At 36.6% G+C, this 72089-nt stretch overlaps 2 protein-coding genes and 1 pseudogene across 2 annotated transcripts; all 3 read left to right on the top strand.

Annotated features, from left to right (window-relative positions):
- The first annotated feature begins 6011 nt into the window (after window positions 1-6011).
- On the top strand, window positions 6012-6934 carry LOC115513301 (putative olfactory receptor 2B8). Its single transcript, XM_030314569.1, has 2 exons — window positions 6012-6614; window positions 6677-6934. Exons 1-2 carry the CDS (start codon window positions 6012-6014, stop codon window positions 6932-6934), a joined length of 861 nt encoding a protein of 286 aa, XP_030170429.1.
- A 32571-nt stretch (window positions 6935-39505) lies between these two features.
- LOC115513149 lies at window positions 39506-40450 on the top strand (annotated as a pseudogene).
- Window positions 40451-61306: 20856 nt separating this feature from the next.
- Window positions 61307-62260, top strand: LOC115501273 (olfactory receptor 2G2-like). The gene has a single exon (XM_030296293.1). It carries the CDS (start codon window positions 61307-61309, stop codon window positions 62258-62260), a length of 954 nt encoding a protein of 317 aa, XP_030152153.1.
- Window positions 62261-72089: the final 9829 nt, after the last annotated feature.

Raw genomic sequence — 72089 nt, 5'->3', positions numbered from 1 at the left:
CAAAGAAGGACATTATATAATGATAAAGGGATCAATCCAAAAAAAGGGTATAAAAATTGTAAATATCTATGCTCCCAACATTGAGGTACCTAAATATATAAAGCAAGTATTAATGTAAATAGAGGAATTAATGGTAAACAATACTAGTAGGGATATTAACACACCCCTTACATCAATGGACAGATCTTCTAAGCAGAAAATCATGCTCAGGTCATGATATCATGGTTTGTGAGATCGAGTCTTGCATTGGGCTCTGCTCTGATGGCACAGAGCCTTCTCACAGTTCTTTCTTTCCCTCTTTCTCTGCCCCTCCCCAGCTCACGATCTTTCTCTCTCTCTCTCAAGATAAATAAATATCAGAATAATAATCTATAGGGTAAAGTATTCTTAGTTGTAGGTTTTTCCTTACAGAATTTTGAATATATTATGTATGGCCATTCCCTCCCTTCTGGTCTATAAACTTTCTGATGAAAATGAACTGATAGTCTTATGGTGTTTCCTTGATACCAGTTGCTTCTCTCATCCTGCTTTTAAAATTCTTTCTTAACCTTTAATTTTTGACTATTATTATGTGCTATGGTGAGAACCTTCTGGGTTCATCTTAGTTTGAATTCTGTGATTCCTGGACCTGGATTTCTGTTCCCTTGACCCATTTAGTTGTTTTCAGCTATTATTTCTTTAAATAAATTTTCTGCCTCTTTCTCTCTCTATTATTTTTGTGGAGCACTTACAATGTGACTACTTCTTTGCTTGATGTTGTCCAAAAGATACCTTAACCTATTCTCATTTTTAAAAATTCTTTGTTCTGCTTTTCGTTCTGCTTAGGTGTTTTCCATTATCCTATCTTCCAGATCACTGATCTGTTTTTATGTATTCACTAATCTACTGTTGACTCCTTCTAGTATATTTTTTTTTATTTCAGTTATTATATTCTTCAACTTTGATTTAAATTTTTTTTCTATCTTTTTGAAGTTCTCACTGAGTTGTCCCACTTTTCTCTCTAGTCCAGTGAGCATTTTTAGGATCATTACTTTAAACTATCAGGCATATTGCTTTTCTCTGTTTCATTCAATTATTTTTCTGGGTTTTGTCTTATTCTTTTGTTTGGAGCTTATACTCCCATATCCTTATTTTGCTTAACTTTTGGGTTTGTTTCTATGAATTATATGGAACAGCTATTTCTCCTACAGTGGAAAAAAATAGTCTTTTGTAGGATTTTATCTGTATATACAGTGCGAGTCTAATGACTAGCTGATTATCTGGATCTGTGTCTGGCATGGGCAGGGATCCTGGGGCACTCTGTGCTGGGGTGGCCATGGTGGAATAGCCAAACCTGAAGTGAGCACGGGCTGGGGTAGATCCTGGGACTCTCCTTGCAGATGACACCCTTGCAGGACAGTTGAAACTGGTGTGGGGATAAGCCAGGGCATCTTGAGGCTTTCTGTGCACAGTATGCACTGGTAGGATGTGGTCTGAGTGGGTGCAGGCTGGGGCAGCCCCTGTATTCTCTGCACAGAAGTCACCTGGCAAGACTGCTGAAGCCAATGTGGGGGTAAACTAGGGTGACCTGGGGCTCTCTGTGCAGATGGCCCCCTGGTTGTGGGGCTGTAGCTGAGATAGGGCTCAGGCCAGTGATTCCACCCTATCACTCTGCATAGGGTGCACACTGGCAGGACAGCTATAGCTGAAGTGAGCATGGGTTGGGGTGGTCCCGGCCCTCTCTGTGCAGAGGGTGCTATGGGAGTACAGCTATAGATGAAGTGGTTGCAAGCTGGGGTGTCCCGAGGTGCTCAGTGCAGGGTGTGTCCTGGTGGGATTATTGGGGCTGAGGATGGATGGGCTCCTCAGTGTCCTAGGGCACTCCATATAAAGGGTGCCCTCCTGGGGTGGCTGGGGCTGAAGCAGGGTGTGGGCAGATGGTCTAGGGTGCTTAGAGCAGGGAGTGGCCTGGTGGGGAGGCTGGAACTAAGGCAAGTATGAACTGAGGGCTCATAGATCACTCCACCTATGGGTTGCCTTGTTGGGCCAGTGAGATCTGAAGCACTCTGCTTCAGGAAATGCCCTAGCAAACTGTCTGGAGCCAAAATGATGTGGGCTTGGAGTGTTCCAGGGTGCTTTGCCCCAGGGCCACATCATCGCCTTGGCTGAAGCTGTAGTGAGTGCTGACCAGAGGCAACCCAGTGTGCGCAGTGCTAGGGACACCTTGGTAGGATGGGTAGTGTTGGTGTGGGCTACGGGTAGGAGCTTACTGGGCAGCGGGCCAGCTGTGGCATCCAAACATGCTTTATCCATGCTCTGAGGTTGGAGGGGGAAGGTAAACCATATTACTCACCAAACCTTCAACACAGAGGGTATCCCAGTAGTTCCTTCACTGTTTGGAGGAATTCTAGGGCTGGCTTTTTTATAGTCTAGTTGTTCTTGTACAACTGTTCTTTTACAGTTTTTTCTGTGTGCCCCATGGTGTCTGGGGTTCATCTTGCGTGAGGTGCCCAGGGCTTGTTGAGGCAGCCGGCTGGATCTGGTGCCTGGAACCCAGTATCCATCTGCACTATCAAGGTGGATGAGGAATGGAAACCGTGGTGCTTTCAGGCCCTCTGACCAACAGAAGAGTTCCAGCAGCAACTTCACCACTTAGTAAAGTTCTAGGGCTGATTTATTTTTATTCTAGTTGCACTTTAAAGTACAGCTTTTTTTTTAATGTGCCTCAGAGCATCTGGGACTAGTATGGGCCAGGGGCATGGACCTTGCTGAGGTGACAGATGAGTCATAACACCTAGAACCCTGTCTTTTCTCCAGTATCAAGGTGAATGAGGAAAACAAACCATGATGCTCATTAGCCCTTCAATATGGAGAGTTCCAGCAGCTCCTTTGCTATTTGGTGGAGTTCTAAGGCTAGATCTTTTATATACTAGCTGCTGTTTCAAACTGTGGCACTTTTTTATGTACCCCAGAGAAGATGAATTGGCTCATAGTCCCTCAGTACCATCCTTCCCTATAAAATTTGCAGCATCAGGGGCACCTGGGTGGCTCAGACAGTTAAACGTATGACCTCAGGTCATGACCTCGTGGTTTGTGAGTTCGAGCCCCGAATTGGGCTCTGTGCTGACAGCCCAGAGCCTGTAACCTGCTTCAGATCCTGTGTCTCCCTCTCTCTGCCCCTCCCTTGCTCACACTCTCTCACTCTCTCTCAAAAATAAAGAAACATTAAAAAAAAAGATTTAAAGTTTGCAGCATCAGGAGTGAGGGTTCCTTGTATTAATTGTGTCTTGATCTTTCTTGTTATTCTCTGTGTGGTCTCTCTTTCTTTTGTTGTACAGAAGCTGTTCAGTTAGTCCTCAATTTTTCTTCAAGAGGAATTGCTTTCCATATAGGTGTAGGTTTGGTGTGTGTGGAGGAATTCAATTCAGTGTCTTCCAACATAACCTTCTTGGACGGGACACAATTATCTGGTTTTTAGGTTTAAATAAACTGGCATTAGCCTTATATATAATAATGTTGATAAAAATAAATACTAAAATAATAATGATGATAATAATTGATAATAAAACTTTTATAAAATGATTATTTTGAGAGAGAGAAAGAGCACAAGCAGGGGAGGAGCAGAGAGAGAAAGAAACTCCCAAGTAGGCTCTGTGCTGTCAGAGCAGAGCCCAATCCTAGGCTCAAATTACAAATCGTGAGGTCATGACCAGAGCCGAACCCAAGAGTCAGATGCTTAACTGACTGAACTACCCAGGCGTCCTGATAATAACACCTTTTAAAACACAAGCACTTACCCCACAACAGTTGTCTGGTCACAATGCAACAAAATTTAAAAGCAAAATAATTCTAAACAAGTTCTAAACTTGGGAAAGAAAAAACACATGCCGATCCTTGGCTCTGAGAGAGTTTGTGACTACATAGATAAAATAATCTGCAGTCAGTGAGTACTTCCAGGAGTCTGAGCATGAAAAGTTTTAGAAAACAGGGACTTTCAAGGTGGTATGTCTTTGAACAAGTGGAAAATGTCTGTGAAGATCTTGTCAGAAAGTGACATGGAGCCCAGCCTCATGTATACATATGTATGTGCATGCACATGTGCATTCCTAGAATTGCTCATATGTTTTTCTTCTAAATTGATGCTTTTTTCACAGACAGGGAATCATGTGTGACACTCTCATCATCTTCCAACTTGGTTTTTGCCCCAAAGTTATATACTCATGTTGTTTGGGATTATTTATGCTTGTTAGTCTGAGTGTTGTGATTAAGCTTGCATAATAGTTCATACCGAACTTAAATACTTTTGTAAGCCTATTTCAATGATGTTACCTACACCAGACATTCCAGTAAGACATTTTACATTTCTCATTTTATTTAGAGGGATGGGGTTATTATAGCAGTTAAAACTGTGTCTGTAGAAGATGCATTTTGAACAGAGGTTTGGAAAATGTTAGATTCCAAATGTAGGTAATGCCTCATACCATTTAGTCCTCTTATTTGGATTCTGAAAACTGCACGTAATTCCTTGCTAAGTAGCAAGAGTTGACTGACAGAAATATCTGCCTTATAGCCATCCTTTTCCCTAAGTGATTCCTGACTAACTATACACTAGTGAACACAAGTGTTAATTGCTTCCTTAGGGTTCTTTGCCCCAGTGACCTTGGCCAAGTAAACATACTCCATATTCCTCTTTGTTACTTCCTTATACTCTCATTTTAGAGACAAAGGAGAGTATAATCCTTTCAGGAGTAGATTTATTTTGTCTTTCCTGATGTCTGCCTTTTCACCTCAGGTAAAAAAATGTCAGTATTAATCGCTCTTTTTTCTCTTCATGTGTATGTGTCCATAGATCTTAGATAAGAAGCTCTATGGAAAGTAAAGCAACTGTTCATTGATTTTTTTAATAACAAATACATAATTGAAAAAAGTTTTCTGTTATTAATTTGATTTAAGGGAAGTTAATAAGATTGTTTTTCAGTATTTTACCAGACAGATATATGTTTCTTTGGTGTGAATCGACTGAATGAATTATTTGCACATAGATCCAAAACTGCCAATCTATTCACTCTGTCATGGAGGAAGTGCTAACTTGAAAACAATATTTGGATTTGACATGAATAAAGAATTCTGTCCTTTTCCATTACATGAATGTTATTATATAGATAAAAAGTATCATAGAACACTCTATAATTTTTTTTTATGAAATTTATTGACAAATTGGTTTCCATACAACACCCTCTATAATTTGATTGAATTTTTCAGAAAGTATAAACCAAAGTTTAAAAAATATTAAGAAAGTAAAATAGGGATGGTGTATACAAACATAATCCATTAAAAAAAATTTTTTTTCAACGTTTATTTATTTTTGGGACAGAGAGAGACAGAGCATGAATAGGGGAGGGGCAGAGAGAGAGGGAGACACAGAATCGGAAACAGGCTCCAGGCTCTGAGCCATCAGCCCAGAGCCTGACGCGGGGCTCGAACTCACGGACCGCGAGATCGTGACCTGGCTGAAGTCGGACGCTTAACCGACTGCGCCACCCAGGTGCCCCTACAAACATAATCCATTTTAAAGTGGCCAAATGTATTTTTATTTTCCTGCCATTTCTATTTTAAGACCCTTTTTAAAGAATTTCTTTGACAATAGGAACTGGCATATGGAAACTTCTGATAAAGCTCCAAGTAAACTGCAACATATCTGAGGTCCTTAGCTAGGTTCAGAATGAAAATCTCTGTTTTCAATTTTCAAACTAGGGGAGATATGTGCATATTTGAAGGCAAAGTAAAGAAATGGAGAAGACAAGTGTCCAGATAGTGTAGATACATAAAATGAGCAAATGAAAAAAAAATTCTAAGGAAGGCATGAAGAAGATATTAATATAAGCATAAGAGAGAGTTAAGAGTTTAAATTTTCAGTGATCATTTATGGTTCAGAGAGGGATGTGCTCTCTTTGCGTCTTTTAGGTTGGAACCTAGGAAAGATGATGAGAGTATATATAGATTTCTATTCTGTCTAAATGCAATGAAAAGTAATGGTTATTCCTAATGTCAGCTCCTTTGATGGATTTTTCCTGTTGGGCTTCTCTGAGCAACCTCTGTTAAAGATGACCCTTTTTGTTATCATCCTGTTTTTCTACTTGTTGACTCTGCTTGGCAATATTGCCATTATTATATTGGCTCATCTGGATCCCCGGCTCCACACCCCAATGTATTTTTTCTTCACTCACTTGTCTTTAATGGATCTCTGCTACACCACCAGCACAGTTCCCCAGCTGCTGTTTAACCTGCAGGGTCCAGAAAAGACAATAACCTATGGAGGCTGTGTTGGTCAGCTGTATGTGTCCTTGGCAATGGGTTCCACAGAATGCATTCTCCTTGCAGTCATGGCTGTTGACTGCTATGTGACAGTATGCTGGCCTTTGCACTACACCGTTCTCATGCATCCATGCATCAGTTGGCGAATGGTGGCCATAACCTGGCTGACCGGCTTTGTTAGCTCACTGGTGCAGACTGTGCTCATCACACAGGTTCCTCTTTGTGGAAGGAATGTTATAGACCATATCTTCTGTGAAGTACCAGTTCTCCTCAAACTTGCTTGTGTGGATACCACATTTAATCAGATGGAACTCTTCCTGGTTAGCGCATTTTTACTGCTGGTGCCTCTCTCATTCTTATTTCGTACATCTGCATTGCTCAGGCTATGTGGAAGATCCAGTCGCATGAAGGCCGCCAAAAGGCCCTTGGGACTTGCTCTTCACATCTGGTGGTGGTGTTTCTCTTGTATGGCACTGCTATGGCCACTTATCTGCAGCCCACTGCAGCCACCTCCCAGGACCAGGACAAGTTCATGGCCTTGCTCTATGGAATTGTCACTCCAACTCTAAATCCTTTCATCTACACATTACATAATAAAGACATCAAAGGGGCACTGAGGAAGATGATAGGGAAAGATTAAAGAAAAAGGAATTTGAAGAGATGATGGAAACTGGAGAATTGCTTAATGGAAGCAAACCATGATATGCTTTTAATTCTGAAGAAATGGTAAAGTTTATTTTATTTCTGAGTAGACAAACTCCTGTGTCACTATGTATTTTATCATGTTATTATATTTTTTTTTAAATTTTTTTTTCAATGTTTATTTATTTTTGGGACAGAGAGAGACAGAGCATGAACGGGGGAGGGGCAGAGAGAGAGGGAGACACAGAATCGGAAACAGGCTCCAGGCTCTGAGCCATCAGCCCAGAGCCCGACGCGGGGCTCAAACTCACGGACCGCAAGATCGTGACCTGGCTGAAGTCGGACGCTTAACAGACTGCGCCACCCAGGCGCCCCATGTTATTATATTTTTATAGCTTACTTACAAGGATTAGGTAAATGAGAAGTTTAGCTACTGATCATCTGTCTTCACTCTACCAATGACTAGCTACATGACAATGGTTAACTCATGTAGTTTCTCTTACTGTCATTATTGTTTTCAGTGGGTATGAAAATACCCATCCTATAGAGTTGAGGGGCTATTGTGAAAATGGAGTTAGATAAAGTAATGTTTTATAGCCTGAAAATGTGAAAAAAGAATTTCTGAATATAATTTGGGGATTACTCTTAGTTTCAGACTGTTTATTTAGAATGTACAAAATCCAAGTTCATAGGTATCTTACAGGGCATCTGGCCTCATTTATCTAGTATACAAATCCCTATCAAGTACTTTTGAGTAGTGGTCATTCAAAATTGTTTCAATATTCCCACAAAATGTGTTTTATCCCAAGGTAATACTCCACATTTTGAAATATATACTCATTATATTGTTGTTTAAATTAGATTAAGCTAGAAATTTGCCTTTCTACTAATTCAACCTTATTGATTTGGGATATGGCCTATAGACCCAGAAAAAAAAATCCTTTGACAATATAATCTTCCCTTCACCTAAATATTTTCAACATGTGGAATAGACCACAAGTTTTCCTCAATTTACAGTGGGATTATACCATAATAAATCCACCATAAATTTAAAATATTTTAAGTAAAAAATATACTTTATACGTCTAATTTATCAGACATCATAGCTTAGCCTAACCTACCTTAAGCAAACTCAGAATACTTATAATAGCATACAGTTGGGAAAAATCATCTAGAACAAAGCCCATTTTATAATAAAGTATTAATTATCTCATGCAGTTTATTGAATAATACACTGAATGTGAAAAACAGAATGGTTGCATGGGTACAGAATGGTTGTAAGTGTATCAGTTATTTACCTTTGTGATCACATGGCTGACTGGGAGCTGCACCTTGGCTTGTTCTTGCTGCCCAGCATCATGAGAGTATTGCACCACATATTGCTATCCTGACAAAAGATCAAAACTTAAAAGTGTGATTTCTCCTGAATGCATATCATTTTTGCACCATTGTAATGTCAAACAATTGTAAATCAAATCATTGTAAGTCAAAGACTGCCTTTGTGTGGTGTACAGCTTCTTTGAATGAATGCATAATTATTTCAACTATTTCTTTGGTACCATGATGCCAGCTCTCTTCACAATAGTGGTACTTATTTTTTAAATAAAAAAAATTAATTAAAGATTTTTAAAAATCTGCTTCAACAAATCAACTTTGTTGATCAAGTTGATTTATATGGATATATTAAGGTGGGCTGAATTTGTATTTCACATTCCATAAATATATTTTGCTAAAAGCCAACCTGATTTAAAAATTGGGAGGTTACCTTCTAGTTAATTCCTGTAGGGATTCCTCTCACTCTTTGTAAAAAGGAAAATGGCTATATCACTGAAGGCAATAGGCTGCCACATCTACTAAGACATAAGTAGTGGGAATTATGAATTACATCCTTACTCCACAGGTGTAGTACTTTCAGGACTATTTATAGCTCAGAAGCTTACACATCTTACTGAAGTCCTTTTCTCACTTTTCCACCAAGTATTTTTTCTCACTATAGGAATCATTATATTATGTCCCTGTAAAATACAATGAAACAAGAAAAAATATGTTTCTGCTTGACTGCCTCGACCAGAAACAAAAGAGACATCTGTGAATCCTCTCCTCTCTCACTTTCTATATCAGTCATTATATCCATGGATATGTCTCCTTAATGCCCCTCAAATTAGTTTTCCATCATTTCTATTCTAACTTAAAAGAGAATGTCATTTGCTTACAATAGGCTGCATAAATACTTGTTGGATAATTGAATCAATCAAATAAATAATGATTAGGTTAGGTTCAGTAAATTGGTTAGGTAACAATCCCATATTAAGCATAAATATTTATATAACAGTGCTACATTAAGCAGATTCCTTATATACCAGCAATAACAAGTAAGGTGTAAAATTCAGTTAAATATTTCATAATTTTGAATTGTTCATTAACTGTGTTTTCTCCTAGCTTATATTGACCAGGGCCATTCAAAGAGTCTTTAGTAGAATCAGTAATGGCAGGCAGTCTTTTTTTTTTTTTTTTTTTTTGTAGTCTTAAAAGGAATGTCTTCCAGTTTTTTTCACTAAATATATTATTAAAATTGGTTTTGGTATATAATTTTTTTTTTTTTTAATTTTTTTTTCAACGTTTATTTATTTTTGGGACAGAGAGAGACAGAGCATGAACGGGGGAGGGGCAGAGAGAGAGGGAGACACAGAATTGGAAACAGGCTCCAGGCTCTGAGCCATCAGCCCAGAGCCTGACGCGGGGCTCGAACTCACGGACCGCGAGATCGTGACCTGGCTGAAGTCGGACGCTTAACCGACTGCGCCACCCAGGCGCCCCTGGTATATAATTCTTAATAGATACAAGGATATCCATTTCATTTCTGATTTTCTGAGATTTAAAAAAAATCACAAATTCCTGGTGAATTGTACCAAATGTTTTTTTTCTGCATTTAAAAATTATATGAAAAATTTTAATTAAGGCTATTATTCTAATGAATAGTATTATTATATTTACAGAAATTGACTTATCTTTGCAAAACTGGTATAAAGTCTTAATAATTTTAAAATGTTTACTTGGATTTCATAATTGTTTCATTTACGTATTTTCAGTCAATGTTAATAAGTGCTTATAATTCTTTTGAACTAGTGCTTTTCTAAAATTACAATTCTTTTTTTTCCCCATGGATAGAGCTAGAATGTGTTATGCTAAGCGAAATAAGTCAGTCAGAAAAAGACAATTACCATATGATTTCACTCATATGTGGAATTTAAGAAACAAAACAGATGAATATATGGGAAGGGGGGGATAGGAGAGAGGGAAACAAACAAGAGACTCTTAATGATAGAGAACAAACTGAGGGTTTATGGAGGGAAGAGGTGAGAGATGAGCTAGATGGGTGATGGGTACTAAGGAGGGCACTTGTAATGAACCCTGAGTGTTGTATATAAGTGATAAATCACTGAATTCTACTCCTGAAATCAATATTGCACTGTTAACAACTGAAGTTTAAATTAAAAAAAAAATAAGATTAAAGTCCATGTTTATCAAACAAAACAAAATAGAAATACAATTCTGATGATCAATGAAGAATACCATAGAACAGTACTTCTGAACTGAACAGAACTTCTGAAGATAATTAAAAAGTAGAAAATAGCAAGAGAGATAGAGAGAGATAGTGAATGCAATGGGGGTTTACAGGCAATGCAAAACTGACAGTACTGAGAGGGACTTATTCCCAGAGGAAGTTGCATTTAATATGAAATCTATAGGGGCACCTTGCTGGCTCAGTCGGTTAAGCATCTGACTTCAGCTCAGGTCATGATCACGCAGTCCATGAGTTCAAGCCCTGCATCAGGCTCTGTGCTGACAGCTCAGATCCTGGAGCCTGCTTCAGATTATATGTATCCCTCTTTCTATCTGCCCCTCCCCCACTCATGCTCTGTCTCTCCCACTCTCCAAAATGAATAAATGTTAAAAAACTAAAAATATATAAAGCCTATATAGGAGAGTGGAATGAGTTTTGGTGCAAGGAACAGGAAACCTGTGCAATAATTGTTTAAATATAGTTGGGCTATGTTTTTTAGGCAAAAAGTAGTCTGGCAGCTTGGTGGTTCAATGATACCATTAGAAACCATTTAAGTATGGAGTGAGGAGGGACTTTACATGTAAGAGAAATCATCCTAGATGGTTTAGATAAAGTGAGTCTAATGAAGACGCTTAACCGACTGAGCCAGCCAGGTGCCCCTATAAATTTCATATACCTACCATTTTGAATGGGAATCTAGAAATACAGAAGGGATAGTGAAGCATCCAGAAGTTAGCCTCATGGGGGAGCATGTTCCTCACTGCCTCAAAGACAAATGGAAGGAGAAAGTGTCATCCATGTACAGGAAGACTGACAGTTGTAGATGGAGATGCTTTTCACATGCTGTAAGGAAGTAGCTACTCTCAGAGATGTAATTAAACAGGGACAAAGTAGGGAGAAATTATCCTGATGGCTTTCATTCCAATTTTTTTCCATGTCTTTCTGGTGTCTTGAATTGCCTAGACTCAGGAACTCCAATTAGAATTCAGCAAGCAAATAATCTGAGCTACAGTACATAAGGATCTGCTTTCCCTGGCAGAGAGCAGAGATCAGAGAAGGGTAGGTAATTGATATGAGGCCAAATGGAAAAAAATTTCCACAGTGGCTGCACGATTTGACATTCCCAACCAACAATGCATGAAGATTCCTTTTTCTCCACATTCTCATAAATACTTGTTATTTCCTGTCTTTTTTATTCTAGCAATTCTGACAGTTGTAAAGTGATATCTAACGGTGGTTTAATTTGCATTTCCCAGAGAGGAAGTGATGGTGAACATCGTTTCATGTGTCTGTATGTCTTTGGAGAAATATTTCTTCATATTTCTGTTCATTTTTAAATTTGATTATTTGCTTTTTTGGGTGTTGAGTTGTATAAGCTCTTTATATGTTTTGGATACTCACCCTTTCCTATATGTCATATGCAGATGCAGATATCTTCTCCCAATCCATATCTTGCCTTTTAATTTTGTTATTTTCTTCACTCTGCAGAAGCTTATTATTTTGATGAAGTACTAATAGTTCATTTTTGCTTTTGTTTCCCTTGCCTCAGGAGACATATCTAGAGAGAAGTCGCTATCAACAGTATCAAAGAAGTTACTTCCTCTATTCTCTTCAAGGTTTTCATGGTTTCAGGTCTCACATTTAGGTCTTTCATACACTTTGAATTTAAAAATTTTTAATGTTTATTTATTTATTTTTGAGAGAGAAGGAGAGCACAAGTGGGGGAGGGGCAGAGAGAGAGAGGATAATACAGAATGTGAAACAGGCTTTAGAGCCTGATGCGGGGCTTGAACCCACGAGCTGTGAGATCATGACCTGAGCTGAAGTCAGATGCTCAACTGACTGAGCCATCTAGGTGCCCCTCATCCATTTTGAATTTATTTTTGTGTATGGTGAAAGAAAGTGGTCCAGTTGCCTTCTTTTGCATGTTGCTGTCTAGTTTTCCCAGCACCATTTGTTGAAGAGAGTATCTTTTTCCCATTGGATATTAAATTGCCCATATAATTGTGGGTCTATTTCTGGGTTTTCTATTCTGTTCTATTGATCTATGTGTCTATTTTTGTGCCAGTACCATACCGTTTGGATTATACAGCTATAGAATATACCTTCAAGTCTGGAATTGTCATGTCACCAGCTTTTCTATTGGTTATTGAGGGTCTTTTGTGGCTCCATGCAAATTTGAGAATTGTTTATTCTAGTTCTGTGAAAAATTCTGGTGGTATTTTGATAGGGATTGCATTAAATGTGTAGACTGTTTTGGGTATTATAGACATTTTATGAATATTTGTTCTTCCAATCTGTAAGCATAGAAATCTTTCCATTTCTTTTTGTCATCTTCAGTTTCTTTCTTCAGCATTTCATACTTTTCTGAGTACAGGTGTTTCACCTCTTTGGTTATGTTTATTCTTAGGTATCTTGTTATTTTGCATGTCATTCTAAAAGGGGTTGTTTTCTTAATTTCTCTTTCTGCTGCTTCATTATTGATGTATAGAAATGCAATAGATTTCTGTACATTGATTTTGAATCCTGCAACTGTACTGAATTTGTTTATCTGTTCTAGTAGTTTTATTTTTGGTGGAGTCTTTCAGGTTTTCTATATAGAGTATGTCATATGAAAATAGTGAAAGTTCTACTTCTTTACCAGTTTAGATGGCATTTATTTATTTATTTATTTATTTGATTACTGCAGTTAAGACTTCCACTACTATGTTAAATAAAAGTAGTGTGAGTGGACATCCTTTTCTTGTTTTTTTTTTTTTTGTTGTTGTTTTCTGTATCATTTACTTCTGCTCTAGTCTGTTATTTCCCTTTTTATGCTGGTTTGAGGTTTTGTTTGTTCTTTTTCTAGCTGCTATAGGTGCAAGGGTAGATTATTATTTTTTTAAAGTTTATTTATTTATTCTAAGAGAGAGAGGGGGAGAGGGAGAAGTAACAGAGAGAGAGAGAGAGAGAGAGAGAGAGAGAGTTAGGGAGAGAGAGAGAACACCAAATAGGCTCCACACTGTCAGCATGGAGTCTGATGCAGGGATCAAACTCACAAACTCATGAGATCATGACCTGAGCTGAAACCAAGAGTCAGATGCTTAACGAATTGAGCCACCCAGGCATTCCAAGGGTAGGTTATTTATTTGTGATTTTTCTTTCTTCTTGAGGTAGACCTGTAGTGCTATATGCTTCCTCTTAGAACAGCTTTTGCTGCATTCCAAAGGTTTGGGACCATTTTATTTTCGTTTCTTTCCATGTACTTTTAATTTTTTTTTCTTTATACCCTGATTGACTCATTAATTGTTCAGTAGCATGCTATTTAACCTTCATTTATTTGTTGTCCTTCCAGATTTTTTCTTGTGGTTATTTTCTAGCTTGATAGCATTGTGATCATAAAAGATGCATGGTATGACTTCATTCTTCTGGTATTAGTTGAGGCGGGGTTTTGGGGGTAATATGTGATCTATTCTGGAGAATGTTCTGTGTACACTTGAAAAAAATGTGTATTCTGCTGCTTTGGGATGGAATTTTCTGAATATATCTGTTAAGTCCTCTAGTCCAGTTTGTCATTCAAACCCATTGTTTCCTTGTTAACTTTATGTATAGATGATCTATCCATTGATGTAAGTGGGGTGTTAAAGTCCCTTACTGGTATTGCTTTATTACTGATTCATTCCTTTAAGTTTGTTATTAACTGTCTTATGTATTTGGGTGCTTCTATGTTAGTTCTATGTTGTAGTATTTACAATAATCTTCTTGTTGGATTACCTTTTCTTTTTTAATTTTATACTCCCCTTCTTTGTATCTTGTTACAGTCTTTGTTTTAAAGTCTAATTTTGTCCAATATAAGTATTGCTACTCTGACTTACTTTTTACATGTATTTTTATGATAAGTGTTTCCCCATTCCATCATTTCCAATCTGCATGTGTGTTTAGGTCTAAAATGAGTCTCTTGTGGGCAGCATGCAGATGGGTCTTGCTTTCTTTTTAAAATTCATTTTATCACCTTATGTCTTTTGTTTGGAGTGTTTAGTCCTTTTACATTCAAAGTAATTATTGACAGATATGTAATTATTGTCATTTTATTATTTGTTTTGTGTTTTTTTTCTGAAGATTTTCCCAGATCCTTTCTTGTTTTTCTCTCTTTCATATTTTGCTGATTGTCTTTGGTGATATATTTTGACTTGTTTCTCTTTATTCTTTGCATATTATTTGGTGTTTTTCAATATATGGTTATCATTAGGTTTGCATATAAACTCTTCTGCCTATATCAGTCTACGTTAAATTGATGGTAATTTAAGTGGAACCCATTCTTTACTCTTCCTCTTCCCACATTTTATGTATTACTATATTTTATATCCTTGTATTTTTATTTTTATTTATTTTATATCATTTTATTTTGTCAGTTTTTCACTTATTTTTTACAGAAGTATTTAAAATTTTTTTTAACATTTGTTTGTTATTGAGAGACAGAGAGAGACAGAGCATGAGCAGAGGGGGAGCTGAGAGATGGGGAGACACAGAATCCAAAGCAGGCTGTCAGCACAGAGCCCAACGTGGGGCTCGAACTCACAAAACCTGAGATCATGACCTGAGCCAAAGTCGGATGCTTAACTGACAGGACCACCCAGGTACCCCACAGAAGTATTTATTTTGACTGTTTTTTTGTTTCCTAACTTTATACTGTCACTTTTGTCCTCTCTTTTCCACTCAGAGTCGCCTTTAATATTTCTTGCAAGGCTGGTTTAGTGGTCATGAACTTCTTTAGTTTTTCTTTGTCTGGGAAACTCTTTATCTCTCCTATTCTGAATAATAGGCTTGCTAGATAGAGTTTTCTTGGCTGCAAAATTTTTCGCATTCAGCACTTTGAATACATCATGTCATTCCCTTCTGACTTACAAATCTTGTGTTGAGAAATCTCCAGCTAGCCTTAATGGTTTTCTCTTATAAGCTCCTATTTTCTTTTGTCTTGCTTCTTTTAAATTTTGATTTATCTCTATATTTTGGCAATTTAATATATCTTGGTATAGGTATGCTTTTGTTGATTTTGATGGGAGTTCTCTGTGCCCCTTGGATCTGGATATATGTTTCCTTCCTCAGATTATGGAAGTTTTCACATATTATTTACTCAAATAAATTTTCTTCCTCCTTTTCTCGCTCTTCTTCTGGGACTCCTATAATATGAATGTTATTACATTTGGTGGAGTCACTTAATTCCCTGAGTTTTGAATAGTTCTTTTCTCTCTCTTTTTTTTCAGCTTGATTACTATCCAGTACTCTATCTTCTAGGCCACTAAATTATTTCAACCTAGTGTTCATTCCATCAAGCGTGTCTTTCATTTTGTTTTGTGAGCCCTCTATCTCTGTGTTAAGTATCTCACTCATGTCTTCCACTCTTCTCAAGTCCATTGAGTATCCTGATGATCATTGCTTTAAATTCTCTGTCAAGCTTGTTACTTATATCTGTTTTGCTTAGATCTCTGACCAGGGCCTTGTCCTGTTCTTTAATTTAGGATAATTTTCTCTCTCTACTCATTTTGTCTATCTCTCTATATCTGTTTGTGTTAATAAAGTCAGCTATGTCTTCTGCTCTTGACAATAGTGATTTTAGGAAGAAGGGGTCCTGGAATGCCCTCCATTACCATGTGTTCTGTCACCAGAAACTGGAAATTCAGGAGGTATCCTACGTGTGTTCCTTATGCCCTACAGTTGTGTCTGAGTCACTTTTCCTTTCAGCGCAGTCATCTGCACTTACTTTTCCCCTGTTTCAGGTTCTGTTTTCTCTTTGTGATATTAGTGGAACCCAGGCATGCCAACTCTTAGGGTGTGCCTAAAGGTGTGCCTGCTGGGGAACTTTGGAGCAAGTCATCAGTGTTAGCAAAGCTTGCATTGGGCCACTAGTCCTCTACTGGATCTCCTGCTGTGCTGCAGTGGCTGGAGGCTGAACACTAGATTACCTGGTGCATGAGTCTGGGAGTGGCATGTGTTGATGTCTGTGCACCTGGAAGCTGGGTTATGTGCATGGATTTAACAAAATTTGTCCTCAGCCCAGTGCCCAAAGTATCTGGCTTGGAGTGGTTGAGTCCCTAGGATAACTTGTGGGTGTGACACAGTGCTAGAAGAATAGGTAGCAAATGCTTAAGATATTCTCTCTCTCCCTGTCCCTCTGCCCCTCACCTGCTTGCTGTCTCTCAAAAACAGAACACTACATAACAATAGGGAATAAATCCAAGAAGAGGATATAATAATTGTAAATATCTATGTACCCAACAATGGCACACATAAATACATTTAAAAAATATTCACAGGCATAAAAGGAAAATTTGACAGTAATATAGTAAAGTTAAGGGGCTTCAGTACCCCACTTATAGTAATGGATATATCACCTTGGCATAATATCAATAAACTGCCTTTGAATGACACATTAGACCAGATGGGCATGACAGATATATACAGAATATTCCATCCCAAAACAATAAAATACACATTCTTTTTTAGAGCATATTGAATATTCTCATAGATCACATGTTAGGCCACAAAACAAGTCTCAGTAAGTTCAAGAAGACTGAAATCATTTCATGTATCTTTTCCAATCACAACACTATAAAACTAATCAATCAAAAGAAAAAAAATGGAAAAGAAACTCCAAATATGTGAAAAGGAAACATCATGCAAATAAACAACAAATGAGTTAATAAAGAAACCAAAGAGAAAATTTTAAAAAATACATGCAAAAAATGACCATAAGAAGTCAAGGGTCCTAAATTTTGGGGACTCAACAAAAGCAGTCCTATGAGGGAAATTTATAACAATGCAGGCTTACCTCAATAAACAAGAAAAATATTACACCTTACACCTAAAAGACTAAAAAAAGAACAAACAAAGCCAAGGTTTGTAGAAGGATGTAATAAAGATGAAAGAAGAAATAAATGAAATAGAGACTAAAAAACAATAGAAGGGGCACCTGGGTGGCTCAGTAGGCTAAGTGTTCTACTTTGGCTCAGATCATGATCTCACAGTTCATGGGTTTGAGTCCTGTGCCAGGCTCTGTGCTGACAGCTCAGAGCGTGGATCCTGCTTTGAATTCTGTGTCTTCCTCTCTCTGTGTCCCTACCCCACTCATGTGCTGTCTCTCTGTCTCTCTTTCTAAAAAATAATAATTTTTTAATGGAAAAGATCACTGAAATCAAGAGCTTTTTCTCTGAAAAGATAAACAAAGTTGATAAACCTTTAGCCAGAGTCATGAAGGAAAAACAAAACAAAACAAAACATAGAGGACTCAATAAGTAAAATCAGAAACAAAAGAAAAGAAGTAACAATTGACACCAAGGAAATACAGATTACAAGACTAGTATGGAAAATTATATGCAAAAAAATTAGACAACTCAGGAGAATAAGTTTCTAGAAATGTATAATTTTCCAAAACTTAATCAAAGAGAATTAGAAATTCTGAACAGACCAATTATAGTAATGAATTGAATCAGTAATAGTAATAATAATAATAATAATAATACCCAACAAAAAAGTCTAGGACCAGATGCTTTCACTGGTGAATTTTATCAAACATTTAGAGAACAGTTAATATGTATTCTCTTTAAACTATAAAAAATCTAAAAGAATTATAAAAGCTTCCAAGTATATTCTACAAGTCCAGTAATTAGCCTCATATCAAAACCACAGAGACACTAGAGAAAAAGAAAGCTATAGGCCAATATCCCTGTATATACAGGCCATATTGGTCCCAGTATGGCCATAGATGCAAAAATACTGAGCAAAATATTAGTAAATAGAATTCAACCATACATTAAAATGATTATTCACCATGATCAAGTAACTAGGTTGCAAGGGTGGCTCAATATTTGCAGATGAATCAACATGATACACTACATTGAAAAAATAAGGGAAAAAGTAATACAATCACTTCAATTGATGAAGGAAGGGAAAGCATGTGGCAAAATTCAACATACTTTTATAATAAAAACTCTCAAGAAAGTGGGTTTAGAGAGAACATACCTCAACATAATAAAGGCCATATATGAAAAATCCACAGCTAACATCATTCTCAAAGGTAAAAACTGAGTTTTTCTTTAGGATCAGGAACAAGACAAGGATATCCACTCTCACCAACTTATTCAACAAAGTACTAGAAGTCCTTTCTGCAGCAATCAGACAAGAAAAAAATTAAAAAAAGGCATCCAAACCATAAGAAGAATTTAAACTTTCAGTATTGGTAGATGACATGATACTATACATATCAAATTCTAAAGAATCCCACCAAAAATGATTAGAATTAACAAATGAATTCAGTAAAGTCTCAGGATACAAAAGCAATACACAGAAATTGACTGTGTTTCTATGCACTAATAATGAAGTAGCAAAAAGAGAAATTGAGAAACAATTCCATTCACTATTGCACCAAAAGTAACAAAATATCTAGGAATAAACTTAACAAGGAGATGAAAGATTTGTACTATGAAAACCTTACGACATTGATAAAAGAAATTGAAGATAACAGAAGTGAATGAAAAGACATACCATACTCATGGATTGGATGAATTAATATTGTCAAAATGTCCACACTACCAAATTGCCAGATTCAATGCAACACTTCTCAAAATGCCAATAGCATTTTTTACAGAACTAAAAAAAAATAATACTAAAATTTGTAAATAACTAAAAAGTTCCCAAATAACCAGAACAATCTTAATAAAGAACATAGCTGGAGGTATCACAATCATGGGTTTTCAGATATACTACGAAACTGTGGTAATCAAAATAGTATCATAGTGCAAAGAAATAGACGCATGGATCAAAGGAAGAGAGTCTAGAAATAAACCCACACTTATATATTCAATTAATATATGACAAATGAAAAAAGGATATACAATGGATTAGGACTTTCTCTTCAATAAATGGTGCTAGAAAAACTGGGTAGTTACACATAAAAGAATGAAACTGGATCAATTTTTACACCACACACAAAAATAAGTGCAAAATGGATTAAAGACAAATGGGAGACCTGACACTATAAAAAAATCCTATAGGAAAGCATAGTAATTTCCTTGACATCAGCCATGGAAACATTTTTTGAGTTATGTCTCTTCAGGTAAGAGGAATAAAAGCAAAAATTAACAATTGGGACAATGCCAAAATAAAAAATTTTTTGTACAGTGAAGAAAGTAATCAACATAATGACAAGGCAGCTTACTAAATAGGAAAAGATATTTGTAAATGATATATCTGATAAGGGGTTAATATCCAAAATATACAAAGAGCTTATACAACTCAACACACACACCTAAATAAATAATCCAATTAAAAACTGGACAGAGTACCTAAATAGCCATTTTTCTAATACAGATATGCAGATGGTCAAGAGACACATGAAATGATGCTCAACATTACTAATCATTATGGAAATGCAAATCAAACCACAATGAGATATCACCTTACACTAGTCAGACTGGCTAGAGCAAGAAGGCGATAAGAAGTTTTGAGGGGCGCCTGGGTGGCGCAGTCGGTTAAGCGTCCGACTTCAGCCAGGTCACGATCTCGCGGTCCGGGAGTTCAAGCCCCGCGTCAGGCTCTGGGCTGATGGCTCGGAGCCTGGAGCCTGTTTCCAATTCTGTGTCTCCCTCTCTCTCTGCCCCTCCCCCGTTCATGCTCTGTCTCTCTCTGTCCCAAAAATAAATAAACGTTGAAAAAAAGAAGTTTTGATAAGGATATGGAGAAAAAAGTAGCCCTTATGCATTGTTGATTGGAATGTTAATTGGTATAGTCATAGTGGAAAACAATATGGAGGTTTCTCAAAGAATTAAAAGATCATTGTTGTGTATGTTGTAAGAAAGTGGCCTGCTTTCTTTCTTTTGCATGTAGTTGACCACTGGGTAATGTATGAAATTGTTGTTTGTTGTTTTGCTTTATTTGAAATTGTTGAATGACTATATTGTGTACCTGAAACTAATAAAACATTGTATGCAAACTAAAAAAAAAAAAGCAAACACCAAGAAAAAAATTAGTGACCAGTTTTCTTCTTTTTGTTAAGGTCATTTAGAGAGAGATTCAGAGAGAGAGAGATGAGAGAGAGAGAGAGAGAGAGAGAGAGAGAGAGAGAGAGAGACCTAAGCAGACTCCACACTGTCATCACAGAGCTGATACAGGCTCAAACTCACAAACCATGAGACCATGACCTGAGCTGAAATCAAGAGTCAGATGCTTACCTGACTGAGGCACTCAGGTGCCCCTACTTTTAACTTTTTGAAGAATGTTCATACTGTTTTCCAGAGTGCCTGCACAAATTTGCATTCCCACCAACAGTTCAAGAGGATTCCCCTTTTCCACAACATCACCAAAACTTGTTGTTTCTTGTGTTGTTGATTTTAGCCAATCTGACAGGTGTTAGATGATATCTCATTGGAGTTTGATTTGTATTTCCCTGATGATGAGTGATATTGACCATCTTTTCATGTGTCTCATTTGATGTTTTCTTTGGAAAAATGTCCATTCAGCTCTTCTGCCAATTTTACTAATTGCATTATAAATTTGGGGGATTTTGAGTTATATAAATTCTTTTTTTATTTTGGATACTAACCTTTTATGAAATATGTCATTTGCAAATATTTTCTCCCATTCTATAGGTTGCCTTTTCATTTTCTTGATTATTTCCTTCATTGTGCAGAAGATTTTTATTTATTTTTTATTTTTTTAAGTTTATTTATTTATTTTGAGAAAGAGAGAGCACAAGTGGGGCAGAGACAGAGAGACAAAGAATCCCAGGCAGGCTCTTGGTGTCAGCTCAGAGCATATATCACATTTATTATATATATATATATATAGTATATATGTATATATACTATATATATATATCTGCTATAATCTTTATGATTTTCTGCTTTCTGCTGGCTTTAAGCATTGTTTTCTGTTCTTTATAGCTCTTTTAGGTGTAATGTTAGATTATTTCTTTGAGGTTTTTCTTGCTTCTTAAGATAGGCTTGTATTACAATGTACTTCCTCTTAGGATGCTATTACTATGTCCCCAAAGTATTGGACTATTGTGTTTTCATTTTCATTTATTTCCATGTATTTTTTTAATTTATTCATTGATTTCCTAAAAAAGAATGTGTATTCTGCTGCTTTAGGATGAAATGTTCTGACTATATCTGTGAAGTCCATCAGGTCTAGTGAGTAATTCAAAGTCACCGTTTCCTTGTTGGTTTTCTGTTAAGATGATCTGTTCATTGATGTAAGTGAGGTGGTAAAGTCCCCTACTATTATTGTGTTATTATCAATGAGTTTATTTATGTTTGTCTTTAATTGATTTAATATTTAGGTTTATCAAATCTGGAGCATAAATATTTACAATTGTTAGATCTTCTTTTTGGGCAGACCCCTTAATTATGATATAGTGCCCTTCATCATCTCTTGTTACACTTTGTTTTAAAATCTAGTTTGTCTCATATAAGTATGGCTACTCCAGCTTTCTTTTGACGTACATTAGCAAAGTAGATTGTTCTGCATCCCTTCGCTTTCAATCTTCAGGTATCTTAAGGTGTAAAGTGAGTCTCTTGTAGGCAGTATATAGATGCATCTTTTTTTTTTTTTTAATCCATGCTGATACCCTATGTCTTTTGATTAGAGAATTTAGTCTGTTTACATTCAGAGTGATTATTTTTTTAAATTGTTCATTGATTTATTTTGAGACAGAGTGGGGCGAGAGGAGTGGGGAAGAGAGAGAGAGAGAGTGACAGACAGACTCTCAAGCAGGCTCCATGCTGCCAGCACAGAGCCTGATGTGGGGCTTGAACTCACAAACTGAGATTATTACCTGAGCTGAAACCAAGAGTTGTACACTTAACCAACTGAGCCACCCAGGTGCTCCCACAGTGATTAATTATATATATGAATAATATATTGTGCATCTCAGGGGATCCCCACACCTTGCTAGCTGCTGTATGCTCCCAGACTTCCTCTCATTTCCAGGAGCACTGCCACCCACCCAGGTAAACAAGTAATCAATAGCTTTGAATGACACACCTGATGAGATGGACTTAACAGATATTCAGAGCATTTCACCTTAAAGCATCAGAATACACATTCTTCTTGAGTACACATGGAACATTCTCCACAATAGATTACATACTGCATCACAAAGGAGATTTCATTCTTTTTGATGGCTGAGCAATACCCCATTGTGCCTATATATATATATATATATACCACATCTTTATCAATTCATCAGCCCATGGACATTCAGGCTTTCTCCATAGTTTAGCTATTGTTTATAATGCTGCTAATAGACATCAGGGAACATGTACTATTTCAAATCTATTTCTGTATACTATGGGTATATATGTAGTAGTGGAATTGCCAGATTGTAAGGTAGTTCTATCTTTAACTTTTTGAGGAATCTCCATACTGTTCTCAAGAAAGGCTACATCAGTTTGCATTCCCACCAAAAGTGAAAGGAGTTCCCCTTTTTCCACATACTCACCAAAACCTGTTTCTTATGTTGTTAATTTTAGCCAATCTGGCAGGTATGCAGTGGTATCTCAATGAGGTTTTCATTTGTATTTCTCTGATGATGAGTGATGTTGAGCATCTTTTATGTATCTGTTAGCCATCTGGATGTCTTCTTTGGAAAAGTGTCTATTTATGTCTTCTTCCCATCTCTTAACTGGGTTATTTGTTTTTTGGTTGTTGAGTCTGATAAGTTCTTTATGGATTTTGGATACTAACCCTTTATCTGATATGTCATTTACAAGTATCTTATCCCATTCCATTGGTTGCCTTTTAGTTTTGTTGATTGTTTCCTTCTTTGGGCAGAAGATTTTCTCTTGATGAGGTCCCAATATTTCATTTTTGCTTTCATTTCCCATGCTTCCAGAGATATGTCTAGTAAAAAGTTGCTGCAGCCAAACTCAAAGAGATTGCTGCCTAATTTCTCTTGTAGGATTTTGATGGTTTTCTGTCTTACATTTAGTTCTTTCATCTTTAAATGTATTTTTGTGTATGGTGTAAGAAAGCAGTCCATTTTTATTCTTCTACATGTCACTGTCCAGTTTTCCCAACACCATTTGCTGAGAAGACTGTTTTTTTTTTTTTTTTCCATTGGATACTCTCTCCTGCTTTGTCAAAGATTAGTTGGCCATACATTTGTGGGTCCATTTCTGGGTTGTCTATTCTGTTCCATTGATCTATATGTCTGTTTTTTTTGTTCCAGTATCATACTGTCTTCATGATTACAGCTTTGTAATACAACTTGAAGTCTGGAATTGTGATGGCTCCAGCTTTGGTTTTCTTTTTCAAAAATTATTTTGGCTATTCAGGTACTTTTCTGGTTCCATACAAATTTTATTAGTGTTTGTTCTAGCTCTGTGAAGAATGCTGGTGTTATTTTGATAAGGATTGTTTGAATGTGTATATTTCTTTGGGTAGTATCAACATTGTAACAATATTTGTTCTTCCACTCCTTGAGCATGGAATGTTTTTCCATTTCTTTGTGTCTTCCTTGATTTCCTTCATTAGCTTTCCATAGTTTTCAGCGTACTTTGGTTATGTTTATTCCTAGGTATATTCTTATTTCTAGTGCAATTGTAAACAGAATTGATTCCTTGATTTCTATATCTGCTGCTTCAGTATTGGTGTATAGAAATACAACTGACTTCTGTACCAATGTATATCCAGTAACTTTACTGGATTTACAATTTTATTTCCAGTAACTTTACTGAATTCACATATCAGTTCTAGCAGTTTTTTGGTGAAATCTTTGAGGGTTGCCATGTAGACTATTATGTCATCTATGAAGACTGAAAGTTTGACTTCTTAGCCAATTTTTATGCCTTTTATTTCTTTTGTTCTCTGATTGCTCAGTCTAGGACTTCCAACACTATGTTGAACAACAGTGGTGACAGTGGACATACCTGTCATGTCCATCCCCTGATGGACATGGACATCCCCTGATATTAGGGGGAAAGCTCTAACTTTTTCCTCATTGAGAATGATATTTTCTCTAGGTCTTTCTTATATGGCCTTTATGATATTGAGGAATCTTCTTTCTATCCCTACTTGCTTAAGGGTTTTTATCAAGAAAAGATGCTGTACTTTGTGAAATGCTTTTTATGCATCTATTGAGGGAATCTTATGGTTGTTATCCTTTCTTGTATTAATGTGGTGTATCACAATTGATTTGCAAATATTAAAATATCCCTGCAGCCCAGAAGGAAATACCACTTGATTATGGTGAATAATTCTTTTAATGTACTGCAGAATTCAATTTTCATAAAATCTTGTTCAGATATTTGCATCCAGACTCATCAGAGATATTGGCCTGTAATTCTCCTTTTGAGTGGGATCATTGTCTTGTTTTGGAATCAAGGTAATTTTGGCTTCATAGAATGAGTTTGGAAGCTTTCTTTCCATTTCTATTTGTTGGAACAGTTTGAGAACAATAGGTACTAACTTTTCTTAAATGTTTGGGAGAATTCCCCTGGAAAACCATCTGGCCCAGCACTGTAATTTTTGGAGGAGATTTTGATAACTGATTTAATTTCCCTACTGGTAATGGGCTTGTCCAAATTTCCTATGTCTTCCTGTTTCAGATTAGGTAGTGTGAAAGTTTCTAGGAATGTATCCAGTTCTTCCAGATTGCCCAGTTTTTTGGCATATATTTTTCATATTATTTTCTTTTAATTGTTTGTATTTCTATTGTGTCGGTTGTGATCTCTCTTATTTTATTTGTGATTTTATATCTTTGGGTCCTCTTTTCCTTTTTGAGAAGTTTGGCTAGAGTGTTATCAATTTTGTTTATTCTTTCAGAAAGTCATCATTTATTTTCATTGATCTGTTCTATTACTGTTGTTGCTGCTGTTGTTGTTGCTATTGTTGTTGTTGGTTATATATTGTCTCTTCATGGTCTAACCTGTATTATTTAGCTTCTTCTGCTGGCTCTAGGCTGTATTTGATGCTCCTTTCCTGTTAGACTGTGTATTTGGGATCTTTCTTGCTCCTTGAGCCCTGAATTGCCATGTATTTTCCTCTTAGGACTGCCTTTGCTGCCTCCCAAAGGGTTTGGACTATCATGTTTTCATTTTCATTTGTTTCCATGTATTATTTTATTTCTTCTTTAATTTCCTGGTTGACATACTCATTCTTTAGTTGAATATTGTTTAATCACCACATATGTGAAGCTTTTCCAATTTTTTCTTGTGGTTGATTTCAAGTTTCATAGTGTTGTGGTCTGAAAATATCCATGGTGTGATCTCTGTATTTTTGAACTAGTTGAGGGTTGATTTTTTTTTACCAAGTATGTGATATATTCTGGAGAATATTCCATATGCACTCTAGAAGAATGTGTATTCTGCTGCTTTAGCATGAAATGTTCTGAATGTATCTGCTAAGTCCATCTGGTCCAGTGTGTCATTCAAAGCTATTGTTTCCTTGTTGATTTCCTGCTTAGATGATCTGTCCATTGCTATAAGTGGGGTGTTAAAGTCTCCTACTATTATGGTATTATTGCCAATTAGTTTCTGTATGTTTGTGATTAGTTGATTTATATATTTGAGTGTTCTAAGTTGGGGGCATAAATACTTACAATTAACAGATCTTTCTGGACAACCCCCTTAATTATGATATATTGCCCTTCTTCATCGTTTGTTACAGTCTTTGTTTTAAAATCTAGTTTGTCTGATATAAGTATGGCTACGCCAGTTTTCTTTTGACTTATTTTTTGTGTGATAGATATTTCTCCATCCCCTCATTTTCAATCTGCAGGTGTCTTTAGGTCTAAAATGAGTCTCTTGTAGGCAGCATAGAGATGGATCTTGTTTTTTCTATCCATTCTGATACCCTATGTCTCTAATTGGAATATTTAGTCCATTTAAATTAAGAGTGATTATTGAAAGATATGAATTTAGTGCCATTGTGTTACCCATAGAGTTGATGTTTCTGGTGTTCTCTCTTCCTTTGTATTCTTTCTTACTTTGGTCTTCTTTTTGTTCTTCACTCAAAGAGTCTCTCTTAAAATTCGTTGCAGGGCTAGTTTAGTGGACATAAACTCCTTTAGATTTTTTGTTTGGGGAATTCTTTATCTCTCATTCTATTCTGAATGACAGCGTTACTGGATAAATAATTTTTGGCTGCATATATATATATATATATATATATATATATATATATATTTTTCCCATTCAGCTCACTGAATATCTCCTGTCACTCTCTTCTGGTCTGCCAAGTTTCAGTGGACAGGTCTGCTACTATCTTTATGCATCTATCCTTGTAGGTTAAAAACCTTTTGTCCTTAGCTGCATTGAGAATTCTCTCTTTATATTTGTATTTTACAAGTTTTATTCTGATATGTTGTGGTGTTGACCTGTTTTTATTGATTTTGAGGTGAGTTTCTGTGCCTTTTTGACGTGAATTCCCATTTCCTTCCCTAGATTAGGGAAGTTCTCAGCTATAATTTGTTGAAATCAACCTGCTCCTTTTTCTCGCTCCTCTTCTTCTGGGACACCTATGATGTTATTTTGTTTCTTAGTTCTGTAAGTCTAACATTTTGATATAAGTTTTCTTTCCTCTTTCTTTTCAGCTTCATTATGTTCCATGATTTTTATCTTCTATATCATCTATTCTCTCCTCTGCTTCTTCAGTCATGCTGTGAGTACATCCAGTCAGTTTTGCATCTCACTTATAACATTTTTTATTTCAACCTGACTAGTTTTTACATCTTTTATCTCTGCAGCAGGGGTTTCTCTGTGTCGTCTATCTTTTTTTCAAGCCCAGCTAGTAGTCTTATGACTATTGTTCTAAATATTTTTTTTGATATATTGCTTATATCTGTTTTGAGCAAGTCTCTGAGCTGTGATTTTCTTGGCCTTTCTTTTTGGAATTCCTCCATCTGGAAATGGGGGGGGGGGAGAAAAAAGAAAAAAAAGAAAAAGAAAAGAAAAGGAAAATGTTTGAAAATTTGAAAAAAAAAAAAGAACACAATGAAACACAATAAAATGAAATGATGGAATTAAAATAGAATTTGAAAATTTTACAAGAAAGTAAAAAATATAGTAGAAAAAAATTAAAGATAAATATTTTAATAAAAATTAAAAATAAAAATAAATTCTTTCTCTTTCTGCATATGAGAAAAAGAAAGGAAAAAAAAAGAAAATTGAATAGATGGACCAGTGAACAGACTGACATACAATTGAAATTATATAATTTTTCCCTAGAAGTCAAATTATGAAGTAACTTATAGTCCGTAAACTAAGCAGGCAGAGAGACTTGTGATATTCCTGAAGAGTGAGGTTGGCCCAGTTGGGTGGGGCTTAGTAAAGGCTCTGTTCTCCATTAGATGGCACTGCTTGGATTACTGGGGTGGATTGCTGTTACATTTGTAGGTTTGGATGTGCATGTGCGGGAGGAGTGAAAATGGCGTCACCCAGTCTCTAGTATCAGAACTCTGTTGTCCCCAGTCAGCAATCGTGCATGCGTCCTTTGTCTCCAGCTTCTGTCCACTCTCCACTTTTACACTGTCCTTCACCAAGCCATCAGGTTGCCAGATGGCACCTCCCTCCTGAATTTTATCTCAGATGGAGCTATGTTTCACAACCCCTCACTTCTCAGAGACTGTGGCTTTGTCGTGTTCAGACCTTCTGCGGGAGGGTCTCACCAGCAATGGCTGGGTGCTGGCCACACCCAGGAAAGTCTGCTGGACCGTGCTGCTGCCAATGCCCAGAGACTGTGGCTGGATGCCAGCCCACTCCAGAAAATGTCCACACGATTGTGTAGCAACATCGTTTCAGGGATTATGGAAAATCACAACACATATCTGGCACCAGGCTTCACCCTTAATAACCTTGTTGCAGCACCAGCAAATGTGGTTGTTCTCTGGGATCTGCTGGCACCTTTGTCTGCTGAGTTCTATGGTCCAGATTGTGCAGATTGTTGTGTTATTCCCAAATCAGTTTTCTAAGTGTGCAGGATGGTTTAGTGTTGATCTGGCCGTGTTTCATGGATGGAAGATGCAAAAAAACCCTTCCATGCTGTTCTGCCATTTTGGCTTCTCCCCAAAAAGCTGCACTTTTATTTTTTGCTATTGTAAAATGTACATCCCAAAATTTTTGAAATAAAATATACATAAATAAAAAAATGTACACTTACTTTTTTGAATGTTTTTTTTTTTATTTTTGAGAGACAGAGAGAGTGTGAGCAGGGTGGAGCAGAGAGAAAGGGAGACAGAATCAAGAACAGGCTGCAGGCTCTGAGCTGTCAGCACAGAGCCTGATGTGGGGCTCGAATTCACAAACCAGGGCTCGATCACGACCTGAGCTGAAGTCAGACGCTTAACCAACTGAGCCACCCAGGTGCCCAAAATTATAAGTATACAATTTAGTTGAAATAAATGGTCACAATGCTGTGCAAACATTATCTGTATCAATTTCCAGACTTTTTCATCATTCTGATCAGAAACTTTTCAGCAATTTTATTTATTTATTTATAATTTTTAATGTTTATTTATTTTTGAGAGAGACAGACAGACAGACAGACAGAGTGTGAGAAGGGGAGGGACAGAGAGAGAGGGAAATACAGAATATGAAATAGGCTCCAGGCTCCAAGATGTCAGCACAGAGGCTGACACAAGGCTTGAACTCACAAGCCATGAGATCATGACCTGAGTCAAAGTCAGATGCTTAACCAACTGAGCCACCCAGATGCTCTATCAGCAATTTTCTTTTTATTTATGCATCCATTGAGCCTAGACCTAGTCATTTAAAAGAAAAAAAAACATTCCTTACTGATCTCCATTTGTCGGCTGGTTTGTTTGTTTCTTTCTTTCTGAGATTTTTTTCCATTCTGTTTATTTTTCTTGCACAGTTTCTTTACTTTCTTTTATCATATCTTTGGATTACTTCCTTTTTTCAAGCTCAGATTGAGTTTCAGGTAGCTTTTTTATCTTTTTAAAATCTAGATTAAAGTTTTGTTCTTTTTTCTTACATGATAGCATGGCATTGTATTGGCTTTATACAATAGATTCAATGTATTCTAGATTCTTCTGCTATCATGGTCTGCCCGAGGGCAAGTTCATTGCCACATCTCCATTTTTTTTCTTGTTTTTTTTTTGTGGGGGAGGTGGTACAGAGACTAGAAGAAGATAAATACACAAGAAATGACCGTGGAATAAAACCCTGCTTAAAAATTCCCAAATAAGTTTTATTCATTTACTACTCAATTTAATTCAGTATGCATTTATTACTGTAAGAAAGTTTAAAAGACTAGTAAGACATGATACCTGACTTTAGTAACATACAGTACATATTATTATTAAGTATTACACGCTTATATAAACACAGTTCAAATGTGAAATTTTTGTAGAAACTGTAAATATGGAAAGTAGATTAAAATAACTATCCCATTTAAAAGTATATATTGGTCAACTGCTATGTGTCAGACATTCAAGAGCTAGTGACACAATTGTTAAGATATTATCACAAAGTTCAGGGGCACTTGGGTGGCTCAGTCCATTAAGTATTGGACTTTGGTTCAGCTCATGATCTCAAGGTTTGTGAGTTTGAGCACAAGCCCCACTCAGGGTGAGCCTTGCTTCTCTCTCTCCCTCTCTCTCTTTCTGCCCCTCGTGGAATTTTCTCTCTCTCTCTCTCACCTCTCTCTACCCCTCACTCACTTGAACCCTCTCTCTCTTTAAAGAAAAAGATATCATCACAAATTTCAGATCTAGGGTAATATTCAGACATTAAAAGCAAGTTGTATAACTTTCTAATTGGTTTTAGATTCTCTATAGAAAAATAAAGGTATGATAAATGAGAGATTTGTTTCAGATTGGCAGTACGGAAAAGGTATGTAAAGAATGAAGTATAAAGAATAGATAGGCTATGAGAAAAACATTTTTATGTTAAGGAAGGACAGTTTAAGTGCCTCAATATAAGGGAGAAATTAAAATCTGAGAAATGTAAAGTAAAACAAAACACCAATAAGACTATCAGATACAGTTGAAGAAGCAAGCTGAGACAAATCATGCTGGGCCCTGTAATGTGTTAAGAACTTTGGGATATTTTTAAATCTAATGACAAATCATTAAATTAAATGTTAACATGACAGGATGGATAGAGGGCATTGACTGGCTTGCTGGCTGGGCACATGCAAGACTACATGTGCTCAAAATTGTCTTGAGTGCTTCCAGAAATACTATTGAAATTTCATAGGCTATAAAATAATGCTTCAAATGATAAAAATTTTGTCTTTAGGGATTATAATGCATTGTTCTCCTTGGCCATCTTGTGTTTAATAAGTGTTTCCTTATGGTGCTTGATATCCCAGAAGACCAACCCATGACTACTCTCTAGAGTATGCAAGCATCCACCCTTCAGGGAAACTGTCAACTTCAGAATAAATTGTGCCTACCCTCTGGACATCAAGGGAGAAAGAACATCATCTACTACAAATGTGCTGCTCCAAGTATGGATTATTCTAAAAGTAGAATTTTAAAAAATTCTTCAAAATTAGGTGTTATGTCATCTGGAAGGAAGTTTTAAATGTGACTTACAATTCTTCTGGTTGGACTGCTGTTCTGGCCAAAGGGAAATGCTCATGTTTTAGAGTTGGATAAAGGGAGTTGATTAAATTGCAGCCAAATTATGATAATAACTATTGCGTCAGAGAAAGATTTCTAAAGCATTTGCATAAGCTCCATTTGTGAGCCATAAATTTAGATATAATGCATAGTTTGTTGGCTTAAAACAACTTTATTTTATTTTATTTTATTTATTTATGTAAAAATTTTTTTTTAGAATTATTTATTTTTGATAGAGAGAGACAGAGCACAAGTGGGGGAGGGGCAGAGAGCGAAGGAGACACAGAATCTGAAGCAGGCTCTGGGCTCTGAGCTGTCAGCACAGAGCCCGACGTGCGGCTCGAACTCACAAACCAGGAGATCATGACCTGAGCCAAAGTCGGACGCTCAACCGACTGAGCCATCCAGGTGCCCTTTTATTTATTTTATTTTTAATGTTTATTTATTTTTGAGAGAGAGACAAATTGTGAACAGGGGAGGAGCAAAAAGAGAAGGAGATACAGAATCCAAAAGCAGGATCCAGGCTCCGGCTGTCAGCACAGAGCCTGACATGGGGCTCAAACTCATGAACCATGAGATCATGACTTGAATCGAAGTCAGACACAACCGACTGAGCCACCCAGGTGCCCAGGCTTAAAATAACTTTAAAATTAAAAAAAAAAAAGTTTTTCTTTAGAGCATATTCAGAGTCATTTTAATTTTAATTTCCTTTTTCCAGAGGTGAAAATAGAAGCATGTAGAGATGAAACTAGGAGTTTTAGAATCTACAATGAGTTGGTTGCAGGTTGTATTGGACTGATGGAGCAAAGGTAAGTGGGTAATACAATTCCAATGGACAAATGCCAGTAGGTTTGTGAGAGATTGCCTGCTGAATGGCTTCAAAAGTCCCATTCCTTTGGTAAATTCATGAAGACACAAGGTCCTCTTCTTACTGTTTGTGGGCTTAAAATAGTATATTTTAAATTATATTTCCTTTATAGTAATACATACCATTTAGATGAGATAGTAGAAAAGATTGCTTCTACCTTAGACAATGCTTAAATTTGGTTATGAGAAGAATTAAATTTTAATTAATTTTTATTTAAATTTTTTTTTTAAGTTTTTATCAGATTCCAGCTAGTTGACATATAGTGTAATATTAGTTTCAGGTGTAGAATTTAGTGATTCAACACTTCCATACAACACCTGGTGCTCATCACAGCAAGTGCCCTCCTTAGTTCCCACCACCTTTTTAACCCATCCTCCCACCCACACCCCCTCTGGTAACCATCAGTTTAAATAATTACATTTTTATAACCCAATCGGCTCACAGTTCAATTTTCTTCTCTATTATTTTATTCTATTTCAGGAAAAAGGGGGGAATTTGTCAAAAAAAGAAAAAGAAAAAGAAAAGAAAACTAAGATCAGATCAAATGTTTCTTGCAGGAATGGTGTGAGTCCCCTATGAAAGCAAGGGTCAGCTATGTAATTCACACTGGGCAGCTCAGAGTAACAATTACACATAAAGGCTTTTATCATAAGGTTTCAAGGGGAATTTTGGTAAGATTTTTCCAATATTTTTTTCTCCCATAAGTAACATTTGTTTCATAAAATGTAACCAAATAACCCCATTATACATTAATTGGAGTAAAATATACTTAGACATAGTGGTTTAGCGTCCATTGTGTTCAACACTAGTAACATTTTCTAGACTGCCATTCATCTTCACACATTGTTTTGTGATGTACACTTCTGAACCTAAAAAACATCACCTTGAGATTAAGCTCTAAACATCAACCTCATTCGTGCCAGTTTACTCAACTGATTTAATTAATATCTTCAGCTCCAGAAGCTGCAAAGCTGTATCATATCTGCCAGTTATCTGAAGATTGTATTTCTTATGCCCTTCATTTCCTTCCCACTATCAGCTCCCAATATTTATCAGAACTTCACCTGTCATTGGCCTTATCTACATATTATTTTTCAATCATTCTTTCTCTCTGTAACCCAAAACAGCACATTCAGATATGCATATTTGAAATGGGAATTGATATGTCACAAGAAGACACTGTGTCCACACTGCATCTTGCAGTGTAAATACCAAGTGTTAAAGCATTAAATATCTGAGAGTTCTCTAAGTGATCAACACAACCTTGGAAGCTGAAAGCTGTAATTTAAAGCAGAGTTATTTTTCACTGAAACAAATAGCTTACAAGAAAGCAAAGCACTATGAATAACACAATAAAGAGATGACTTAGAAGGTAATTGTAGTTACGTAGCAGTTACATGAATGTCCGTTTATCCCATTTCAGCAGAAATCCAGGAGTCCAGTATAGTGTGGGGGGCTTGGGAATGCAAACACCTGTGCTTGGATTCTGGCTTTGCCGCTAAGGTCATTCTGGGCATGTCACTTCTTCACTCTCAGCCTCAGTTTTCTCATCCATGTTGATTATTTCATCTTGAAGAGAATTAAGTGGGTTCACAGAAGATACGTCCTCAGAACAGAATTTGAGGTATATGATGAGTCCTCCATAAGTGTGCATTATACCGTGATCACCATGAGCTCATGGTTTGACTGTTAAGTCTCAGTGTAGGTACTCAGATATTTATAATTCCTCTTGGCAACATGTCTTAATTGCATGGAGAAACTGATGTTACCAGCTTCACCTTATATATGGAGAAAGTTAGTTTTAAGGACAGGAAATCATTTATCAAGGTTAGTGAGGGAGTCAGTGATTATCCTGAGCATGGATTCTCATCCATCTGGTGAATTCCTGGGCAGCAGCACAGATTACAGTCCCAGCATTCTCTCAAGATAAATACACCATTAACAGGACAAAACATTTTCTGTTCTTTAAAAAAAAAAAAGTGAGAGCAGGAAGAAACTTTCTGTAGCAAAACATCAAGACCAGGTGGTGCGTTTGGTTATGTAGAGGGAAGCAGCTCATCAATGGGAGAGGCACCAAAGGGTTTATTTTCTGAGCACCTGATTTGAGGTCAGACCTGGATGTTTGCCCTGGAAGTTCTCTCAGTGCCTCAGACTTTAGAGGGATATTCTGATGACCACTTCCCTACAGATGCAGACCAGGCTATTCCTTCACTTTCAGGTCACTTTCCAATTGGATATTGATTGTTCCCAGTTGGTAGCACCCCCATGGGAGAACTCACACATTCTTCCAGCAAGGGGGAAACATATCAGGGTATTTGAATTAGGGGGTACATAGAAACATTGATTTACATAGCTATTGAAACTGGAATTCTGAACTTGATATTTATAATATCACAAAGGACCTTAAAAAGTTTAAGAACTTAAAAGCTTATGTCTATTTTCAACAGCCTTGTAAATTATCTCTCTGAAATGCATCATGAGTTCTTTCCCCTGCACTGCTATCTATTGATACCTATTAAACCATTGTTACATTTTTATTGCTTGTCTCATGTCTATTTTTTTCTTCTAATTTTATTCTCCTTCCTGCATACTTCTTTACATGTCTAGGCATGATTACTATGAAGGGATTGTTCATAGAAATGACCTATGGCTGTTTTAGAACCAATGACCCTCCTGTTAGAAATTCGGAAGAATTACATTCTTAGTTAATATTTTATTTGCATGTGGATGGAAAAGCTGGACTTCCAGGTGTTTGTATATTATAATGTTATAATGTAAATGTTGTATAATCAACATTTGTAGATAAAGAGAAAACCGACTTGGAATTCTTTTATCAGAATGTCCTATTCAAAAACACCAACAAGATGCATTTACTTTTAGGTAAAGGCATAAATTGGGCCAGAGACAGTGGAAAAAAAAAAACAGAGGTCAATGGACCCTATACCCATATCCTTTCCATCCCTCCATTTCAGACTTTGTTACTCTCACTCAGTCACTGAAGTCTTCAAAGTCATTTCTTAACATTCCTTTTTGTAAAATTTTCCACATGGTTTTCATAGTTTGTAAAAATGTCATTTGAACTTCTAGTACCTAAAGAGCATGTCCTAAGATTAATCTATTGCTGGTTGCAGTCTCTATAACCCCTTTTTTCTCCAACTCTTATAATCTACATCCAGCAACACACACAACCCCACCAATGATAGAAGATGATGCTCAATTATTATTTAAATTTTTTAATGTTTATTTTATTTTTGAGAGAGAGAGACAGAGTGTGAACAGGGGAGGGGCAGAGAGAGAGGGAGACACAGAATCTAAAGCAGGCTCCAGGCTCCAAGCTGTCAGCACAGAGCCCGATGCAGGGCCTGAACTCATGGACTGTGAAATCATGACCTGAGCTGAAGTCAGATACTTAACCTACTGAGCCACCCAGGCCCCCTTATGCTCAATTATTTCAAGACTTTGAATCAACAATCAGACTGCTTTTCCTTCCTGGAGCAACCTTGCTCAACTCAAGAATATTTTTTAACCTTGAGAACTCAAATCTGCTTTCCTCAATCTTCTTGCATCTCCTTCTTTCTCTCCATTCTCTTTTTCCTTCTTTCTTTCTTTATTTCTTCTTCTTCTTCTTTCTTTCTTTCTTTCTTTCAACAGAGAGAATGCATGAGAAGGGGAGAAGGACAGAGAGACAGAGAGAAAGAGAGAGAAAGGGAGAGAGAGAGAGAGTCTTAAGCAGGCTCCATGCTCAGCATGGAACCCACTGAGGGGCTCTATCTCATGACCCTGGGATCATTGAGCCAAAATCACGAGTTGGACACTCATCTGACTGAGCCACTCAGGTGCAACATCCTTCTTCCTCACTTTTATTAGTCATTGTAGAATGGAATTAAGATTTTCCATGCAGTCACACCTAAAACTTCTTATTGTGCTTATTTTTTTGGTCTCATGATGGCAACAAAGTTCATGATAACAAAATTTATGCATTTTTATTGTTATATTCCTGATATCTAGCATACAGTCTGAAACACAGTATCTATTCAATAAATACTGGTGGATACATTAATTGATATAATGTCCAATGAGAAATAGTTAAGTAATAGTTATACATCTAATATCGATAAAGTACCTTAAAACCTGTTACTGAAAAGAGAAAAATATGTCTTCAGTGTGTGTATAATTGAATTGAACAGTGTGTGAAAGTCACGTTGAATTTTATATACACATATCATATATGTATAAATTATATGTAAATATATTTGATAGTGACAAAAGTGGAGAAAACATTAACCTGAATACATTCTAACTTTTGTTTTACTCTAGTATTCTCTGTTTTAACACTTTCTCTTTACCTATTTCCAATGTTTTATTTCTTTACATCTATTATCTGCTATTTTTATCAATTTTTAATTATATGTAATATATAATATATTCATTATATTTATTATAATACATACATTAGCTTATATTAATATTTATTATATAAATTTAAATATAATGTGCATATGACTATATATCATATGCTTATTTTTATAGATTCTATAGTTTTATCATGAATTTCATTATATATTCTACAATTATGATATGTTTTGTATATTATATTAATCATATTATATATTGTATTTATAATGTATTCCATGGTAAAGATAAAAGATCAGTATTAAGTTATATATTAAATTTGTATAAATATAATTAATAATATACATTAAATGATGGCAGATAAAATATATATATAATGAAATAAGTGATAAAATCTTCATTTTTATTTTCATTCATTTATACACACACATATATTGATTTCACAATCATGTTTTGGAGTTAAGGTCATCAAGATAAGTGGCATATTACATTTGATATCTTTTAATGCTAATAATGTATAAACATAGAAATGCATACAGAGTGATGTAGAAATGAATTGGAAAAGGCAACTTTTCTGTAAAGATTCACAGAAAGTGTTATTTGAACCAAGTCTTAATAGATGTGTAAAAATATGTAGGCAGATGCAGTGAGCAAATACTATGAAAATCACAGCAGGTGATAGAACTTGGAAATGGAAAACCACACTCTCAGTTGAGAGAACTGGAAGTACTCCCTTCTGTGGCTTGGAAGGAGGCATCAAAAGCTGGCAAGTTAGGTTTAGACAAATATTGAGGGGTTTGTAAACAATATGAAGCATTTATGACTTTACCACTGAATATTCCTACTCAAAATTGAATACATTGTTTATTTACCCATGTTTATTTCCAGCCATAGCATGGTACTATAGAGCTACCATCTCATACAGTCCTTACACTATCCCTGTAAATGAGAACTATTTATCATCTCCATGTCACAGACAAACAAACCAAAGCTCAACGATACCTAGTGCTTTACTCAAGGTGCACAACCAAACTGTAGATTACTAGGAATTAAAACCTAAGCTTTTTCTGTTACCAAAGTCCTTGATTTTTTATCATGCTTTATAGACTTCCATTATCATTGGAGTGACAATGATTGCATGTGTATCTAACACAGTGAATATGGCTTCAATTGTGTTCTGGTGGAAGGACACTAGTTTTAAGTCCATTTTAATACCACAAAAAAAGAAATTTGTAAAACTTGGATGAAGACAACAAACTTGATAGTATAAAGAAATATAGTCAGCAAAAATGTAAAAGCTCAAGAGGATTGTTGAGACACAACTTCAGAGTAAAGACTTAGGGTCTTAATGTGTTACCTCTTTCAGCTGCATTTACTTTTTAAGAGGCTGGAGATCACAGTGATTGATTTTCCATATTGTTCTTCAGACATCTAAGGTTTTGAGGTGGGATAGTGCTTATATTAATTTAGCTTCCCTAATCATATTATTGTGCTATAATCATAGTCGTATAAGTTTTATATATATATGACTTACATGTTTATATAGAGTCTAAATTGTGGGAGGTGTTAAATAAGTAGCAGGTATCAATGTGTCACAGCTTAGGTGAGACTTTGGGTCCAAGTATTTATCCCAAGGAGAACATCAAAACAATGGTTCCCAATCCTATTCTTTGTGTAGAATTTATCAGTATGATTATTCCTGGCATCACCAAGTAACTTAGTGGACACAGGCTATTCTTAATTACTCAATCTACTTTTTTTCATCATATGTAAAACTTCAACAATTTAACTTCTTCCTAGTCACCAGTCCAATATCCCACTGATAGTTAAATCTTAATGATTTCACTTAGCTCTCTGCAGCATTTCTTGCATTTTATTTACATCACCTTCATTCTCTACCAAATTCATAACATTGTGTTTGTTCTCTGTTATGTTAGCTGCCTATATAGTTTCTGGACTAGAGTGTCTTCTTTTTAAGAATCTTCTATATTGCTTCTTTTTTCTCCCAAGTTTCTATTTAAATTCCAGATAGTTAACATACAGTGAAATATTAGTTTCAGGAGTAGGATTTAGTGATTCAATAATTCCATGAACTACCCAGTGTTCATCACAACAGTGCACTACTTCATCCCCATCCCCTGTTTAATTCATGCCCCTCACCCTCACCCATCTCTCCTCTGGTAACTCTCAAAAAAAATCTTCTATATTGTATAGTCATATTTATCTTGAAAATGAAAATTCAAACCCAACAAAAACCCTCCTAACAAGAACCTCTTCTATCCAAATAATGTTTACGAATGTTTATGGTCTTTGAAAAAATGGCTCAAATTTACCTTGTAAATATTATATTCTGTTATATGGCATACCCAGCATATGCAATAATCACACCTCAAATTTAGTTTAGTTCATTTATTTGGTGGCATTATATAGTGTACTATCCATTTCTGTCCTCATTTTTACCATCGTGAAATTCTGTTTTTTTTTATTGATCTCCTCATTTTTGTTTTGAGAGAGAGAGAGAGAGAGAGAGAGGCGGGGGAGAGGGGCAGACACAGAGAGAGACACCCAAGCAGGCTACACCCTCAGCACGGAACCCCATGTGGAGACTGGATCCTATGACCTTGGGATTCTGACCTGAGCTTAAATCAAGAGTCAGATGCTCAACTGACTGAGGCACCCATGCGTTCCCTCCTCATTTTTTTAAGAGCAAGATATAATCTTACCCTTGAGTTAATCTAAATTTTCCCTCTATAGATTCTTTTCCCTACTCTGCATTCTCATAACACATTGCTTACCCAGATGACATGTTGTACATTCTGACATTTCATCATGTTCCTACCTTATTTACCTATCCATTTGATAGATTCTGAGAATGCAGTATGGTGTTTTGAATTCCCACATTTCCTACAAAATTTTATTATTATTATTAAAAAGTTATTGATAAGACACTGAGGGGAAGACTCATCCTTGATGCATTTTGACTTTTATTTTGTCCTCAAGGTAGAATGAAAACCTATGATCCACAGACCACATATGCCACTTCATGGGATAATAAGTGACATTGCACATGGTATTCTCTACATTGGCTCTTTATCTTTACCTACATCCAAAGTCTTATTTTTCAACACTTAGACCTTAACTGTGAAGGAATTGATATAAAATCCCTGCAGTTTCTGTTTCATGTGACTTTATCACTCTGAAGTTAATAATCAAAGCAAGAGTAATGTGTTTGACCAATGACAGCACCTTCCCTGGGTTCATTTTGGTAGGCTTTTGTGACCGGCCTCAGCTAGAGCTGGTTCTTTTTGGGGTAATCTTGTGTCTTTACCTGATGATGCTCCTAGGCAATGTTCCCATCATCCTAGTTTCCCTCTTGGACTCTAAACTGCACACCCCAACGTACTTTTTCCTCTCCCACCTCTCCCTCCTGGACCTCTGTTTCACCAGCAGCATTATTCCTCAGCTTCTAGTCAACCTGGGTGGTTCAGATAAGTCCATCACTTATGGTGGCTGTGTGGTTCAGCTCTATGTCTCTCTTGCCCTGGGATCCACAGAGTGTGTCCTCCTGGCTGTGATGTCCTATGATCGGTACATCGCTGTCTGCCGTCCTCTACATTATGCCTTTGCCATGCGCCCCAGCCTCTGTCATACCCTGGCATCTGTGGCATGGCTCAGTGGGGTAGCTACCACCCTTATACAGTCCACTCTCACCCTGCAGTTGCCTTTCTGTGGGCATCACCAAGTGGATCATTTTGTCTGTGAGGTCCCTGTGCTCATCAAGTTGGCTTGTGTGGAAATGACTTTCAATCAAGTGGAGCTATTTGAGGCTAGTGTTTTATTCCTGGTGGTGCCTTTATCACTCATCCTGATCTCCTACTGGCACATTGCCAGAGCAGTACTGAAGATCAAGTCAGCCATCGGATGACACAAGGCATTTGGGACCTGTTCCTCCCACTTAATGGTTGTCATAATCTTCTATGGAACCATCATCTTCATGTACCTGCAGCCAGCCAAGAGCAGATCCAAAGACCAAGGAAAGTTTGTTTCCCTTTTCTACACTGTGGTGACTCCCATACTCAACCCTCTCATCTAAACCCTGAGAAACAAAGAAGTAAAGGCAGCAATGAAAAAAATTCTTGGTAGAACATTATGGCTCAGTGAAACATGATTATCAAGAATTTTTTTTTTTAGGAGGCAGTTATTAAGACTGATTCATTTAATGGATGATGACTCAATAAATTATTTGGTTATGTTCATAAACCTATAGTGGGTTTTGGTAGAAAAAATTCAATAGCATTTGAATTTTGAGTTTGAATGCTCATTTCATCACATAATAGCTGTGTGACCTGAACAATTTGCATAACCTTTGCACTGTGTACAAACCAAAATGTACAATATTGAGCAACCCAAATTAAAATTAGATCACTGTCTTAGGCATTTGACTTTTAATAAAGTTGGTTCATAAATTTTATTGCATTTAATAGCCATAATTATATGCCTGCCCCTACTCTGCATTCTCATAACACATTGCTTACCCAGATGATATGTGGTAAATATGAATGGGTAAATAAGGTAGGAACATGATGAAGCATGTCAGAATGTACAACATATTTACAATGTACAAGCATAATTATCTGCTATATGGTATTATTATAAGTTTTATTTTGCAGAGATTGAAATATTTTGGCCATTTGCTCAAAACAGAAATAGCAAACTCTAAACCTCAGTGGCATTACTTTTTCAATAGACCATGGATTATTGTGGTCAAGTCTCCTGTGTGAGTCCCATTACACACCGAGTTTATCTCTATTGCTGCACTTTTCCTCCTGTTTAACAAGTTTCTGATTTTTTGTATTTCTCTCTTTAGTAGGTTTTTGAGAATGGCAACTATGTTTTGACTTAATCACAATTTAAAGTAGAATATATTTACAGGTGGCCCCCAGATTTATACTTCAACAAAGACATTTTCTATTCCCATCTCATGTTCAGCTATGTATTTTACTTCTCCACCTGGGTGTGTTAAAACAGCCTCAAAATGAACACATCAGAACTAAATCAAAAGGTCCCTGCTTTTGGTTCTTTTTTGCTCTTTTCGATATCACAAAATGGAACAGGGATTATTTTAATTCCTGTCCTTTCTTTTCCTACTGTATGTAAACTATACACAATTCTGCATAGTTTACCCACTTTTTTCCATATTAATTTTCTGCTACCTATGCACTGCTGATATGGCTTGCTTACTAGATGGAGAGATATTTTTTTTAATTAACTGATGATCTCTTCCATTATACCCTGTATCTTATTACTAGGTACATGCAGTTTGTAACACATCATTGAACTTATGTTTGTCTTATATCCTTTAAGAAATGCATTTATTTGTTCAACAATTATTGAGCATTGAGGGCACAGATATGAAAGACACAGTACCCAGGCCTTTTTAGAGTTTATATGCTAATGGTCCAACTCAGTTAATTGGTAAATTTTCAGTACGTAATAGTGTCTACTATCTAACAAAATAAGTCAATGCTAGGAGAAAAAACTCACTTTCAGCAAGTTGATTTAAAATTGAATCTATCTCTGGGGCGCCTGGGTGGCGCAGTCGGCTAAGCGTCCGACTTCAGCCAGGTCAGGATCTCGCGGTCCGAGAGTTCGAGCTCCGCGTTGGGCTCTGGGCTGATGGCTCAGAGCCTGGAGCCTGTTTCCGATTCTGTGTCTTCTTCTCTCTCTGCCCCTCGCCCGTTCATGCTCTGTCTCTCTCTGTCCCAAAAATAAATAAACGTTGAAAAAAAAAATTGAATCTATCTCAGTCAAGTCATAAGATTAATGGCTATTTTTTTAAATTTTATTAAATTGATGTGGTTGCAAAGCAATGTTATCTAAACCGTGGTATCTAAACTTGAATAAGGAGAAAATAATTTATATTGTTATTGCTAAATTATAGATAAGTTATTATGTGTTTAAGAAAAGAAAGAATCCATGGGTGAATTTTAAAGTGGCTGACAGCTTATAACAGAAGCCAAATAGTCTTCTGGTGCTACAATCCATTTTAGAGGACAGAGAGAATATTTTCTTTAAAGTTATTAGAAGTGTCAGAGAATATTTAGAAGAATATAGCAAGATATGGTTGTAAATAGAATGTGCTCTTTTGTGCTGAGGAAGGCACAAACATCCGTGAACTCCAAGTAAACCAGGGCTTAATTATCTAGAAAAATATATGGGAAATGAAAATAGATTTTTTAAGCAGAATTGGAAATTGTTGATAAGCATGATCAGAGACTTGGATAACCAAGGAAAAATGAGGACTCTCTTATTTTGAATAACAATAAGGCAACATTCATTTTTACTTCTATAGGACAATTATAAGAGTAGAAAAGATAAATAAGAATGGAAATTTTATTTTTTCTGCTAAAAAATGTAAAGGGGCAGTTTACTATATAGTGAGAATAGCACAGCACAATAATGCCTGGCATTTGGTGTCCCATTGGAACTCAGTCCATAACCACATTGATATTGTCAGCCAGGTACTCAAGGGATTTCCTTTTGAGGTTATTTCTCTAAATTACTATAGTTTCTCTGAATTCTCTGTAATTACTGAAATATATTATTTCTCTGTCACATATTGTGTCACAATGGGATAATCAGGATATTTAAATTGGCAAATGTTTTAGGAAGTGTCAAGGTGAGCTCTTGATGTCTTACTTAGTGAACCCTTAAATGATATGGGGGAATTTATGACCTCAGGGCACTTGTGCGTGACCATATCCCAGGATCCTCTGTTATGGACATTTTAATGGGTTACATATTTTCCATAGGGGGAAGATCCTAATTCTCTTACCCTCTGGGGATGTGATTAGGCCACATCAACAGGGCCATTTATTTTTCTTTCCTACCTTAAGCTATTTCCTCATCACAAAGGTAAGTCATTGGTGTTTCTCACTTCCAAGTTATTTCTTAGAAATGTAGTCACTGAGGATAGCTCACTTTCTTCCGACACTTTGCCAGGCATGCCCCAACACCTAGTGTAGACCATTTAATTTTTTCCTCTTATTTGGAATGAGAATTTCTATGTTGTACTGCATGGACCAGGAGCACCATTTTTTTTTAATTTTTAACAATGTTTTTATTTATTTTTGAGACAGAGAGAGACAGAGCATGAGCAGGGGAGGGACAGAGAGAGAGGGAGAACAGAATCCGAAGCAGGCTCCAGGCTCTGAGCTGTCAGCACAGAGCCCGACGCGGGGTTCAAACTCACAAACTGTGAGATCATGACCTGAGCTGAAGTCGGACGCTCAACCGACTGAGCCACCCAGGCACCCCAGGAGCACCAATTTTTTTGAGCTGTTGCAGAGAGATTCAGTCCCCAGAGGAAAATCTTTCTAGTCATTGTGATACTAGTTAATTGTAACGAAGGGTCAAACTTAACCTGTGCACCAGACTTTGAAAGGTGTTTTCAACATCATTACATACTTTTCTAGGTAGAGGAGAGAGATTAGACATCATCTTTTTGGGCATACTCACATCTGGTTTGGGTGGCCTCTAACGATGGCCTCTTGGATGCCATCCTTTTCTCAGAATCTCACATTTGGTTCCTAGCTTGTCCTTTCTTGAACAACTCCTGTGGCTCTGGGACCTTAATCTGGGAACACCTATTTATTTCCTTTAAAGAAACAGGCAGCTGAAGATACTGTGGACAAGAAAGTAACTCCTGTGGCCAGAATGCATGTTCTTGGCCTGAAGTAGGTACATTTACATTTATAGGCAAGTTGTATGTTTTACTGCATGTAGAGCAAACTGTGAAATTAAAGCAACTCAGAATTGTGAAGTCTATGGATTTCAGACTAGTCTTTTCATGTTGTCTTTGACTACTTCAAAACCAAGCCGAAAACATCTCGTAAAATTGTCTTGGTCTCTGTCGCTGTCTGTGTTTCTGTCTCTCTCTCTCTGTCTCTCTCTGTCTTTTTGATGCCCAATATCCCCTCTGCTTAAAGGCAGCAAAGACTGGGTTTAAATTTTTCATTTCTGAGCTTTCTATATTCTTTAAAATGAAAAAAAATTATCCCACCCACATATTTTTGCATGTGATACACACTTGTGAAACATCTTGGCAGAGAGTAGAGACATCTCATTGAATCAAAAGGGAATTAAGTCAGGATATACATTATTTGCTCCACCAATTGATCTTAATTATGATTATAAATAAATTAAGAGAAATTGAGGTCTAAGAGGAGATTAATATATGACACACTTACCACCCTCTTTGCTCCTTTATCTAATTGAGACCTCAGTGTCCTGACCTGTTCTGGGCCTATGTTTGATTCTATAGAAAATCCATATGCTTCCTCCTTTCATGGCGCATGTCATAATCTTCTCAGTTTTTGAAAGAGAATTTGAATTCAATTTTAAAAATCAGTTTTGAGTGAACTTTTTCTTGTTATTAAAAGCCACATCTAGGCAGCTGACAATATTTATGTCCTTTGGCTTAGAATTATTTGGATGAAAGTTGTTATTACTATATTTAAAAAATAAGCTTTTATTTTGTGTTTTGTTGTTGGATCTTAGAAATGAAAAAAAGAGTCTGCCTGAATAGAGTAGCAGGTTAAATGGCTCATAACATTTGTATACTGGAAAGTATTTATAGGAGATTAATAATACATGGGCTCTGCACTACGATAGCACTTTCAACTCATGCCCTACAATCATACAGTGGAATAATGGATGCCAGACTATTCTCAAATTGGAAATAATTTCCCATAGAGAAAGAGGCATGGTATGGAAGTTCACAAGATTTGTTGATACATGTAGTATTTTTTTAAGTTTATTTATTTATTTTGAGAGAGAGAGAACAAGTGGGGGAAGGGTGGACAGAAGGAAAGAGAGAGGGAGGGAGGGAGAGAGAGAGCACGAGAGAGAATCCCAAGTAGGCTCCACTGTGTCAGTGCAGAATCCCACTTGGGGCTCAATCTCATGAACTGTGAGATCGTGACCTCAGTCAAATTCAAGAATTGGATGCTTAAGCGACTGAGCCACCCAGTTGCCCCTGTCCATGTAGTACTTATGAGAAGGTCAATCAAGAATAACAAACTTGGAAAGTGAGACTAGAGCTGGAGTCTGGTGAACAGGCAGGGTCTGAACAGGTTCTCAAGGGAGGAATGAGCTCAAGGAGTGGGTGTGAGCAGCTGTGGGAATGTCTAGCACAAGCAGGGGGAGGGGATTTAATCAGTGCTTATGTGTTAATCTGGCTGGACACCATGCAATATGAAAACATCCATAAGTTTACTATACTTTAAGGTAGATAGGCTGGAGGTATACCCAAAATAATATTGATTAGAATCATTTCATTTTCTGAAGGTGGCACAAAAAATCAGTGGTCTTTAAGGGTGAGGGGTGACCAGAAAGCAGTATCTCCAAAGGTATAGTGAACCCTATCCCATGGGATGCCCCATGTCACCACAGGTAGGTTATGGACAAAGAGACCAAAAGTGCTCATGTTAGAAGGTCTTATCAATGGCCAAATCTGAAATTCAGCTTCATGTGGTAGTTTAGGGCCCAAGCTATAGTGTGTGTTGAGTGGCCAGGAAGACTAGTGTGTACAGAAAGAAGAAGCAGAAGTGCAAGGGGGCATGGTCAGCACCTGGGAGCACTGGAAGCGATGTTTGGTTGGACTTTGAAAGACATTCCTTAGATATTGGTGAAAGGAGCAACTATTAGGATGATTTATTCAGTTCCAATTAGATGATCTTATTGTTTCCATCATATCACTGTATATTTAAGGAAATGGGTCTTTGTTTACAGATATTTTCTGCTTTAATAAAGAAAATAATGATAGTATTTTGTAATGCAGATATTTTACAGTTTTATAATAAAAATACAAATTGTTTACAATATAGCCTCTTAATTTGCTGTTTTATATGAAATTATTAAATTATTAAGCTGTTACTAAAATAGTTATTAAAATTATCTTATTGGTTAACTTTGTTCTGTTATCTTTAATATTATAGTTTTTAAATACTTTTTAGGGGCTGTTTTATTAATATCTGTGATTAGTTTTATTATGTTATGTAAAATTATTTTTGTTTCTACTGTTTTATTTTTTAACATTTTTAAAACTTATTGACTTTAATTTGTTTCTCAATTTACCTTGTTCAAAAAGTGCACTAAAAAGTATGTTTACATTTTAATATTCAATTTTTTAAAATAATTCATTTAATAATTCCCAATTGAAATTTTGGCATAATTTTCCACCTAAATTTCTATTGTTTATTTAAGTTTTATAGCAGCGAGAGAATATAACAACAAAAATTTATATTCTATACATAATTTAGTTTTTTTTATTAAAGCTAGGGGTGCCTGGGTGGCTCAGTAGGTTAAGTGTCCGACTTTAGCTCAGGTCATGATCTCGCAGTCCATGAGTTTGAGCCCCGCGTTGGGCTCTGGGCTAACAGCTCAGAGCCTGGAACCTGCTTTGGATTCTGTGTCTCCCTGTATATCTGCCCCTCCCCTGCTCACACTCTGCCCTTTTCTCCCTCAAAAATAAATAAACATTAATTTTTTTAAAGCTTAATAATTGGTCAATTACATAAACTTTATTATATGACTGGTATACTGTTTTTTTTTTATGTGCTTATTTTATGTTACTTGGTGCCTGAGAATTTAATAGTGACATATCTTCATGGTGGATTAACATATGATTACATGTTACTTTTTTATTATATTATTACTTTAGCTTGGATATTAGTTTTCATAGTGCTAAAACCATGAGTGTTTCATGTCAAAATTTACTAACTTTGAAAATTTTAAGATATATGATCTTTTTGACACTGGCATGTCATCTTTCATACTAACACTTTATTTCTCCTTTCCATTGTAATATGCCTGTGCAAGTTACTCAGGCATATCTTTTTATTCAGCTCTTTCTTCCCCTCCTAAATACTAATTAGGATATAACCACTATATATGTCTTTAATTGTTTTCTGCAGCCAGTTTACCTTTAAAATCTATTGTTTTGAATCATTTGTTTGAACAACTCCTGGTTTTCTTAAATTTCTTGAGTGTGAAAAACTACTGTTCCTTTCCCAAATATTTATTCTGCTTCTTGGATAAATGCTTCAAGTGTATGCTCTTCACCTATTTATATTTCTTAAATACTTATTATCTTTGGATGTACATAGTGATTGATGTTTGTTTTTTTCCCAAATGTACTAGGAACTGTTTGTCTTTTCCTTTTGTTCTTTTTTCCCCCTCAGTGCTATTTTAGTTGAACTTTTAGAACATGAGCTGGAGGAGTAACTTTTGGTCATTTAAAATTTGTGTTCAATCCTTCAGTCACTTAGTGGGCAAGTTCAGTAGATAGCTGGAAAATTCACTCAGATATAGTATTTTATGTCACTTATCCTCCTAATAAAAGACATCTCAGCTCCAAAACCATGTCTGGTGCAACTTGGCATTCAGCCTGTTACTCATGTATAAATCTAGTTATTCTTACCAGCCGTGGAGGCATCTTCCATATGGGAGCACATCTTCAGTGGCATATTTTATTTTCCATGGTCTACTACATTTTATACCTTGTTTCTCTAAATGGGTAATATATAGGATGGCACTTAGAGAAGAGTGTTTCACTCTTTCTGTTCATGTGATTTTGTTAAGTTTCAACATACCAGGCACATATATGTGGAATGTGTGATACAGGTTTATACATATTCCATAGTTGTGGAACTATTCCTATTTAGAATATTCTTTCTCTACTCCCTGTTCGATGTGTTGACACTATTAGATTTTAAGAGAGAAGTTGTGGAAATACTGCATTCACTGTCAATATATGCATCTTAATAATGTTTTATAGAGGGGTGCCTGGGTGGCTCAGTTGGTTTAAGCTCCTGACTCTTGATTTCTTTTCAGGCCATGATTTTACAGTAATGAGATCCAGCCCCCCATTGGGCTCTGTGCTGCGCATGGAGCTTGATTAATATTCTCTCCTTCACTCTCCCTCTCCCCCTTCTTCACTTATGCTGTCTCTCTCTCTCTCTCTCTCTCTCTCTCAAAAAGAAATTAAAAACAATGTTTTTGTAGAACTTAAAAACTTTCAATGCTTAGTAATGTATGATGTTCTTAATGAGTAATGAGAATACTTAACTTGTTCAGAAAAATTGCTATGATTAAAAGGGTCCAAGGTCAGTGTTATCTATAAGTGGAATTAGTTAACTTCTGTGAAACTTGCAATGCACTTTGGAAGGTGAATGGACACTGCTCCTGTTCTCTGTGAGTCCATTTGTAGATGTTTACAGTGAAATTGGTAAAAGTTCAGAATGAAAGGGAAGGTGAACTGAAGTAATAATTGTTCACTGTGCATATTAGAAGGTGAAGATTTGAGGACTCACCAGTGAAGGGGCTGGGGACATTTTTCAGGGCACTGACCTGAAGTGACAAAAAAAAAAAAAAAAACAACTGAAAGTAGTTAATTCTGCATAATATTTACTCAGGAAAAAATGAATTTGAAAAGATAGCATTTTAGAAATGCTTTAGAAAAAAGATAGAATTTGAAAAGATAGCTTTTGTAATAGACATATTTTCTTTATGTCTGTTATATAAAATATATGAAACTTCCTACTGGGAAAGAATGAAACAAAAAGACAAAATAATGAGGATACTGCAGGATGTTTCCATTTTGTACTTACAAGATTGAGGTGGAGTTCATCAAAACCAAGAGGACTGTGTGTGGCCAGACTCCTACTTATATTACAAGTACACCTATCAAATTTGTGCTTTTAATACAGCCATGTCTATTCTATTCTGTTCTATTCTATTCTTATTTTGTTTTAAGGTTTAATTTAAATTTCAGTTAGTTAACATATAGTGTAATGTTAGTTTCAGGAGTAGAATTTAGTGATTCATCACTTACATACAACATCCAGTGCTCATCACAAGTGCTCTCTTTAATACTCATCACCCATTTAGCCCATCCCCCATCCAACTTCCCTCCACTAACCCTCAATTTGTTCTTTATAGTAAAAAGTCTGTTTTATAGTTTGCCTCCCTCTTTTCCTCCCCTCTTATGTTCATCTGTTTTGTTTCTTAAATTCCACACATGAGTGAAATCAGATGGTATCTTTCACTAACTGACTTATTTAACTTAGCATAATATTCCCTAGCTCCATCTTTGTCATTGAAAATGGCAATATTTCATTCTTTTTATTGGTTGAGTATTACTCCATTATATATATATATATCATATATGGTGTGTATATATATACATATATGTATATACATATATGTATATATATACATGTACATATGTAAAGAAGATATGGTGTATATATATATATGTATATGTATATGTACATGTATATGTATATGTAGATATATATACATATGTATATGTGTGTGTGTATATATATATATATGTGTGTATATATATATATATGTGTGTGTATATATATATATATATATATATATACACCATATCTTCTTTACCCATTCATGAGTCAATGGAAATTTGGGTCTTTCCATAATTTGGCTATTGTTGATTGTGCTGCTATAAACATAGGGGTGGATATATCCCTTCAAATTAGTATTTTTGTATTCTTTGGGTAAATACCTAGTAGTGCAATTGCTAGGTCATAGGATAGTTCTATTCTTTTTGAGCAATCTCCATACTCTTTTCCACAGTGGCTGCACCAGTTTGCATTCCCACCAACAGCGTAAAAGGGTCCCCTTTCAGCATCCTCACCAACATCTGTTGTTTTCTGTGTTGTTAATTTTGGCCATTCTAATACAGCAATGTTTAAATAGATGGAAGAGTAGCATGTGTTTGAGGCAGCTCCAATTTGGAGGAAGATTGGTAAGCCCTGCTCATTCATTCATTTGGTAATGATATCTAATATTTACTAATTGACTAGATATGTGTTAGTTAACTAGTTGACTAGAGATGTGTTAGTTTCCTTAAGGAAAATGAAATAGGAATAAAATGTTGAATATAATTTGGGTGAATTGCTGAATAATTTTTGAGAGGCTAATTTGTGCTGAACACTCCAAGGACTGGGTGATACAAAATGATATTATATATGAATCCTGGCCTCATGAATCTCACAAGCTGTTGTGAACAGACACATGTACAACTTAGTCAAGTGAATGAATAGAAAAGATGTTGTATACTACCTAGTAAAGTGCCAAACAATTAATCCACCAGCAAGTTTCCCATATAATTAAGAGCAAAAGTTTTGGAGTGTGTAGTATTAAAGTACAATGTTACTGAGAGATGTTTCTTTGGCAGCTGTGGTATAAAGGAAGGAATGAACTTTTTTCTTTTTGAGAGATGGAGAGTGCAAGTGGGTGAGAGCGGCAGAAGGAAAGAGAGAGACAGAGTGAGACAGAGAGAGAGAGAATCTCAAGCAGGATCCATACTCAGTGTAGAGCCCAATGTGGGAATTGATCCCTAGGATCATGACCTGAGCTGAAACCGAGACTCAGACACTCATGTGACTGAGCCACCCAGGTGCCCCCAAGTGACCTTTCTATGATGAATTCATAATTACTAGTTTGCTAAGTAGTATTATTTTATAAATTAGGTACAATGCCATCACTGGAAATAAAACATTCCCTTAATTACTTGTTTTCAAAACAGAAACCACATTGCATTCACATTTTGAGCTGATGACTAAAATACACATGATTCCAGGAAAAAAATAAACCTAAAATCATATGGATAGCCTTTCACTTCCTGAAAATTTAATTTTGGAGCCTGGAGGATCCTTGGTCTCTGAAATGAAAGAGCAGGCAAAAAAAAAAAAATTAAAAAGCAAATAAACACTGAGAGAAGGAAGAAGAAAGATAGCATATAGAATTAACTGGAACAAGAAATATATTTCAGTATTGCTTACTAAACATATATGTGTGTTTTGGGTCACACAAGCTCTCAGGAGTTGATTTTTAAAGTAATGCCATTTTTAAAAAAAATTGCAGTAAGGATCATATGTGTCATATATTTGGAGATATAAACTTACAACTAAGTTCCACTATTTTTGGATGATGAAAAATGGTTTTATTCCCTTTTGAAAAATTAAAAAAAACTATTTTTTTTAATCTCCTATTGAAATTAACTATGTTTTGCCTTTGTCTGTAACTAGAAAGACATTAATATAAAGGGACAAATTTGGTTGCATGGAAATGATAGTCTAATTTATTTCCTACAGCAAATAATTGTTGCTTACTTCCCACACTTACGTTTTTATTTTATTTATTTTTTTTGACGTTTATTTATTTTGGAGAGAGACAGAGACAGAATGCAAGTGGATTGGGGCAGAGAGAGGGAGGCACAGAATCTGAAACAGGCTGCAGGCTTGGAGCTGTCTGCACAGAGCCTGACACGGGGCTCCAACTCAAGTGCTGTGAGATCATGACCTGAGCCGAAGTAGGACGCTCAACCGACTGAGCCACCCAGGCGCCCCTCCCCACAGTTAGTTTTATTGAGGTGTAACTGATACACAAAAATCTGCACATATTTAATCTATACAATTCATTTAGTGGTTCAGAGTCTGGATATATTCATGAACCATTACCACAATCAAGGTACATAACTCTCATAACAAAGTACGTAATACAATATTGTTAAATTCATGTGATATGTTGGTGTGTAATTTTCTAGAATTTATTCTTCTTGTATGGCTGTAAGCTTATAACCATTGAACAACTGCATGTTTCCTCTCCTCCCATACCCTGGCTACCACCAGTTTATTTGTGTTTCTGTAAGTTTGACTATTTTACATTCTTCATGTAAGAGGAGTATCTGTCCTTTTATGTCTGGCTTATTTCACTTAGCATAATGCTCTCCAGGTCCATCTGTATTGTTGTGCATTACAGAATTTATTTATTTTTGAAGGCTGAATAGCATTGCATTAATATCAAATGATATTCCATCAATTAAGGATGAGTAATAAACAACATCTTCTCCATTTATCCATAGATGGCTATTGTAAATAATGCTGCAATGAATACCAAAATAAACATATTTCTTTGAGATTCTAATTTCAATTCTTTTTTTGTGTGTGTGGTTTTTTTTTTTATTTTTTATTTTAATTTACATCCAAATTAGTTAGCATATAGTGAAACAATGATTTCAGGAGTAGATTCCTTAGTGCCAGTTACCCATTTAGCCCGTCCCACAATCCCTCCAGCGACCCTCAGTTTGTTGTCCATATTTGTGAGTCTTTTCTGTTTTGTCCCCCTCCCTGTTTTATATTATTTTTGTTTCCCTTCCTTTATGTTCATCTGCTTTGTCTCTTAAAGTCCTCATATGAGTGAAGTCATATGATTTTTGTCTTTCTCTGACTAATTTCGCTTAGCATAATACCCTCCAGCTCCATCCATGTGGTTGCAAATGACAAGATTTCATTCTTACCGATTGCCAAGTAATTCTCCATTGGATATATATACCAGGTTTTCTTTATCCATTCATCCATCGAGAGGCATTTGGGCTCTTCCCATACTTTGGCTGTTGTTGCTAGTGCTGCTATAAACGTGGGTGTGCATGTGTCCCTTCAAAGCAGCACACCTGTATCCCGTGGATAAATGCCTAGTAGTGCAATTGCTGGGTCGTAGGGTAGTTCTATTTTTATTTTTTTGAGAAACCTCCATACTGTTTTCCAGAGTGGCTGCACCAGCTTGCATTCTCACCATCAATGCAAAAGAGATCCTCTTTCTCCACATCCTCGCCAACATCTGTTGTTGCCTGAGTTGTTAATGTTAGCCATTCTGACAGGTGTAAGATGGTATCTCATTGTGGTTTTGATTTGTATTTCCCTGATGATGAGTGATGTGGAGCATTTTTTCATGTGTCGGTTGGCCATCTGGATGTCTTCTTTGGAGAAGTGTCTATTCATGTCTTTTGCCCGTTTCTTCACTGGATTATTTGTTTTATGGGTGTTGTGTTTGAGAAGTTCTTTACAGATTTTGGATACCCTTTATCTGATATGTCATTGGCAAATATCTTCTCGCATTCTGTCGGTTGCCTTTTAGCTTTGCTGATTGTTTCCTTCGCTGTGCAGAAGCTTTTTATTTTGATGAGGTCCCAGTAGTTCATTTTTGCTTTTGTTTCCCTTGCCTCCGGAGACATGTTAAGAAGCTGTTGTGGGCAAGATGCAAGAGGTTTTTGCCTGCTTTCTCCTCAAGCATTTTGATGGCTTTCTGTCTTACATTGAGGTCTTTCATCCATTTTGAGTTCATTTTTGTGTATGGTGTAAGAAGGTGGTTCAGGTTCATTCTTCTTCATGTCACTGTCCAGTTTTCCCAGCACAACTTGCTGAAGAAACTGTCTTTATTCCATTGGATATTCTTTCCAGCTTTGTCAAAGATTAGTTGGCCATACGTTTATGGGTCCATTTCTGAGTTCTCTATTCTGTTCCATTGATCTGAGTGTCTCTACTTGTACTGTACCATATTGTCTTGATGATTACAGCTTGGTAGCATAGCTTGGAGTCTGGTATTGTGATGCCTCCTGCTTTGGTTTTCTTTTTCAAGATTTCTTGGCCACTCAGGGTCTTTTCTGGGTCCATACAAATTTATATGAAATTATATGAAATTTATTGTCAAATTGGTTTCCATACAACACCCAGTGCTCATCCCAAAAGGTGCCCTCCTCAATAACCATCACCCACCCTCCCCTCCCTCCCACCCCCCATCAACCCTCAGTTTGTTCTGTTTTTAAGAGTCTCTTATGCTTTGGCTCTCTCCCACTCTAACCTCTTTTTATTTTCTCCTTCCCCTCCCCCATGGGTTTCTGTTAAGTTTCTCTGGATCCACATAACAGTGAAAACATATAGTATCTGTCTTTCTCTGTATGGCTTATTTCACTTAGCATCACACTCTCCAGTTCCATCCACGTTGCTACAAAAGGCCATATTTCATTTTTTCTCATTGCCATGTAGTATTCCATTGTGTATATAAACCACAATTTCTTTATCCATTCATCAGTTGATGGACATTTAGGCTCTTTCCATCATTTGGCTATTGTTGAGAGTGCTGCTATAAACATTGGGGTACAAGTGCCCTTATGCATCAGTACTCCTGTATCCCTTGGGTAAATTCCTAGCAGTGCTATTGCTGGGTCATAGGGTAGGTCTATTTTTAATTTTCTGAGGAACCTCCACACTGTTTTCCAGAGTGGATGCACCAGTTTGCATTCCCACCAACAGTGCAAGAGGGTTCCCGTTTCTCCACATCCTCTCCAGCATCTATCGTCTCCTGATTTGTTCATTTTGGCCACTCTGCCTGGCGTGAGGTGATATCTGAGTGTGGTTTTGATTTGTATTTCCCTGATAAGAAGCGACGTTGAGCATCTTTGCATGTGCCTGTTGGCCATCCGGATGTCTTCTTTAGAGAAGTGTCTATTCATGTTTTCTGCCCACTTCTTCACTGGGTTATTTGTTTTTCAGGTGTGGAGTTTGGTGAGTTCTTTATAGATTTTGGATACTTTGTCCAATATGTCATTTGCAAATATCTTTTCCCATTCCGTTGGTTGCCTTTTAGTTTTGTTGGTTGTTTCCTTTACTGTGCAGAAGCTTTTTATCTTCATAAGGTCCCAGTAGTTAATTTTTGCTTTTAATTCCCTTGCCTTTGGGGATGTGTAGAGTAAGAGATTGCTACGGCTGAGATCAGAGAGGTCTTTTCCTGCTTTCTCTTATAGGGTTTTGATGGTTTCCTGTGTCACATTCAGGTCCTTTATCCATTTTGAGTTGATTTTTGTGAATGGTGTGAGAAAGTGGTCTAGTTTCAACCTTCTGCATGTTGCTGTCCAGTTCTCCCAGCACCATTTGTTAAAGAGACTGTCTTTTTGCCATTGGATATTCCTTCCTGCTTTGTCAAAGATTAGTTGGCCATATGTTTGTGGATTTAGTTCTGGGGTTTCTATTCTATTCCATTGGTCTATGTGTCTGTTTTTGTGCCAATACCATGCTGTCTTGATGATGACAGCTTTGTAGTAGAGGCTAAAGTCTGGGATTGTGATGCCTCCTGCTTTGGTCTTCTTCAAAATTCCTTTGGCTATTCGGGGCCTTTTGTGGTGCCATATGAATTTTAGAATTGCTTGTTCTAGTTTCGAGAAGAATGCTGGTGCAATTTTCATTGGGATTGCATTCAATGTGTAGATAGCTTTGGGTAGTATTGACATTTTGACAATATTTATTCTTCAAATCCATGAGCAGGGAATGTCTTTCCATTTCTGTATACCTTCTTCAATTTCCTTCATAAGCTTTCTATAGTTTTCAGCATACAGATCTTTTACATCTTTGGTTAGATTTATTCCTAGGTATTTTATGCTTATTGGTGCAATTGTGAATGGGATCAGTTTCTTTATTTGTCTTTTGTTGCTTCATTGTTAGTGTATAAGAATGCAACTGATTTCTGTACATTGATTTTGTATCCTGCAACTTTGCTGAATTCATGTATCAGTTCTAGCAGACTTTTGGTGGAGGCTATCGGATTTTCCATGTATAATATCATGTCATCTGCAAAAAGCGAAAGCTTGACTACATCTTTGCCAATTTTGATGCCTTTGATTTCCTTTTGTTGTCTGATTGCTGACCCTAGCACTTCCAACACTATGTTAAATAATAGCGCTGAGAGTGGACATCCCTGTCGTGGTCCTGATCTCAGGGAAAAAGCTCTGTTTTTCCCCGTTGAGGATGATGTTAGCTGTGGGCTTTTCATAAATGGCTTTTTTGATGTTTAAGTATGTTCCTTCTATCCCAACTTTCTCAAGGGTTTTTATTAAGAAAGCGTGCTGAATTTTGTCAAAGGCCTTTTCTGCATCGATTGACAGGATCATATGGTTCTTATCTTTTCTTTTATTAATGTGATGTATCACGTTGATTGATTTGCGAGTGTTGAACCAGCCCTGCATCCCAGGAATGAATCCCACTTGATCATGGTGAATAATTCTTTGTATATGCTGTTGAATTCGATTTGCTAGTATCTTATGGAGAATTTTTGCATCCGTCTTCATCAGGGATATTGGCCTGTAGTTCTCTTTTTTCACTGGGTCTCTGTCTGGTTTAGGAATCAAAGTAATACTGGCTTCATAGAAGGAGTCTGGAAGGTTTCCTTCCCTTTCTATTTCTTGGAATAGCTTGAGAAGGATAGGTATTATCTCTGCTTTAAACGTCTGGTAGAACTCCCCTGGGAAGCCATCTGGTCCTGGACTCTTATTTGTTGGGAGATTCTTGATAACCGATTCAATTTCTTCGCTGATTATGGGTCTGTTCAAGCTTTCTATTTCTTCCTGATTTGAGTTTTGGAAGAGTGTGGGTGTTTAGGAATTTGTCCATTTCTTCCAGGTTGTCCAATTTGTTGGCATATAATTTTTCATAGTATTCCCTGATAATTGTTTGTATCTCTGAGGGAGTGGTTGTAATCATTCCATTTTCATTCATGATTTTATCTATTTGGGTCATCTCCCTTTTCTTTTTGAGAAGCCTGGCTAGAGGTTTGTCAATTTTGTTTATTTTTTCAAAAAACCAACTCTTGGTTTCGTTGATCTGCTCTACAGTTTTTTTAGATTCTATATTGTTTATTTCTGCTCTGATCTTTATTATTTCTCTTCTTCTGCTGGGTTTAGGCTGCCTTTGCTGTTCTGCTTCTATTTCCTTTAGGTGTGCTGTTAGATTTTGTATTTGGGATTTTTCTTGTTTCTTGAGATAGGCCTGGATTGCAATGTATTTTCCTCTCAGGACTGCCTTCGCTGCATCCCAAAGCGTTTGGATCGTTGTATTTTCATTTTCGTTTGTTTCCATATATTGTTTGATTTCTTTTCTAATTGCCTGGTTGACCCACTCATTCTTTAGTAGGGTGTTCTCTAACCTCCATGCTTTTGGAGGTTTTCCAGACTTTTTCCTGTGGTTGATTTCAAGCTTCATAGCATTGTGGTCTGAAAGTATGGATGGTATGATTTCAATTCTTGTAAACTTATGAAGGGCTGTTTTGTGACCCAGTATATGATCTATCTTGGAGAATGTTCCATGTGCACTCGAGAAGAAAGTATATTCTGTTGCTTTGGGATGCAGAGTTCTAAATATATCTGTCAAGTCCATCTGATCCAATGTATCATTCAGGGCCCTTGTTTCTTTATTGAGCGTGTGTCTAGATGATCTATCCATTTCTGTAAGTGGAGTGTTAAAGTCCCCTGCAATTACCACATTCTTATCAATAAGGTTGCTTATGTTTATGAGTACTTGTTTTATATATTTGGGGGCTCCAGTATTCGGCACGTAGACATTTATAATTGTTCGCTCTTCCTGATGGATAGACCCTGTGATTATTCTATAACGCCCTTCTTCATCTCTTGTTACAGCCTTTAATTTAAAGTCTAGTTTGTCTGATATAAGTATGGCTACTCCATCTTTCTTTTGGCTTCCATTATCATGACAAATAGTTCTCCATCCCCTCACTCTCAATCTAATCTAAAGGTGTCCTCAGATCTAAAATGAGTTTTCTATAGACAGCAAATAGATGGGTCTTGTTTTTTTATCCATTCTGATACCCTATGTCTTTTGATTGGCACATTTAATCCATTTACACTCAGTGTTATTATAGAAAGATACGGGTTTAGAGTCATTGTGATGTCTGTATGTTTTATGTTTGTAGCGATGTCTCTGGTACTTTGTCTCACAGGATCCCCCTTAGGATCTCTTGTAATGCTGGTTTCGTGGTGATGAATTCCTTCAGTTTTTGTTTGTTTGGGAAGACCTTTATCTCTCCTATTCTAAATGACAGACTTGCTGGATAAAGGATTCTCGGCTGCATATTTTTTCTGTTCAATACATTGAAGATCTCGTGCCAATCCTTTCTGGCCTGCCAAGTTTCAAAAGAGAGATCAGTCACGAGTCTTATTGGTCTCCCTTTATAAGTTAGGGCATGTTTATCCCTTGCTGCTTTCAGAATTTTCTCTTTATCGTTGTATTTTGCCAGTTTGACTATGATATGTCGTGCAGAAGATCGATTCAAGTTACGTCTGAAAGGAGTTCTCTGTGCCTCTTGGATTTCAATGCCTTTTTCCTTCCCCAGTTCAGGGAAGTTCTCAGCTATGATTTCTACAAGTAAACCTTCAGCACTTTTCCCTCTCTCTTCCTCCTCTGGGATACCAATTATGCATATATTATTTCTTTTTAGTGTATCACTTAGTTCTCTAATTTTCCCCTCATACTCCTGGATTTTTTTTATCTCTCTTTTTCTCAGCTTCCTCTTTTTCCATAACTTTATCTTCTAGTTCACCTATTCTCTCCTCTGCCTCTTCAATCCAAGCCGTCGTCGTTTCCATTTTGTTTTGCATTTCGTTTAAAGCGTTTTTCAGCTCCTCGTGACTGTTCCTTAGTCCCTTGATCTCTGTAGCAAGAGACTCTGCTGTCCTCTATACTGTTTTCAAGCCCAGCGATTAATTTTATGACTATTATTCTAAATTCACTTTCTGTTATATTATTTAAATCCTTTTTGATCAGTTCATTGGCTGGTGTTATTTCCTGGAGATTCTTTTGAGGGGAATTCTTCCGTTTGGTTATTTTGGATAGTCCCATTTTGGATAGTCACCATTTGGAGTGGTGCGGACCTGCAGGGCGCTTCCCCTGTGCTGTGGTGTATAACTGGAGTTGGTGGGCGGAGTCGCAGTCAGACGTGACATCTGCCCCCAGCCCACTGCTGGGGCCACAGTCAGACTGGTGTGTGCCTTCTCTTCCCTTCTCCTAGGGGCAGGATTCACCGTGGGGTGGTGTGGCCCATCTGGGCTACTTGCACACCGCCAGGCTTGTGGTGCTGGAGATCTGGTGTATTAGCTGGGGTGGGTAGGCAAGGTGCACGGGGGCAGGAGGGGCAGGCTTAGCTCGCTTCTCCTTAGGTGATCCACTTCAGGAGGGGCCCTGTGGCAGCGGGAGGGAGTCAGGTCTGCTGCCGGAGGTTTGGCTCCGCAGAAGCACAAAATTGGGTGTTTGCTTGGAGTGAGCAAGTTCCCTGGCAGGAACTGGTTCCCTTTGGGATTTTGGCTGGGGTTGGGCGAGGTAGATGGCGCTGGCGAGCATCTTTGTTCCCCGCCAAACTAAGCTCTGTCCTCCAGGGGCTCAGCAACTCTCCCTCGCTTTGTCCTCCAGCCTTCCCGCTTTCCGAGCAGAGCTGTTAACTTATGACCTTCTAGGTGCTAAGTCCCGCTTTCTGTCGGAACACACTCCATCCAGCCCCTCCGCTTTTGCAAGCCAGACTCGGGGGCTCTTCTTGGCCGGCAGGCTGCCCCTCTGCCCCGGCTCCCTCCTGCCAGCCTGTGCAGCGCGCACCGCCTCTCCGCCCTTCCTACCCTCTTCCCAGGGCCTCTCGTCTGCGCTTGGCTCCAGAGACTCCGTTCTGTTAGTCTTCTGGTGGTTTTCTGGGTTAGTTAGGCAGGTGTAGGTGGAACCTAAGTGATCAGCAGAATGGGCGGTGAGCCCAGTGTCCTCCTAAGCCGCCATCTTCCCTCCCTTCTCAATTCTTTTGAATATATACCAGAAATGGAATTTTTGAATCATTGTTGTTGACAGTTTTATTTATTTATTTATTTGAGGAATGTTGATTCTGTTTTTCATGGTGGCTGTACCATTTTACATTCTCACAACACTGTAGAAGGGTTCTAATTTCTCCACAATCTTGTCAACATATGCTATCTTTTTAAAATATTTATTTATTATTATTTAATTTTTTTTAACATTTATTTACTTTTGAGATATAGAGCCTGAGCAGGAGAGGAGCAGAGAGACAGGGAGAAACAGAATCCGAAGGAGGCTCCAGGCTCTGAACTGTCAGCACAGAGCCTGACATGGGGCTTGATCTCATGAACCATGAGATCATGATGTGAGCCCAAGTCAAATGCTTAACCAACTAAGACACTCAGGCGCCCCTATTTATTTATTTTGAAAGAGAGGGAGAGTGAGCAAACACAAGCAGGGGAGGGGCAGAGAAAGGGAGACAGAGAATCCAAAGCAGGCTCCTTGCTGTTGGCACAGAGCCTGACATGAAGCTTGAAATCATAAACCACAAGATCATGACCTGAATTGAAATTAAGAATCAGATGCTTAACCACCTGAGCCACACAGGCACCCTGACTGTGTCTTGGTTTTTGATAACATCCATCTTTACAGGTGTGAGGTGACATTTCATTTGTGCCATATTTGCATTACCTTGATTATTAGTGATACTGGTCATTTTTCCTATGTCTATTAAACATTTGTATGTTGGAGAAATGTGTATTTAATACCTTTGTCTACTTTTGAATCAGGTAATTATTTATTATTTATTTATTTATTTATTTATTTTTGCTCTTTATTCATCTGAGATTCTTATATATTTTGGATATTAACTCTTTTTTCGATTTTTTTTTTGCAAATATTTTCTCCCATTTCGTAGATTTTTGCTTTTGTTGCCTATGGTTTCAGTGTCATATTTCTAAAATCATTGCCGAGACCAATGTCATGAAGCTTCGCCTTTATGTTTCTTTTAGGAGTTTAGATTGAGGTCCTACATTTAAGTTTTTAATACATTTTGAGTTGATTGATGGTGCATATAGTGTAAGCTAGAGGACCAATTTCAATATTTTGCATGTCTTTATTTAGCTTTCCCAGCACCATTTATTGAAAAAACTATATTTTCCTCATGATGTATTCTTGGCAGCTTTATTGAAGATCTATTGGTTATATATAAATAGGTTTATCTCTGGGACCGTTTTTTTGCTCCACTGATTTATATATCTATTTTTATGCTAATACCATATGTTCTAATTATCATAGCTTGATGATGATATTTTTAAATATGTCTTCTCTTCCCTATTTTGGAGAGCATCAGAGGACAGCTAAGATATTAAGAGGATATGCATTGCATTTAGTTAGAATGCACACAATAAGCAAATAGATCTAAGTCACTATATGTGAAGGTATAAGTTCTAAGAACATAGAATACTTTTGGGGGAGGTGACATTGTCTCATTTGACCTTATGTAATATGTTGTTTTTCTCAGGGAACGTACTTTGCACATGAGGATGATGAGGAGTACCAATGAGAGCAACATAACAGGTTTTATCCTGTTGGGGTTTTCTGATTACCCTCAGTTACAGAAGGTTCTATTTGTGACCATTTTGATCTTGTATTTACTAACCATTTTTGGAAATACCACCATCATTCTGGTATCTCATCTGGAATCCAAGCTTCATACACCGATGTATTTTTTCCTTTCTCAACTCTCCTTTTTGGATCTCTGCTTTACCAGCAGTGTTATTCCTCAGCTCCTGGTAAACTTGTGGGATCCTATGAAAAACATCACCTATGGTGGCTGTGTGGTTCAGTTGTATGTCTCTCTTGCTCTGGGATCTACTGAGTGTGTCCTCCTAGCTGTGATGTCCTATGATCGCTACATTGCCATCTGCCGTCCCCTCCACTATACTGTCTTAATGCATCCACGTCTCTGCATGGCCCTGGCATCTTTGTCATGGCTCAGTGGGGTGGTCACTACTTTAGTACAGTCCACTCTCACCCTTCAGCTACCCTTATGTGGGCATTATCAAGTGGACCATTTCATCTGTGAGGTCCCTGTGCTTATCAAGTTGGCTTGTGTGGACACCACTTTTAATGAGGCTGAACTTTTTGTAGCTAGCATTATCTTCCTTATAGTTCCTATATTCTTCATCCTGATTTCCTATGGCTACATTGCCCAAGCAGTTTTGAGGATTAAGTCAGCTTCTGGAAGAAAGAAAGCTTTTGGGACCTGCTCCTCCCACATGATCGTTGTCATAATCTTCTATGGAACCATTATATTCATGTATCTTCAGCCAGCCAATAGCAGATCCAAGGAGCAGGGAAAGTTTGTTTCCCTGTTTTACACCGTGGTGACACCCATGCTCAACCCTGTTATCTATACTTTGCGAAATAAAGAGGTTAAGTGGGCACTAAAGAAAGTTCTAGGGAAGATTCTGGGACTAAATTTCATATGATTATAAAAATGTTTTTTTAAAGCATTACTGTGATGAACATCTCTTTTCTGTGGTAAAAAAAACACATAAAATTTTTAATAAAAGCCTACTTGGGTCATTTTCTCCCATTTTCTTTTGGTTAATTATTTATACAACATTCTATAATATACTATGGAATATGTATGTCTAGTCCCTACTTTGCCATTACTCAGTAGCAACATAAATACTTTAGTCAATCTATTCTTCTATGTCTTTTCTCCAAAATACATTAAGAAAAATATAAAAATACTTGAGAAATGTTTTAAACTAGTAATTTTTTTCCTTCATTTGTAAATAACACACTTAGTCTTTAAGTCTTCTTGTATCTCTAGATGTACCTGTGGCTTACTGTTTTTGCAAAGCTGTGGCTGAGATGCAAGAACTTTAGGCAAACTGTCATGAGGCAAAATTTTTATTTCCTCCTATAGTCTGTCTTCTTAGAATGTGATAGAGATGTGCAGAGGGTCATAATCAAAGGACAAATAGGACAAAAACCACACATTCTGGTCGGAGATAAAATAGAAAAAAAGAGCATGGTTCTATTATTTTGTAGTTGGACTGATAAACCAGTCAAACTAACAATAAAGTCTGATTCATAAGAAAAAGCACAACTGTGGAATATTCTAGGCCTTGAAAATACATATAAGTAAAAATACTTATTGTTAGCATAACTCTACATTTTTATATGTAAAAGCATATTTTCATAATTTGGAGATATATTTTCCAGATGAAAGTTTAATCAACTTCTTTTTGTTGTTTATGCTATAACACTGATTTCCATGTCCCCACTCCCCTCCAAGAATTCACTTTAAATGGCCTTTGCTTATAACATTTCTTTTCTGGAAAGGAGTAACTTTTGCATCTTGATTCTTGGAAATTTTTGGTAAATACACTATTTCACTGAATTTTTTGTAAACACTATTTCACTGAATTGTACCAAACATTGGTTGTATGGTCTATAGCTTGCAAAAATGCTGTGGGTTCAAACATGCATCAAAATAGATATATGAATTCAGTGAGATGAGGAAGAATTTTGTGGTAGAATCCTGTATGTCCAAATGTGATAATAATTTCAAGTAAAGAATAGGAAGTCAGGGAATAAATTATCACTTTTAACTGTTCAGAAGCAGAGGCATAATTAGAATGATAAGCTCTACCTGGATTCTATCCCTTTGTGTTTTTTTAATTGAAGTATGATTAACAATGCATTACATTATTTTGGGTATACAGTATTCAGCAATTCTATAGATTACATCAGGATAAGTGTACTCTTAATGCTTTTTATCTAATTCTCACATCATCCCACCCATTATACCTCTGGCAACCATCAATTTGTTTACTATATTTAAGAGTCCATGTTTTTGTTGTTGTTGTTTGTCTCTTTTTTTTCTGCTTCTTCATTTCCTTTGTTTCTTAAATTCTACATATGTACAAAATCACATAGTATTTGTTTTTCTCTGACTGATATATTTCACTTAGCATTGTACCCTCAAGGTTCATCCATGCCATTGTAAATGGCAAAATCTTCTTATTGTGTATGACTGTGTAGTATTCCACCACACACACACACACACACACACACACCACATCTTTCTCCATTCACCTATCAGTGGAAACTTGAACTGATTCTATATTGTGGCTATTGTAAATGGTGCTGCAACAAACATAGAAATACATATATTTTTTTCAAATTAGCATTTTTGTTTTCTTTGGGCAAATATCCAACAGTGGTATTGCTGGATCACATGGTTATTCTATTTTTAATTTTTTGCACAATTTCCATACTGTTTTCCACAGTGACTGTGCCAATTTTCATTCCCTCCAATAGTGCATGAGTGTTCCTTTTTCTCCACATTCTCACCAACACTTGTTGTTTATTGTGTTTCTGATTTAGGCATTATGACAGGTGTGAGGTTATATTTCATTGTGATTTTCTTTCTTTTTTTAATGTTTATTTATTTTGAGAGAGAGAGAGAGAGAAAGAAAGAGAGAAAGAGAAGCAGAGGGAGGGAGGGAGAGAGAGAGAGAGAGAGAGAGAGAGAGAGAGAGAATCTTAAGCAAGCTCCATGCTCAGTGTGAAGCCCAATAAGGGGCTTGATCCTCTGATCATGAGATCATGACCTGACCCAAAATCAAGAGCACAATGCTTAAATAACTGAGCCACCCAGGCACTCCTCATTGTGGCTTTCATTTTCATTTTCCTGATGATTAGTGATGTTGGGTCTCTTTTCATGTGTCTTTCGGGCATCTGTATGTCTTCTCTGGAAAAATGCATATTCATGACTTCTGTCCATTTTTTAACCAGATGATGATGTTGATGATTATTGTTGGTGTTGATTTGTATAAGTTATTTATACATTTTGGATACTAACCCTTTATTGGAAATATCATTTGCAAATATCTCCTCCCATTCAGTAGGTTGCCTTTTTAATTAATGGTTTCCTTCGTTGTGCAAAAGGTTTTTATTTTAATGACATCCTAATAATTTAGTTTTGCTTTTGTTTCCCTTACCTCAGGAGACATATAGAAAACTATTTACATAGCTGATGTCAAGTAAATTACTGCCTAATGTTCTCTTCTAGGAGTTCTATGATTTCAGGTATCATTGTTAGGTCTCTAATACATTTTGAGTTTATTGTTGAGTATGGTGTAAGAAAGTGGTCCAATTTCATTATTTTGCATGTTGCTGTCCAGTTTCCCCAACACCATTTGTTGAAAATGCTGTCTTTTCCCAATTTTATATTCTTGCATCCTTTGTTGGTAGATTAATTGACCACCTATGTGTGGGTTTACTTCTGGGATCTCTATTCTGTTCTGTTGATCTATATGTCTACTTTTGTGCCAGTATCATTCTATTTTGATTGCTCTACCTTGAAATCTGGGATGATAATACCTCCAGTTTTTGTATTTATTTTATTATTTTATTTTAATTCTGCAGGATTGCTTTGCCTATTTGAGGTCTTTTGTGGTTCCATACAAATTTCAGTTTAGTTCTAGTTCTGTAAACACTGTTGTTGGTATTTTGATGGGGATTTCTTTCAGTCTGTAGATTGCTTTAGGTACTATGGACATTTTAGAAATATTGATTATTTCAGTTCATGAGCATGGAATATTTTTCCATTTGTTGGTGTTATCTTCAATTTCATCAATGTTTCATAGTTTTCTGAGTACAGGTATTTCATCTCTTTAGTTACGTTTATTCCTAGGTATTTTATTCCTTTTAGTGCAATTCAAAAGGAATTGTTTTGGCCTATCTCAAGAAACAAGAAAAATCCCAAATACAAAATCTAACAGCACACCTAAAGGAAATAGAAGCAGAACAGCAAAGGCAGCCTAAACCCAGCAGAAGAAGAGAAATAATAAAGATCAGAGCAGAAATAAACAATATAGAATCTAAAAAAACTGTAGAGCAGATCAACGAAACCAAGAGTTGGTTTTTTGAAAAAATAAACAAAATTGACAAACCTCTAGCCAGGCTTCTCAAAAAGAAAAGGGAGATGACCCAAATAGATAAAATCATGAATGAAAATGGAATGATTACAACCAATCCTTCAGAGATACAAACAATTATCAGGGAATACTATGAAAAATTATATGCCAACAAATTGGACAACCTGGAAGAAATGGACACATTCCTGAACACCCACACTCTTCCAAAACTCAATCAGGAGGAAATAGAAAGCTTGAACAGACCCATAACCAGCGAAGAAATTGAATCGGTTATCAAAAATCTCCCAACAAATAAGAGTCCAGGACCAGATGGCTTCCCAGGGGAGTTCTACCAGACATTTAAAGCAGAGATAATACCTATCCTTCTCAAGCTATTCCAAGAAATAGAAAGGGAAGGAAACCTTCCAGACTCCTTCTATGAAGCCAGTATTACTTTGATTCCTAAACCAGACAGAGACCCAGTGAAAAAAGAGAACTACAGGCCAATATCCCTGATGAAGACGGATGCAAAAATTCTCCATAAGATACTAGCAAATCGAATTCAACAGCATATAAAAAGAATTATTCACCATGATCAAGTGGGATTCATTCCTGGGCTGCAGGGCTGGTTCAACATTCGCAAATCAAACAACGTGATACATCACATTAACAAAAAAAAAAAAGAGAAGAACCATATGATGCTGTCAATTGATGCAGAAAAGGCCTTTGACAAAATCCAGCACCCTTTCTTAATAAAAACCCTTGAGAAAGTCGGGATAGAAGGAACATACTTAAAGATCATAAAAGCCATTGATGAAAAGCCCACAGCTAACATCATCCTCAACGGGGAAAAACTGAGAACTTTTTCCCTGAGATCAGGAACACGACAGGGATGCCCACTCTTACCGCTGTTGTTTAACATAGTGCTGGAAGTTCTAGCATCAGCAATCAGACAACAAAAGGAAATCAAAGGCATCAAAATTGGCAAAGATGAAGTCAAGCTTTCGCTTTTTGCAGATGACATTATACATGGAAAATCCGATAGACTCCACCAGAAGTCTGCTAGAACTGATACATGAATTCAGCAAAGTTGCAGGATACAAAATCAATGTACAGAAATCAGTTGCATTCTTATACACTAACAATGAAGCAACAGAAAGACAAATAAAGAAAATGATCCCATTCACAATTGCACCAAGAAGCATAAAATACCTAGGAATAAATCTAACCAAAGATGTAAAGGATCTGTATGCTGAAAACTATAGAAAGCTTATGAAGGTAATTGAAGAAGATTTAAAGAAATGGAAAGACATTCCCTGCTCATGGATTGGAAAAATAAATATTGTCAAAATGTCAATAGTACCCAAAGCTATCTACACATTCAATGCAATCCCAATCAAAATTGCACCAGCATTCTTCTCGAAATTAGAACAAGCAATCCTAAAATTCATATGGAACCACAAAAGGCCCCAAATAGCCAAAGGAATTTTGAAGAAGAAGACCAAAGCAGGAGGCATCACAATCCCAGACTTGAGCCTCTACTACAAAGCTGTAATCATCAAGACAGCATGGTATTGGCACAAAAACAGACACACAGACCAATGGAATAGAATAGAAACCCCAGAACTAGACCCACAAACGTATGGCCAACTCATCTTTGACAAAGCAGGAAAGAACATCCAATGGAAAAAAGACAGCCTCTTTAACAAATGGTGCTGGGAGAACTGGACAGCAACATGCAGAAGGTTGAAACTAGACCACTTTCTCACACCATTTACAAAAATAAACTCAAAATGGATAAAGGACCTAAATGTGAGACAGAAAACCATCAGAACCTTAGAGGAGAGAGCAGGAAAAGACCTCTCTGACCTCAGCCGTAGCAATCTCTTACTCGACACATCCCCAAAGGCAAGGGAATTAAAAGCAAAAGTGAATTACTGGGACCTTATGAAGATAAAAAGCTTCTGCACAGCAAAGGAAACAACCAACAAAACTAAAAGGCAACCAACGGAATGGGAAAAGATATTTGCAAAGGACATATCGGACAAAGGGCTAGTATCTAAAATCTATAAAGAGCTCACCAAACTCCACACCCGAAAAACAAATAACCCAGTGAAGAAATGGGCAGAAAACATGAATAGACACTTCTCTAAAGAAGACATCCAGATGGCCAACAGGCACATGAAAAGATGTTCAGCGTCGCTCCTTATCAGGGAAATACAAATCAAAACCACACTCAGGTATCACCTCATGCCAGAGTGGCCAAAATGAACAAATCAGGAGACTACAGATGCTGGAGAGGATGTGGAGAAACGGGAACCCTCTTGCACTGTTGGTGGGAATGCAAATTGGTGCAGCCGCTCTGGAAAGCAGTGTGGAGGTTCCTCAGAAAATTAAAAATAGACCTACCCTATGACCCAGCAATAGCACTGCTAGGAATTTATCCAAGGGATACAGGAGTACTGATGCATAAGGGCACTTGTACCCCAATGTTTATAGCAGCACTGTCAACAATAGCCAAATTATGGAAAGAGCCTAAATGTCCATCAACTGATGAATGGGTAAAGAAATTGTGGTATATATACACAATGGAGTACTATGTGGCAATGAGAAAAAATGAAATATGGCCTTTTGTAGCAACGTGGATGGAACTGGAGAGTGTAATGCTAAGTGAAATAAGCCATACAGAGAAAGACAGATACCACATGGTTTCACTCTTATGTGGATCCTGAGAAACTAAACAGGAACCCATGGGGGAGGGGAAGGAAAAAAAAAAAAAGAGGTTAGAGTGGGAGAGAGCCAAAGCATAAGAGACTCTTAAAAACTGAGAACAAACTGAGGGTTGATGGGGGGTGGGAGGGAGGGGAGGGTGGGTGATGGGTATTGAGGAGGGCACCTTTTGGGATGAGCACTGGGTGTTGTATGGAAACCAATTTGTCAATAAATTTCATATATATATAAAAAAAAACAAAAGGAATTGTTTTATTAATTTGTCTTTCTGCTACTTCATTATTAGTATATATAAATACAACACATTGTTGTATATTAATTTTGTATCTTGTGACTTTACTGAATTCCTTTATGAGTTCTATAAGATTTTTGGTGGAGTATTTAGGGTTTCCTATATATAGTGTCTTGTCATATGCAAATAGTAAAAGTTATACTTCTTCTTTATGAATGAGGATGCTTTTCATGTCTTTTACTTGCCTGATTACTGTGGCTAGGCCTTCCAGTACCAAGTTTAATAAGTGGTGAGACTGGACATTTGTGTCTTATTGTTATTTTATTTATTTCAAGTTTTTATTTAAATTCTAGTTACTTAACATATGTGGTAAAATTGGTTTCAGGTGTAGAATTTAGTGATTCATCACTTACATATACTACCCATCACTGCTTAATACTCATTTAGCCCATTCCCTGCCCACCTCCCTCCATCAGCACTCAGTTTCTTCCCTAAAGTTAAGGGCATCTTATGGTTTGCTTCCCTCTCTCTTCTTCCCTTCCCCTATGTTCATCTGTTTTGTTTCTTAAATTCCATATATGAGTGAAATAATATGGTATTTGTGTCTTATTCTTAGAGGCAAAGCTTTCAGTTTTGTGTCTTAATCTTAGAGGCAAAGCTTTCAGTTTTTAATCATTGACTATTATATTGCTGTGGGTTTTCATACATGGCCTTTTTTATATTGAGGCATGTTCTCTCTAAACTAATTTGTTGAGAGTTGCTATCATGAAAGGATGTTGCACTTTGCCAAATGCTTTCAATGCATCTATTGAAATGATCACGTGGGCTTTATCTTCTCTCTTGTTAATTAACATTGATTAATTTGTGAATATTGAAACATACAACCTTGGGATAAATTCTACTTGACTGTGGTGAATTATTTTTTAATGTATTATTGGATTTGGTTGGCTAATATTTTGTTGAAATTTTTGCATCTATATTTGTTAGCAATATTCATGTGTAGAGTTTTTTTAAGTGTCTTTATTGGTTTTGGCTTTATGGTCTGCTGGCCTAATAGAATTAATTTGAAAGCTTTTGTACCTCTTTTAGTTTTTGAAATAGTCTGAGAAAAATAGGTATTAACTCTTCTTTAAATGTTTATTAGAATTCACATCTGTAGCCTTTTGGTCCTGGACTTTTTTTGTTGGGAGTGTTTTGATACTAATTCAACTTCATTGCTAGTAATAAATCTGTTTAAATTTTCTGTTTCTTCCTGATTAAATTTTGGAAGTGTTTATGTTTCTAGGAATTTATCCATTTATTCTAGATTGTCCAATATGCTGGTACATGTTCTTTCCTAGTACTATCTTATAATTCATTGTGTTTTGTGATGTTAGGTGTTATTTTTCCTCCTTCATTTCTGATTTTATTTACTTAAGTTGCCTCTCCTTTGAGAGGAGTTTCATGCTCCTTTGAGGATGGATTATCAAAAGGTTTATGAATTTGATTGATGGTTTCAAAGAACAACCTCCTGGTTTCATTGATCTGTTCTATTGTGATTTTCGTTTTTATTTAATTTTTTTTTTCTGCTCTAAACGTTATTATTTCCTTCCTCTTACTATTTTAGTCTGTTTTCCATACCACCTTTGGATATAAATTTAGCTTGTTTATTTGAGATTTTTCTTGTTACTTGAGGTAGGCCAATAGTATGATACTTTTCCTTTTGAGAACAACTTTTGCTACATCTCAAAGATTTTGAAATTTTATGTTTTCATTTTTGTTTTTTTCTATGCATTTTTTAGTTTCCTTCTTAATTTATTCGTTGGCTTATTCATTGTTTAGTAACATTTTTTTTAGCCCCTCTGTATTTGTGATTCTTCCAGATTTTTTTCTTGTGATTGATATCTAGTTTCATAGCATTGTTGAAAAAGATGCATGATACAGCCACACACCTCCAGGACCTAATGCATGTTGTGTCCATCTGTGCACCCCCAGGAGTCATAGCACACCATGCCCAGGTGTACAGTTCAGCCACTGTTACACAGGACCCAGCTGCACCAAGCATCCCACTCCCCACACCCCTCATGCAACCCCCAGCCACCATAGTAATTTTTTTTTATTCTTCCTTTTTTTTTTATTTTTTTTATATGAAATTTATTGACAAATTGGTTTCCATACAACACCCAGTGCTCATCCCAAAAGGCCACCACAGTAATTTGAAAGATAAGGCATAAGACTGCTAATTCAGTGAATATTTTGATAATACTGCACCTCACTCTCAAGTTCCCTGGTGGGTGTGCCCCCTCAGAACTGGTTTGCTTGCATCCAAACTCTCTGCCACTAACACAACAGAGAGAAATTATAGCCCATAACAGGCAGAGGGTCAATGCAGATGACTCCAAATGAAAAGTGACTCAGATACAAAACCAGAGCATAAGCAACAACTATAGAATACTCTCCTGAATGTCAGATTCTGGTGAACAGGGGACACAGCACTGCATAACAATCCAGGACCTTTTCTTCATAAAGTAACTACTTTCAAGAGCAGAAGACACAGCTGACTTTCTTAACACACAGAAACAAACACAGAGAAACAGACAGCTGAGGAGACAGAGAAATGTATCCGAAATGAAAGAATAGGACAAGGCCACAGTCAGAGATCTAAGTGAAATATATATAAGTAACATGGCTGATAGAGAATTTAAAGCAACATTCATAAGGGTACCCACTGGACTTGAGAAAAGAGTGGAAGACATGGGTGAGATCCTTAACACATATATAAGAAAAAACATAGCAGAGAGAAAAAGTACACTAAACAAAATGACACATACACTTCATAGAATGAATAACATTATGGAAGAAGCAAAGGAAATAATTAGTGACCTAGAAGACAGTAATGGATAGTAATCAAGCTGAATAAAAGACAGGAAAATAATTATGAAAATAGACTTAGGGAACTCTGAGACTATCAAATGTAATAACATTCAAATTATAGTAGTCTCTGAAGAAGAAGAAGAAGAAGAAGAAGAAGAAGAGGAAATAAAAGGAGTAAGAAACTTTATTTGAAGAAATAACAGCTTAAAACTTCCCATATCAGGGTAAGGAAACAGATCCAGGGGGGATAGAAACCCATCAAATTCAACAAAAGCAGATCCACTGTGATACATATTGTAATTAAATTAACAACATATGGTGCTAAAGAAAAATATTAAAAGCACCAAGACAAGAAGTAACTTACAATGGAAAACCCATAAGACTAACAGGAGATTTTTCAAATAAAATTTTGCAAGCCAGAAGGTAGTGACATGATATATTCAAAGTGCTGAATGGGAAAAATCTGCAGCCAAGAATACTCTATCCAGTAAGGCTACCATTCAGGATACAAAGAGAGATAAAGAGTTTCCAATTAAAACAAAAACTAAAGGAGTTTATGAACACTAA

The sequence above is a fragment of the Lynx canadensis genome, chromosome A1 (genome assembly GCF_007474595.2).
Source record: "Lynx canadensis isolate LIC74 chromosome A1, mLynCan4.pri.v2, whole genome shotgun sequence".
Lineage (NCBI taxonomy): Eukaryota > Metazoa > Chordata > Mammalia > Carnivora > Felidae > Lynx > Lynx canadensis.
The sequence above is the reverse complement of the archived record's forward strand: the minus strand, read 5'-3'. Positions and strand labels throughout refer to the sequence as shown.

Bases quoted from the DNA above. Each gene is read 5' to 3' on its own strand.
- LOC115513301 (XM_030314569.1), top strand. From the start codon at position 6,012: ATGGTTATTCCTAATGTCAGCTCCTTTGATGGATTTTTCCTGTTGGGC. The intron at 6,615-6,676 runs GTTAGCGCATTT...TGCATTGCTCAG, and splicing joins ATCAGATGGAACTCTTCCTG to GCTATGTGGAAGATCCAGTC.
- LOC115501273 (XM_030296293.1), top strand. From the start codon at position 61,307: ATGAGGATGATGAGGAGTACCAATGAGAGCAACATAACAGGTTTTATC.